Consider the following 63,862-nt stretch of genomic DNA (forward strand, 5'->3'; position numbering starts at 1 on the left):
GCGGGGAAACGCCCCTCCTTGAAGAAAGGTTCCGCCTTGCCTCTTCGTCACCCCGTGACAATTGCACATAATCTTCTTGCATACCCAGATAGCTCACGTACATCTGCAAGATGTCTGTTAAAGATCAGTTCATCTGGAAAGTATCTGCTGTTTACTAACATCTGATAGACATCTTTAAGATGTCAGTTTAACAAACATTCTAAATCATTACATTTTAAAGACATTTTCTAAACGTCTATTTGACATCTGACAGGAAACGTCCTATAGACGTATTGCAGATGAGCAAACACTCTAAAAAATATGTCTTCCAGATGTAAACACGCACATCAAATAGACGTCTCCGTGATGTACGTGTGCTATCTGGGTAGCCTATCTTTTGAAGTGGTTGTCATTAATTTACAAATGTTTCAATTGAAAGTACTACTACTAAACAACTATGTTTTTTGGAAAGTACCTTAAAGTACTGTACAAATTAGGCTACTGTATCCTACATGGTACTTAAAAAAAAAACATTTTTTCTTCAAAGAAATAACACATCTACTTATAAATGTGATACATGTATTATTATTCCCTGTCTCCAGTTCACACTCTTTGCTCACAGCCATATTTTTGAAGATGAAACATCACATATGGCGCGTTGCGTTGTGGGAAACATTATCCCACGCAGTGTCCTCAGATGCATACCTCAGATTTCAGTAAATGTAGTTGGTAATCCGAGATTCTATTCATACATAAAATTTACATACTATTCACAGTATACATATTGCATACCACAAATAAAGTAGGAGTTGTATAGTACGATGCCATTCTGAACACAACTTAACTACTCATCTCAATGTACTTCAGTTGTATTAAGCAGATTCTGGCAAAAGTAGTAGGTCTTCTGGGAAAATTTGCATACTATGTGTAACCGGCAGAGTAACGTCCGTAGCAAGGTTGTCCTTCTGTGCTCGCCGTATCCCTCTTCCTCTCAGCCATGCCCTCTAGTTAGCTTGTAAGCGGCTAGTTATTCATTAGTGTCAATAGCACTTTGTGTAAAACCAGCACATCAGGTGGAAAACTGAGTAATCCCTCGCCGCGTACGTCCTCTTTACACTGTGTTTGCTGTGCTGTCGCCGATGAAAGATGTGTGACGGTGTACCAGACGCTTCCGGGTAGCATATTGTTGATCTACCGAAGGTCTTGGCTGGAAGACACTATGTACGCGTGCTCTGTCATTGCCTATTGGAATGCAAGTTGAGGTTTGCATGCGGGGGAGGTAACTGTGGAGTTATGTGGAGTCATGGCTATTTTGATGTGCAACATCTTATGTAGCCTTACAAGAGCAGTTTTTCTCCCAGAAACAACTTGATGGGGAGTCCCTACAGGAGTATTCCCATGCTCTTCTCTCTTTAATGGATAAGGTTAAACAAACTTCCCCTGAATCAGTGCCCCAATCTGACTTGCTGCTGCGTGATCAGTTTGTAGAGCATGTTATTAATTCTGATCTCCGTAGAGAATTAAAACGGTTGGTACGTCAGACCCCAGGGCTGTCCATGTTGGAGGTGCGGGCTGCAGCCATTCGGTGGGAGCGGGAAGGTGGGCCTAGCGATGTCACCTGAGGTAGAAGTTATTCAGTCCCTTCTCTCTGTGCTATGCAGACCTCTAGGGGCCAGTGTATTCCCTCTCCCCCTGTGAACCCGGCTAGTTCAGAAATGTCAGAATTGAGAGCGATGTTGCTGAAACAACAGGATAATCTGTTAACTAGAAGTTTGACTGATTTGCAGGGGCCTGTACGCCATGTTAGATCCAGCCAAGGTGTCTGCCGTTGCCAACTGGCCCCACCTTCCCAATGTCTCGGAGTTGAGGTCCTTCCTTGGATTTGCAAGTTATTATAGGCGGTTTGTTGAGGGATTTTCAAAACTACCAGCTCCATTACACCGTCTGGTAACTGAACTGGCAGGGACTAAGATGAGGAAGGGCTATGGACCACAGCTGGATGGAACCTGGACAGACTCCTCCGAGCAGTTTCCAAGAGTTGAAGAGGAGGTTAGGGAATTCACCTACCTTGGCTTTTGCTAACTTCACTCTCCCTTTCATCCTTGAGGTGGACGCCAGCCATATTGGTCTTGGAGCAGTGCTCTCGCAAGAACAGGATGGTAAAGTTCGCCCAATTGCCTACACCAGCCGGAGTCTTAGCCCTGCCGAAAAAAAACTATAGTTCCATGAAGCTGGAATTCCTGGGCATGAAATGGGAAATGACAGAGAAGTTCAGGGAGTACTTGTGGGCCCAACAGTGTACAGTCTGGACTGATAACAACCATTTGAGCCATTTGGATACAGCTAAGTTGGGCGCGACCAAGCAACGATGGGTAGCTGAGCTGTCGGCCTACAATTATACCATCCGCTACCGTTCTGTTCGCTCAAATAAGAATGCAGACTCTTTGTCCAGACAACCCCCTGCAGAATGCTCCAACTCTCTTTCAGGGTCATTGGCTGCCGGAACTGCTTTACCTGTGCTCGTGCAACAAGCTGTGCGACGAGAAGGGTGTCTTCAGGTGACCCAAGAGACCATGTCTATCTTTCCTTCTCATACCGCTGAGGACCTAAGGGCTCTGCAAGAAGCGGATCCTACTATCAGTGCCTTCCTTCCATTCTGGCGGGTGCAGCAACCACCTAATTCTACAGCCCGGGAACGTCTGCCTGGACTAACCAAGGTACTATTTCGCCACTGGGATCGCATGGTGGAAACCGCTGGTCTGTTGGATCCACCGGCCTGACGGGGGTGAGGAAGTCTATCAACTCCTGCTGCCAGGATGCCTAAAGGATGAGGTGCTGAAGCAGCTCCACGATGAGCACGGTCATCAGGGCATTGAACGCACCTCCGAGTTAGTGTGGCAGAGGTGCTATTGGCCAGGGATGAGGGACGACATTAAACAGTGGTGCCTAGACTGTGTGCGATGTACCCTCGCCAAGTACGCTCGCCCCAAGCCCTATGCGCCCATGGGACACTTGCTTGCATCCCGTCCCAACCAGTTCCTGGCAGTGGACTTCACCTTCCTGGAACCTTCCAGAGATAGTAGGGAACAGGTTTTAATTATAAATGATGTGTTTTCTAAATTCACACAGGCGGTGCCTACCTGGGACCAGAAGGCAGCGACAGTAGCCAATGTGTTGGTCCGGGAGTGGTTCTTCCGGTACAGGGTCCCTGCTCGTCTCCTCTCTGACCAAGGCCGCAGTTTTGAGAGTGCCGTTATCTATCAGCTGTGCAGCCTATACGGGGTCCAAAAGACCCGGACAACACCCTACCATCCACAGGGCAATGGCCAGTGCGAGCGGTTTAATCGCACAATGCACGACCTGTTGCGGACACTCTTGGCCGAGCAGAAGAGCCGCTGGCCTGAGTATCTACCCCAATTGGTGTTCAGCTATAACGTCACTATCCATCAGTCAACGGGTGAGTCCCCACATTTTATGTTTGGTCAGGAGCCCCAACTACCTGTTGATTTCCTTTTGGGTACTAGAACCAGAACGTGGCAGAGTGAGTGAATGGGTGCAGGAACATCATAGACGTCTAACCCTGGCCTTCCATGGTGCCAGGGAACGGTTGCAGGCGGCTGCCGCACGGAGGAAGGAACGGCATGATCAAGGATGCCAGACTGTGCCATTGGAGATAGGACAGTTCCTTTATCTCAGAGACCATGGAGTAAGAGGGCTCACCAATATCCAGGATGCCTGGAGCCCAACCCTACATCAAGTGGTCCGAGGTGTGGTATACTCCGTAGCCCCCGTGCACGACCTCAATGTGAGTCGGCAAGTACATCGGGTGATGCTGAAGCTTGCCCGTCAAAATCACTGCCCGGAGCCCCCCGGTGTACCCTTGGAGCCTCCGACATCTGCTGATCATGAGACTGAAGATGATCATGCCGGTCAGTGGGTCGTGGTGAGAACACCCGGGATCCAGACACAGCCTGCCCATCTCGACCCAGTTGTCTCTCCTCCTGAATCGTCTAGTCCAGTTAGCCCCTGGGTACAAGTTGAACTGCCTGCTTCGGCTCCAATGACTCCTACAGTAGCTAGTCCTTCTGTGCTCGCCGTATCCCTCTTCCTCTCAGCCACGCCCTCTAGTTAGCTTGTAAGTGGCTAATTATTCATTAGTGTCAATAGCACTTTGTATAAAACTGTCACATCAGGTGGGAAACTGAGTAATCCCTCGCCGCGTACGTCCTCTTTACACTATATTTGCTGTCCTGTCGCCTATGAAAGATGTGTGACGGTGTACCAGACGCTTCCGGGGAGCATATTGTTGACCTACCGAAGGTCTTGGCTGGAAGACACTATGTACGCGCGCTCTGTCATTGCCTATTGGAATGCGAGTTGAGGTTTGAATGCGGGGGAGCCCCATTTCCGTTTATGTGGAATGTTGTATCCTTAGAGAAAGATTGTCACTGCTGCTTTGCCTTCTGTAAATTTAATGTAATTGTAGCTTTTGCCTCATTTTGTTTTCATTTTTGTTATTTTGTTTTTCCTGTCTGATCTGGCCTAAACATAGGCCATTGTTTTGGCCTAAACAAAAAACAACATTGGTTGATTTCTTGTTATTTTATTTTCCCTCTTCTATTTTGTTGTATGTCAGCCATAGGTGTGATATTGGCTGCCCCATTATTTTGCTGTGGTAATGCTAACATCTAGCTTTTCCTCTTCCTGATCCAATCAGAGTGTTGAAGCTGTTTTGTGGAGTAGGTCGCCGGATTTGAGTCCTCCTCTTCACGCATCGCACACAGTATTTGTAGTGGTAATGTGCACCTCAAGATTTGCAGGGATCACTTTGTTTTTATAGTATCTGTGCCTATGAGTGTGTGTGTGTGCGGGTGTGTGTTTGCGTGAATAGGCAACATAACCAGCAGCACGGGTGGTGTGTTGGTCTCACTCCTTTTCCAGGACAGGTAACCTCTTCCAAACAGATGACCTATTGAAGCCATTATTGTTTGTGTTTTGATATATCTGGCGGCAGCCACTACCTCCCTCTGGCTGGCCTAGGGGGCCTAATCTGTATCATCTCACACTATTATGAGAAACAAACCCCCACTGTTTTTTACTGAATTATTTGTTAATAAATATTTTTGTACTTTTATATTGAAATACTATGTCTCTGTCATTACTTAAGTATCTGTGTGTGAGAGCCCTCTTGTCTAAATCAAGGTGTTGGAGGTCTAGCTAAGGTACATATTGGTGTGAAAGGCCCCAGGTGGCGTAGTTGAGCACCCTTGAGTCAATATCTTTGTCATATGACTCCTGTGGTCACATATGTACAGTATTCATACTAGGTACTACAGAAATAGTATGATAGTATGCCATTTCGAACACACCTGCCTGGAAGTTATTAGTATGACTAGTAAGACCATAGGTGTGTTGAGGCAAATTGAAGCTGTACTCTGAAGGACAGTGGCACTCCAGGACCGAGTTTGGACACCCCTGCTTTATTGTTTTGGTCTGACTCAGCCCTGAAATCACTTTTTCTTCTTAGTTGTGTTATGTTTTTGAATAATAATAATAAAAACGGAAATGGTGGAAAATTATTCAGATCTCTTTATTATGTTATCTCCTTGACCCTAAACCATCGTAATCAACCCAAAACTTCCAATCAATGAATTCTGACAAAAACATAATTCACTTATCTTAAATGGTATATTAACATTTCTTGTCACCAAGTTCACTTCACTATATTACAATTAAATCCTAATCTAATCATGACAAACTATATATCGTTGGAAAGGTCTAAGACTCCTAAAATGATATTTTACCACTGTTTTTGTTACAAATTATGGCCAAACAGTAATAGATTAATTTATGACAAGAGTGAACCCTTAAAAAATCTACATCATAACAGCAGTTCTGACTTTTGTAACAAAAAGTCGATGGACACACTTTTAATTGAAACTTTGGTTTACGTGCTAAAGGTTCATAATAAAACATATTCTTATATTTGTCCATAAAAAATTATTAAATAAAATCACCCTCTCAAAAGTATACATACATTACAATACATTATCCTCTATATATACGGTCCTTCTCAAAAAATTAGCATATTGTGATAAAGTTCATTATTTTCCATAATGTAATGATAAAAATTAAACTTTCATATATTTTAGATTCATTGCACACCAACTGAAATATTTCAGGTCTTTTATTGTTTTAATACTGATGATTTTGGCATACAGCTCATGAAAACCCAAAATTCCTGTCTCAAAAAATTAGCATATTTCATCCGACCAATAAAAGAAGTGTTTTTAATACAAAAAAAAAGTCAACCTTCAAATAATTATGTTCAGTTATGCACTCAATAGTCAATACTTGGTCGGGAATCCTTTTGCAGAAATGACTGCTTCAATGCGGCGTGGCATGGAGGCAATCAGCCTGTGGCACTGCTGAGGTGTTATGGAGGCCCAGGATGCTTCGATAGCGGCCTTAAGCTCATCCAGAGAGTTGGGTCTTGCGTCTCTCAACTTTCTCTTCACAATATCCCACAGATTCTCTATGGGGTTCAGGTCAGGAGAGTTGGCAGGCCAATTGAGCACAGTAATACCATGGTCAGTAAACCATTTACCAGTGGTTTTGACACTGTGAGCAGGTGCCAGGTCGTGCTGAAAAATGAAATCTTCATCTCCATGAAGCTATTCAGCAGATGGAAGCATGAAGTGCTCCAAAATCTCCTGATAGCTAGCTGCATTGACCCTGCCCTTGATAAAACACAGTGGACCAACACCAGCAGCTGACATGGCACCCCAGACCATCACTGACTGTGGGTACTTGACACTGGACTTCAGGCATTTTGGCATTTCCTTCTCCCCAGTTTTCCTCCAGACTCATGGCACCTTGATTTCCGAATGACATGCAAAACTGAGCAACAGTCCAGTGCTGCTTCTCTGTAGCCCAGGTCAGGCGCTTCTGCCGCTGTTTCAGGTTCAAAAGTGGCTTGACCTGGGGAATGCGGCACCTGTAGCCCATTTCCTGCACACGCCTGTGCACGTTGGCTCTGGATGTTTCTACTCCAGACTCAGTCCACTGCTTCCGCAGGTCCCCCAAGGTCTGGAATCGGTCCTTCTCCACAATCTTCCTCAGGGTCCGGTCACCTCTTCTCGTTATGCAGTGTTTTTTGCCGCACTTTTTCCTTCCCACAGACTTCCCACTGAGGTGCCTTGATACAGCACTCTGGGAACAGCCTATTTGTTCAGAAATTTCTTTCTGTGTCTTACCCTCTGGCTTGAGGGTGTCGATGATGGCCTTCTGGACAGCAGTCAGGTTGGCAGTCTTACCCATGATTGCGGTTTTGAGTAATGAAACAGGCTGGGAGTTTTTAAAAGCCTCAGGAATCTTTTGCAGGTGTTTAGAGTTAATTAGTTGATTCAGATGATTAGGTTAATAGCTCGTTTAGAGACCCTTTTCATGATATGCTAATTTTTTGAGACAGGAATTTTGGGTTTTCATGAGCTGTATGACAAAATCATCAGTATTAAAACAATAAAACACCTGAAATATTTCAGTTGGTCTGCAATGAATCTAAAATATATGAAAGTTTAATTTTTATCATTACATTATGGAAAATAATGAACTTTATCACAATATGCTAATTTTTTGAGAAGGACCTGTAAATATATATATATATATATATATATATATATATAAAATATATATGATATTTATTTATCTCCTTACATCACATATTTGAGTAATTATCATAAATTAGGTTTCATTCGAAAGCTTACAAACTGAAATTGGATGTGGCATTACCATAGAAACGGTAATTTAAATTCTTTTATTTAAATTTAATTTAAATTCTGGCACCTACTACCCTATTGGGTGTCGTCATGTTACATAATTTATAATCAAAACCTTTTCTAATCTTGACAAAACACATATTATCGGAAAGGTCTGAGTCTCAAGGTTCCATATTTTGTGATAGAAGAGATATTTGGACAGAAATGTATAAATATGTTATGGCAGAATGCATAAAAATTTTAATTGAATGTGTCACCTGGTGGCTATTTTTTTTATTAAGCCTAAACAAAATATCATTAGGAACTGACATTTTTGTGATATCAACTTTAAATGTGGAACACAACTTGGATAGACATATGCCTTTAATTTTATAGTCAAGAATATTTAGTAGAATATTATATACACTGGCGTTCAAAAGTTTGGGGTCGGTAAGATTTTTAATGTTTTTAAAAGAAGTCTCTTCTGCTCACCAAGGCTGCATTTATTTGATTAAAAATACAAAACAAACCCAGTAATATTGTGAAATGTTTTCTATGTGAATATATAATAAAGTGTAATTTATTCCTGTGATCAAAGCTGAATTTTCAGCATCATTACTCCACTCTTCAGTGTCACATGATCCTTCAGAAATCATTCTAACATTTCTCATTATTATCAATGTTGAAAACAGTTATTTACATTTTTATTTCCGGATTCTTTGATGAATAGAACGTTCAAAAGAACAGCATTTATCTGAAATAGAAGCTTTTGTAACATTAAACACTACTGTTCAAAACTTTGAGGTCAGTAAGAATTTTAATTTATTTTTTGGGGGAAAGAAATAAAATAAATCAATACTTTTATTCATCAAGGAGGAATTAAATTGATCAAAAGTGACAGTAAAGACATTTATAATGTTACAAAAGATTCTATTTCAAATAAATGCTGTTGTTTTTAACTTTCTGTTCATCAAAGAATCCTAAAAAAAGGGTACACAACTGTTTTCAACATTGATAATAATCATAAATGTTTCTTGAGCATCAAATCATCATATTAGAATGATTTCTGAAGGATCATGTGACACTGAAGACTGGAGTAATGATGCTGAAAATTCAGCTTTGATCACAGGAATAAATTACACTTTACGATATATTCACATAGAAAACAGCTGTTTTACATGGAAATAATATTTCACAATATTACTGGGTTTGTTTTATATTTTTAATCAAATAAATGCAGCCTTGGTGAGCATAAGAGACTTCTTTTAAAAACATTAAAAATCTTACCGACCCCAGACTTTTGAACGGCAATGTGTAAGAAAAAATATTTAGTACAGTAAATTTAAACTTTTATAATTTTTTCATTCTATAATTTTTTTAGAAGTGCTTTCACTTCATCAATAATCTGCTGAGTGTCTTCTTTAAAACAAGACCAAACTTAGGTTGTAGGTTTAAAGCATTCTTGAATTACAAACATTTAGGTTTGGATAGTGTATCTTTATGTCCATTCTCAAAAAGGGTGGTGTCAGTTAAGGGGTTAAAAAACAATAAATTACATTTACATTTAATATTTTAGCAGATGCTAAAAAAATCTAATGCGACTTACAAATAAGGAGAGCAATAGAAGCAATCAAACCAACAACAGGGCAACCATATGTAAGTGTTGTGACTAGTCCCAGTTACTCTTGCAGATTACACATAGCACAGTTTTTTTTTTTAAATAATAGATTTATAGAATAGTAAGTGTTGGTATTTATGGGTCATGTGTTGACAAAAAAATGAACCTCATCTTACACAAAACTAAAAATAAGAGACTATAACAAATAATTGTTACTTATTTCTCATGCAGTTCAAAGTGTTATGGATAGAATCTTTCTACAATCTGTTCTGATTCATCAACACAGTTTCACTGATGATCCAATAAAAGCATAAAACCCAGGATAGAGCGGTTGAGTGAATGTGGTCTGGACTGTGTGGATGAGGTTAATTGTGTCAGAGACGCTGTAGAAGGACAGAGTTCCTGCACTGTGATCCACATACACTCCTATTCTCCTGCTGGACACTACAGGTAGTTCAGTCCATATGTTATTGTGAATGAATAAGTTCTTGGAGGGAGAGCAGATCAAACTCCAGGACTGATCATTACATCCAAACACACAGTCAATACCCCGTCCCTTCCTGCTGATGCTCTTATACGACACTGATATATCCACACCAAACATCCCACTCCACTCAATCTCCCAGTAACAGCGTCCACACACACTCTCTCTACACAACACCTGCTGATTATACTCATCAAATCTGTCTGGATGATCAGGATACGGCTGCTCTGAGAGAGTGCCAGTAATCACTCTGTTCCTCTCAGACAGACGGAGGAGTTTATTCACTGTGTTTGGATCCAGAGTGAGCTGGTGAGAATCTGATGGGGAGAAAAAACATGACAATCAGGAATTATGAATCTGCTTGATCTTTTTATGTAGCTGAACTCATGGTTTCTGTTTAGTGTATCAGCAGTGTCATTAGAGGTTATCAGATATTCTGGGCAAATCATCATTTACATAATTTACATGTTTTCATTCACCTTCTACCGGCAGAACATGAACATACTCTGAGTTTCCTCTTCGACATCTGTTCACTCAACATTGCGTCAGTAACTGAAGCTATGGGGAAACACCATTCTCCACAAATACTGAACCCCTACTGAATTATGTCAGTGTCAGACACTGGCTATCAGTGTTTGAGTGCACCAAATGATGGCATTCTGACCTCAGAATCTTTATTCTTTAGCAGTTCTCGCCACCTGAAGAAGAAGCCGGAAGAAGAAGCAGATGGATTGAGCACAAACACCTGCTGCATGCTGGCTGCCCTCCCATGCTGTATTCATGCTCTCCTGCCTCCCATGGCAGAGCTGCGAAACCGAGCATGGAGATTACAGCAAAGAGGTTATTCCTCCTTCTCTCCTGTTATGAACCTAGTGTGGGTCATATTGTGTGGGTTTGGTTATCCTTTGTCACTTGTTTTGTAGGTTGGAGTTGTAGGCAGTGACGTCATGATGACCGATGGTTTACACCTGTGCTAGAACTGATGCCGGCAAACTAAAGCAGCTCCCTTCAGTCGTGACGGGGCGCGTTCTCCCCTCGTGCCATTTTGTTGTTGTCTTAGTTATTGTCTCGGTCACGTTTTTGGTCTATTCTCTTACTTTATTACTTTTACTTTAATAAATTATTTTTGCATACCACTTTAACGTGTCACCTCCTTCTTTGCCGCGGCTTGCAAGCCGGCCGTGACAAATGGGGGCTCGTTCGCTCGTTTGCTAACTTTGGAAAATTCCTGTTATTTGTTGACATGATTTGGGAAGCGTTTTCGTTGCGTTCGGTTATTTTGTAATGAACTTGGCACGTTCATTAACTGAACGTAAAACTGGAAGAATGTTGTTTGGTTAACGCTATTGTTTGGGATGTCTTATTCGTCGTTTGGAAGGAAATGCGCATTGAATTTATTTGTTTTGAGGACGTATGTTGCTGTATCCTTAGTTAGCTGTTCTATGCTGTTTTTAAAGGGTAAGTGACTTTGCAAATCTTATCGTGGGGAGAATATTGTTGATGTTCCCTTTTTAAGTGTAGCTGCTTGGTCCCTTTTGGAACAAGTAGGTAATGTAATTTTTTTTATTTTTGTGTGGTGGCCGTGAGTAGAGCAGTTGTCTCGGGTGCATATCCGTGGTATGAGATAGTCGCCAGAGTGCTGGTTGCTTTTTTTGTTCCAGCGGTACTTGGTGCTTAATAACCCCTCACCAGTAACTACACGAAGATTAGGGGTGAGTTAGTTAGTTGTTTTTTCCTATAGATAGGAAAAGGGAACCTTTTATTCCTACCACATGAGGTTTGTGAATCACACTATATTGATTATAATGTATATTTTAGAGGAAGCATCCCTCTGAAGCGTTACTTGAGTCGTTTACAAAAGATCAAAAGATACAAAAAATCAGTTGTTTAGCATTGCAGATCATTATGAAGTCGAACTCGAAGATAAGAGATTAAAAGAGAGTACAATTAGAGAAACAATTAAAACAAAATTGATAGAACAAGCTGTATTGATTGAAATGTCTGATACAGCTACTGCTAGACAAATTAAATCACCTGTTGGCTTTTGAACAACAAGAAAGGTTATTGCTGTTACAGCTTGAACAGGAGCGTGTAAAATTAGAAATGGAGCGTGAGAGAAATATAACTAAACAGACAGATATAGAGCTGCAGAAATACTGCTTAGATATGATAAGAGAAGGCAGAATAGATGATGGTTCAGAGGATGTTTTTCAGGGTGTTTCTAAAATGTTTGACACTGCGGGAAACTTACGTTTGATGCCTAAATTTAGTGAAGGAGATCCGGATACATTTTTTACCTTGTTTGAACGGATTGCGGAAGCGAGAGGTTGGCCCAGTAAGGAACGTACTTTTACAGTGCGTGCTTACTGGTAGGGCTCAGGAAGTCTATTCTTCTCTTCCAGTCTCAGACCCTAATGATTATGACCTTGTAAAAGCAGCAGTTTTGAAATCGTATGAGTTAGTACCAGAAGCATATAGACAAAAATTTAGAACGCGGCCAGAGGTGTTAATGTTGTTCATGTTGAGTTTGTTAGAGAGCTCAGTACAGCATTTAGTCGCTGGTGTATAGCATCTGAGGTAATCACATTTGAGGAGTTGACCAACTTAATTAATATGATGATTTGATGCTCAAGAAACATTTATGATTATGATCAATGTTGAAAACAGTTGTGTACCATTTGTTTTAGGATTCTTTGATGAACAGAAAGTTAAAAACAACAGCATTTATTTAAAATAGAATCTTTTGTAACATTATAAATGTCTTTACTGTCACTTTTGATCAATTTAATTCCTCCTTGATGAATAAAAGTATTGATTTATTTTATTTATTTCCCCCCAAAAATAAAATAAAAATACTTACTGACCCCAAAGTTTTGAACGGTAGTGTTTAATGTTGCAAAAGATTTTATTTCTGATAAATGCTGTTCTTTTGAACTTTCTATTTATCAAAGAATCCTGAAATAAAAATGTAAATAACTGTTTTCAACATTGATAATAATGAGAAATGTTTCTTGAGCATCAAATCATCATATCAGAATGATTTCTGAAGGATCATGTGACACTGAAGACTGGAGTAATGATGCTGAAAATTCAACTTTAAAATCACAGGAATAAATTATATTTTTAAATATAATAAATAAGAAAAAAGTTATTTTAAATTGTAATAATATTTCACAATATTACTGATTTTTTGTTGTATTTTTAATTAAATAAATACAGCGTTGGTGAGCATAATTGACTTCTTTTAAAAACATTAAAAATCGTACCAACCCCAAACTTTTGAACGGCAGTGTGTATGTATGTATATATATATATACATATATATATATATATAATTTATTTATACACTTTTTCCTCCTCAGATTCTTTCTTGTGTGACACACCTGAATGAAAGGCTCATCAATATGCGAGAAATTGTTTTCTCAGGTGTGAATTATTCATGATAAGGGGTTGGGCCGTTCACGCCCACACGAATATTGCCTTTCCAAACAAAAAGTGTTTTACAAAATTTAAATCAATGTATTGTTTAATGTGAATGATTAGGCTGGGTGATTTTCAGATCATTTTGAAGCAAAAACTCTAGGGTCTAGGCCACAACATCCATTAGTCAAAAGTATTGTGGACACATATTTAGTATGTGTTTTGTGGCCTTATTTCAGAAACTTTAATTTTTAATTTTATCCATAACCATGCATAAACAATATTCTCTCAAAAATACAAACATGTACATACATGTTGCTCACATATTATGGTAGCCCTGTTTGTGCTAAATAGAGTGTAATTACACCTTTGCCATAAATATGTTTATAACCAACTGAAAAAAGCACAAATGTCAGGGCATGTCAAAACATCTCAAGGACCCCAAAAACACCTTAGACCCCAGAGGGTTAAACTATCTGATTGCCACTCCAGAGAGAACGAAGTCCACCCAGTTGTGTCATGTTAATTTGTTGAAGCCCTATTATTGCCGTTCTCACAAGATGTCAGACGATGAGGTGAAACCTGCATTAGTAGTTGGGAGAATTTCGCTTGTGGGGGAGGAAATAGATGAGGGAGTTTCTTTTCCAGAGGATACAGTACTATTGGGACGTCTAAAAAATTCAGAGACTCTTAAAATTGTTTATAAAATGTTGGCGCATTTGCCTGATGATAAATGTGGTGATTTGATTGATATTATTAATCATCATGTTTCTTTATTTGGTAATGTACCTTCGCGTACACATTGGTTGGAGCACGATATTGATGTTGGGGATTCGAAGCCCATTCGCCAGAATTTTTATCGGGTGTCCCCAAATAATCTCCTGCATTTTAACGCTGAAGTTCAGTATATGCTGGATCATGATATTGCACGACCTTCATTTTCTAGTTGGGCATCTCCCTGCTTGCTTGTGAATAAATCGGATGGTACTTATCGGTTTTGCACCGACTATCGTAAAATAAATAGAGTAACAAAACCAGACACATTTCCACTGCCTCGCATTGAGGATTGTTTTGATCGGGTTGGGTCGGCGAAATTTGTAAGCAAGTTTGATCTGCTTAAAGGCTATTGGCAAGTTCCATTGACCAAAAGAGCTCAAGAGATTTCCACTTTTATTACATCAGAGGGGTTATTCTCTTATAACGTCATGAGTTTTGGCCTTAGAAATGCGCCTGCAACCTTTTAGTTACTTATGAATAGGGTTGTTTCTGGGTTAGAGGCTGTCTATCTAGACGATGTAGTAGTTTTTAGTGATTCATGGGAGCAGCACTTGAAGCATATCGCAGACCTGTTCTCTCATCTTGAAGAGGCTGGGCTGACCATAAATCTGGCTAAATGCAAGTTTGCCAAGGGCACTGTGACTTATTTAGGTAAGGTAGTTGGACAAGGATGTGTGCGACCAGTTCAGGCCAAGGTTGAGGCCATTGATCACTTTCCTTCTCCTACCACTAAGGAGTTGATGTGGTTTTTGGGGTTAGTAGGTTACTATCGGGGATTTTGCAGGAATTTTTCTACCGTGGTAACCACCCTCAATGATCTGTTGAAAGCAAAGGCAGTTTTTGGTCTATTCTCTTACTTTATTACTTTTACTTTAATAAATTATTTTTGCATACCATCTACCTGTCAGGATGCTTTTGAGACAGCTAAATCACTGCTTACTTCCACTCCTGTGTTGGCAGCGCCTCGTTTTGATTGTTCTTTTCAGGTATGTGTGGATGCTAGCAATGTGGGTGCTGGAGCAGTGTTGTTACAGGCTGATGAGGAAGGAATTTACCGTCCAGTTAGCTACTTCTCAAAAAAGTTAAATTCTTATTATTTGAATTATTCAGGGCCCGTGGTTGCTGAGGATATTGGAGAGTATTACAGAGTGGTGGGTCTTTCCAGTTTTGGGAGTTATCGGGTGACAGTTTTTCATAAATGTCCACCCTTTTCTATATGGTGGGGGGGTGGGGGGGGGGGTGTTATGACCCTAGTGTGGGTCATTTTGTGTGGGTTCGGTTATCCTTTGTCGTTGTTTTGTAGGTTGGAGTTGTAGGCAGTGACGTCATGATGACTGATGGTTTACACCTGTGCTAGAACTGATGCCGGCAAACTAAAGCAGCTCCCTTCAGTTGTGACGGGGCGCGTTCTCCCCTCGTGCCATTTTGTTGTTGTCTTAGTTATTGTCTCAGTCCCGTTTTTGGTCTATTCTCTTACTTTATTACTTTTACTTTAATAAATGTTATTCTTTTTGCATACCACTTTAACGTGTCATCTCCTTCTTTGTCGTTGCTTGCGAGCCGGCCGTGACACTCCGAAAATGATGTATTTGCACAGGGATGTAAGGTGCTTGGAAGAGGTCCTCAGCCAACATGTGCTCACTCATTTCTGAACAAACACTCAGTCAAAATCCCCTCCAACACTGTTTTGGCTCTGTTATGAGATTCATGATTCTATGGTTGATGGATAACAGCTGTATCCACTGTCTCATGATGTTAGCACTTGTGAGAAGCCCTTACGGCACCATCAGATCAGGTGTTAAGCTTCTGCAACCGTGGTATTCAACTATGTCCTTTAATCATGATAGTAATGTGATAACATGGCAATCTGAGGCTCGGGTCAGGAAGCATACAAACTGGCTAAACCGACCGTCTGCCAGCTGTCTCAAGTCACCAAGGTCAGATAAATCCCATCACATAAAGGCTCTTTCACCTAGATATCATCATATAGAGAATGTGTCTGTTCCCCGAATTAGGAAATACAAAAAACTTTCATCACCTCAGCATCCCAGATAGCTTAGAAGAACTCGATATTGCGACAGAAACTTTTAACTCTCTCTTTTCAAGCACTTTAGACACAGTTGCTCCGTTGCGCTTAAAGAAGATCAAAGAAAATAGTCCAACGCCGTGGTACAATGAGCACACTAAGGCCCTAATGAGAGCAGCAAGAAAAATGGACCGAAACTGGAAGAAAACAAAATTAGAGGTTTTTCGCATTTCATGGAAGGAGAGCTTGATTGCATACAGAGGCCTTAAAAACTGCAAGATCTGCTTATTTTTCAACCCTATTAGAATAAAATAAACAAAACCCAAGGTACTTATTCGAAACAGTTACTAAACTGACGAAAAATAAAGTTTCAAGCCCAGAAGTTTGCAAGCAGCACAACAGTAATGACTTTATGACCTTCTTCACTTATAAGATTGATAATATCAGGAAAAAAATTATAACTATGCAACCGTCTACTACAGTATCGCATCAGACAGTGCATTGTAGTCTCACTGATGAAAAATTCGATTCATTCATTGGTATAGGAGAGGAAGAATTTTCTAAACTCGTTAAATCATCTAAATCGACAACATGTACCTATACAGTATGTTAGACCCTATACCGACTAAACTATGATGCTTCCAGAGGTCATAGATCCTCTTCTCAATATCATTAATTCATCGTTGTCATTAGGATACGTACCGAAAACTTTTAAGGTGGCTATGATTAAACCACTTGTTAAAAAAACGCAACTTGATCCTACAGAATTAGTCAATTACAGGCCGATCTCAAATCTACCTTTTATGTCAAAAATACTAGAAAAGGCAGTATCCTCACAACTATGTTCCTTTTTAGAAAGAAATGGTATCTACGAAGATTTTCAGTCAGGATTTAGACCGTGTCATAGTACTGAGACAGCTCTCATTAGAGTCACAAATTATTTGCTTTTATCACGTGGTTGTATCTCGCTATTGGTGTTACTCGATCTTAGTGCTGCATTTGATACTATTGACCACAACATTCTTTTAAATAGACTTGAAAATTATGTTGGCATTAGTGGAATTGCATTAGCATGTTTTAAATCATACTTATCTGACCGTTATCAGTTTGTAGCAGTAAATGAAGAGATGTCTTATCGATCAAAAGTTCAGTATGGTGTACCACAAGGCTCAGTACTAGGACCGTTGCTGTTCACTCTGTACATGCTACCCTTAGGAGATATTATTAGGAAGCATGGCATTAGTTTTCACTGTTATGCTGATGATACTCAGCTCTACGTATATTTCTTCAAGCCCTGACGAAACTTACCAATTCACCAAATTAACGGAATGCATAGCTGATATAAAAAACTGGATGACTAGTAATTTCCTACAACTTAATTCTGATAAAACAGAGATTCTAATTATTGGACAAAAAACTTCCTCACGTAATAACCTAGAATACTGTCTAACACATGATGGCTGCTCTGTCAAGTCCTCGTCGTCGGTCAGGAACCTGGGTGTGCTCTTCGATAGCAATCTGTCACTTGAAAGTCACGTGAATAGTTTCTGTAAAACCGCATTTTTTCATCTAAAAACTATATCTAAATTACATCATATGCTCTCAATGACAAATGCAGAACTATTAGTTAATGCGTTCATGACATCAAGGTAAGATTAGGGTAATGCTCTTATGGGTGGTTGCCCTGCACGCCTAATAAACAAACTACAGCTGGTCCAATACGCAGCAGCTAGAGTTCTTACCAGAACCAGGAAGTATAACCACATTAGCCCGGTTCTGTCAACACTGCATTGGCTCCCTATTAAACATCGTATACATTTTAAAATATTGCTTATTACTTACAAAGCACTAAATGGTTTAGCTCCCCAGTACTTGAGCGAGCTCTTAACGCATTATAGTCCTTCACGTCTATTGCAATCTCAAAGAGATCGAATCTCATTGAAGCCTACCGGCATGCCTTTGGCCGACAGCGTTTTGTTTTACCGTTCTTGATGCTTAAATAGGTAACCGTTTATTAGGGAGTTTATTAACTGTTTATTTATTTAGTCAAGCATTTTGTTTAATTAACAATGGCACATTACAACATAAATTTGCTACATTCCAGTAGAGCCGCTGCACAGACGACAAAACTGATGAAGGAAGATTGTCAGCCGATCGCGTCAGAAAATGAAAATGAAGAAGCTCTTCTTTAATCTGCTAAATTATTGTTTTGTGAATCATTCACGAAATTGAAATGACTGACAGTGATACCCGGCCATAGCAACGGAAGAAGTTTTTCAAAACAGATCCATACATTGAACAAATCAGAAAAAGACTGATTTTGTTGACTACACAAAATAACAGACTAACTAAATAGTATTGCTTTCAATATAAAAACCAATGAAAATGTAAAAGAACACCAAGATTAATTAAGTTTGAAACCACATCGCACATTTCAAGGTTTAAATAAAGTGTCGGGACAGTTAATTTATTTAAAACAGGGTTGCATCGAGTTTAGAGTTTATTTCCTTTGCGATGCAAAATAAGAAACGCAGAATCTTATTCTTGCGACATTTTTAATTTGTATTGCAAAATAAATTGCAGCTAAATTAAACAATTAAACCAGTACAAAATGAAAATAGTCCAAAGCAACATAAATTAAGAACATGCGCTTTCCGTTGCCTCTCGCGCGCTGGATCTCTTTTCAGCAAGTTTATTTAGTCTCCCTCACTGTGCGCGCCGGGTCTCTCTCGAAATTAAACATATCAGGGTAAAAACACATCATACAGCTGATAATACTGCATATGTCGCTGCGTGTCATCCATACAAATCACGAAAAAAACTGTAACAAATGACTTAGCCTTTGTTGCTTCAAAGACACAGCATGCCTTGTTTAATTCACCTTACAATAAAACGAGGTTGATCGTGAATTAAAGAGCTCTGTATCTGCTGATCACTCCTATTCGTTTCTTGGCACACTGTAAAACCTAACACTGAAAGTCACTAAATAAAATTAGTTCATTTAACTTCTTTTTTTTTTAAAAAGTTCATTTCACTCAATAAAAAATGTGATATTAACTCAAAAACTCAGAACTTAACTCAGAACAAGTTATGAATAACCTATTTGTTATTTTAGCTCTAAAGAATTAAGCTGAATTTAATTAATTTAATCTAGTTTGTTAATGGTTGAAAATAAAAATAATATGAAAAGTAAATTAGAAACCAGCAGGTGGGTTTACTTCTTCCTAATTTTAAATAATATTTTTCAAGAAACTACTTTTGTATAAGGCCTATACTTTTATACTTTTCATAGCTAATGAAAAACACGTAAATAAATACATTTCAACTTTTCAGCTTCATTCAACGCTTACATTAAGGTCCTTGTGAAGTCTTTGATTTTGTCACTGCGTACTTTCTCAGAAAAACCCGCGCATTTATTTCAACAGGCGTAATACCCCCACAGCTTCACGGAACTCACTCAGTCACACAAAATCAAAATCAGGATAACGGACATGAAGAGAATTAACAGGTAAGCACGGAAAACTGCTTCATCCTTTTTATAACACTCTTAAACGTTTTAATTTTGTATTGTAGTGACTCTTCATCTTAAGAAGACCGAATAGCTAATTTAGGGTAATTTGTGTCACGTCATATTTACGACTTACCGTTAGGCAATGCGACTTTGCAGAGATTATTATTTTTTGGATCAGCGGCAGTAGTTAATGTGCTGTGACTACACGACAGTTTTGTCAGTGGAAAAATAATTCATATATTTGTGTGTTTTCTCACATTTTGGCATAGACAAGCGTGTCCCACGCAATTTTGGATATTTTTCAGTGAGGAGACTGAAAAACTCCACCGACCGTGTAGATTCGCACTGCAAAAACTAAATGAATAACGTTAGACAATACAAGTTGACCGATTCTTTTATTTATTATACTGTGAGTAAACCACAGATTTGTCAGTGGAAAACGTCTCTGGTTACGTATGTAACCTTAGTTCCCTGAAGGGGACGAGACGCTGCGTGAAACGCTGTGGGAACGCCCCTGCGTGAGTGCGTCATGAAGCACGTATGAAATCAATCCAATGGCGAGACGGAACGTCATAGGCGGGTGACGTCATCGACCAGGAAACTATAAAGCACTCCCAAAACACAAGCGAATCAGCTTCTGATAAGACTGAAGCAAGTGCTCACGGGCATGCCGGGAGTATGGCACAGACACGCAGCGTCTCGTTCCCTTCAGGGAACTAAGGTTACATACGTAACCAGAGACGTTCCCTTTCAGGGAACTCGAGCTGCGTGAAACGCTGTGGGAACACTAATACCAACGTCGCCATACGATCAAGTGTCCGTCGTGTGTAGTCAAGGCGCACATTCGGACGAAAGCACCTGCGCCCCTGGAGTGGAGCTGAAGTCAAGGTGGTAAAACCTGACGAATGTATGCGGTGAGGACCAGCCTGCCGCATCACAAACGTCCTGAAGAGAGACTCCTGACAAAAGAGCTTTAAAAGCAGCCATACTCCTAGTAGAGTGAGCTCGGACAGCCAAGGGTGAAGGCTGACCAGCCGATTCATAGGCAAGGGTGATGGCCTCAACCACCCACTTGCTCATCCTCTGCTTAGACGCGGGACACCCTTTTCTGGGTGGTCCAAAGCAAACAAACAACTGTTCAGATTCCCTCCACAGGGCAGCTCTGTGGACGTAAGCGTCTAAAGCCCTAACTGGGCAGAGCAGATTAAGCTTCTCCTGGTTCGACGTCAGAAAAGGAGGAGGGCAGAAGGCTTGCAGTACAATAGGCCTAACAGGATTAGTTGGGACCTTAGGAACATAGCCCGGTCTAGGAAGGAGAAAGGCTTTTACCATGCCGGGCGAGAATTCCAAGCACGAGGGAGAGACCGATAGAGCTTGAATATCTCCTATCCTTTTTAAAGAAGAGATAGCAAGAAGAAAAATAGTTTTTAGAGTAACGAATTTCTCAGAAACTTCTTCGATGGGCTCGAACGGTGCTAAAGAGAGACCTTCTAGAACAACCGCAAGGTCCCAGGTCGGCACCCTCGTGCGAACTGCTGGCCTCAGCCTCAAAATGCCACGAAGGAAACGAGTTACAAGTGGGTGTCTCCCGAGAGAGGCTCCACTTAAAGACACCTTCAGTGTGGAGTGGGATAACCCTGTGGAGAAACGCTCCTGCAGGAATTCCAGCACTGCACCCACCGGGCAGTTAACTGGGTCCAGCCGGTGTTGCCCACACCAGGACGTGAAAAGTTTCCACCTCAAAGCATATAATTTCCTCATGGCCGGAGCTCTGGATTGGAGGATGGTCTCAACGACCTCAGTCGAGAGACCAGATTCTACGAGCTGGGCCCCCTCAGAGGCCAAGCCCACAAATTCCACAGCTCTGGGCGGGGGTGAAGAAGCGACCCACTCGCCTGAGAGAGAAGGTCCCTCCTGATCGGAATCTCCAGAGGAGGGCCGACAAGGAGAGATACCAGGTCCGCAAACCATACTCGGGCCGGCCAGTACGGGGCTACCAACAGTAGACTGACCCCGTCCAGCGAACCCTTTCCAGAACTCCTGGGAGCAGAGCAATCGGGGGAAATGCGTACAGACGTGACCTCGGCCACGCCTGTACCATAGCATCCAACCCCAGAGGGGCTGGAAGGCTTAGAGAGAACCACAGTGGGCAGTGTGATGTCTCTTTGGATGCAAACAGGTCTACCTCGGCACGACCGAAATGTTTCCACAGGAGCTCCACCACCTCGGGGTGGAGTCTCCACTCCCCGGGCCTCGGCCCCTGCCTCGACAGGATGTCTGCCCCTAGATTTAGATACCCTGGGATATAAATCGCCCTCAATGAAAGAAGCTTCCCCTGGGACCATAGAAAGATCTGGCGAGCCAGCTTGTATAGCGGGCGCGAACACAGACCTCCCTGGTGATTTATGTAGGAGATCACAGATGTGTTGTCTGACCGGACAAGAACATGATGACCCCTCAGGTCTGGGAGGAAGTGTTTCAGAGCCTGAAACACAGCCAACATTTCTAGACATTTTATATGCCAAGAGAGATGATGGTCCTGCCACAGACCCTGAGCAGGGCGACCACTCATGATCGCCCCCCAGCCCGTGAGGGAGGCATCTGTCGTTAGCGTTACACGACGACAAGGAGCTCCCAGCACGGGCCCATGAGATAGGAACCAAGGTTCTTTCCACATGGTCAGGGCGCGAAGACAACGTCGCGTGACCCTGATCATGCGGAACGGGTTTCCCCTCTGGGAGAACCCCTTGGTCTTGAGCCACCACTGCAACGGTCTCATGTACAACAGGCCGCAAGGAATAACGTTGGACGCTGCTGCCATCAGACCCAACAATCTCTGAAACTGTTTGACAGTGAGTGACTGGCCTAGCTTTGCTTGTTTGACGGCCATAAGGATCGAAGTGATACGAGCAGGAGACAGACGTGCCTGCATCGTCGTTGAATCCCAAATTTCTCCCAGAAAAGTGGTCCTCTAAAGCGGAGATAGCACACTTTTCTTGGCATTGAGCCTCAACCCCAGTTTCTTGATATGAGCGAGAACGACATCTCGATGCCGAGCCGCCTGATGCTCCGATTGAGCTATAATCAACCAATCGTCGATATAATTTAAAATGCGGATGCCCTGGAGTCGCAGCGGAGCCAGAGCTGCATCCATACATTTCGTGAAAGTCCGGGGAGACAGTGCTAGGCCAAATGGAAGAACCCGATATTGATACGCTTCGCCCCCGAAAGCGAACCTCAGGAACTTCCTGTGTTGTGGATGGATGGAGATATGGAAGTATGCGTCCTTTAGATCTATCGTGACAAACCAGTTCTCGGATCTGATTTGTGACACGATCTGTTTGAGCGTAAGCATCTTGAACTTGAACTTCCCTACTGTACGATTTAACAGGCGCAGATCTAAAATTGGACGTAACCCCCCATCCTTTTTCGGAACGATGAAGTACCGGCTGTAATAACCTGACTCCCTGCTGGGAGGAAGAACTCGTTCTATAGCTCCCTTCAGCAGAAGAGTTTTTACCTCCTGTTCCATAACCAGAGCCTGCTCGGGGCCCACCACTGTAGGTAGGACTCCCCTGAATCGAGGCGGACGAGACCTGAACTGAATAGCGTAAACCTTTTCGACTGTCTGCAGGACCCAATGAGATACATTTGGAAGGTTTTTCCACTCTGCCAAAAAATCTACTAAGGGTACCAGCCTCTCAAGGCTGGCCTCTGGAATATTTGGAGCTGCAGACACAGTGCCCTGTAACAGCGCACCGGCAGGGAACAACTGGTCTGACAGCTCTGGACCCCTCCTCAGAGGGAGTGAGCGCCCCTCGGGGAAACACTCGCTGGGACCGTCTACGCCCCGGCACGAAGGCGGGGTTGGCAGAACGGACCCCTGAGGGCACTGAGAGAGAATGGGCACCGTGTAATCTGGTGAACTCCTTTCTCTCACGGTGGGGACTACCCTCAGCATCCTGACGCCAGAGACGTCAGGACTTCTTTGACGAAGCCTTCTTGGCCATAATGACTGTCCTCAGATCAGCCTTACCCCTCGAAGACTTCGTCTGAGAGCGCCGCGTCTCGTCCCAGTTTTGCTGAGGAGGAGCACGAGACGCGACGCTCTGTTTCTGTTGCGTGCGGTGTGAGGAGCTGGTAGACGGACGAGGCTGCCCCCGCCCAGCAGCCCCGGAGACGTGTACGAGAAGGGGAAGAAATTTTTGGACCGCCGCCGCCTGCTTCTTTTCTTCCTGAAACCTCTCGATGACAGAATTTACCGAGTCACCGAAGAGGCCAGCAGTTGAAAGCGGGGCGTCCAGGAGGAAAGTTTTCTCCTTCTCCTTCATATTGGAGAGGTTTAACCATAAATGTCTCTCCGTGGCCACCAGGGCTGCCATAGAACGGCCCACTGACTTGGCCGTCTCCTTGGTGGCACGGAGAGATAAATCTGCTGCCTGACGAAGCTCTCTTATCACGTCAGCACTAACCTCTTCCCCTTCGCTCACATCTTTAAGCAGATCAGCCTGATACGCTTGAAGTATCGCCATGGTGTGAAGGCATGATGCTGCTTGGCCCGCCGCTGAATAAGCTTTGCCCACAAAAGCCGAAGTATTTCTTAAGGGCTTGGTGGGCAATGCCGGTGTCTTAAAAGACGATGCCGAATCGGGAGAGAGATGGCTAGCGAGAGTCTCCTCAGCCTTCAACATCGCCCCATACCCATAAAACTTAGCCCCAGATATATTGGAATAAGTGGAGGTCTGATGACTAAAAATACGAGAAGATACAGGTCTTTTCCAGGACCTCGACACCTCAGTGTGGAGGTCTGGAAAGAAAGGAAGACACCGGCGCGGAGGCATAGCGCTAGACGGCAAAAATCTTTCATCTAGTTTAGATTTTAATTTAGACTCCTGCCTATCAGCTGGCCACTCAATGCTTAATTTTTCTACAGCTCGAGTGAGCACCTCCATAAGCTCCTCCCTGGCAGGAGACTGAAGTGACGAGTCCCCAGTCTCTAGTGTGTTATCAATACTTTCAACATCCAGCTCCTCAGAACTGGATAGTTGAAGAACAGGTGCCTCAGCCTAAGCGGAAGAAACCACAGCGCGTGCTTCCGAACCCGGGACTGAGGCACTGGATCTAACAGGTAAAGGCTGAGATAAGGCAGAGCCCGTCTCAAACCCCTCTATTAGATCCAACTGCGATCCCCACGGCAGGCGTCGCCGCTCAGCCTCAGCAAAAGCGGGACCCGATCCGCGGGGAGCGCGCACCGAACCGCTCTCCTCAAAGAGCGATCGGCGGGAGCGCAGCGTCCGTAGAGGTAGACGCTCGCAATGCTCACAATCAGCCCCCTCGAGAGCTGACTGGGCATGCTGCACTCCTAAACAAGCAACACATAGTAGATGTGTATCCCCGCCAGTAATAAAGCGAGTGCAGGGGAAAACACACTTCCTAAACTGTTGCTCGCTCGCCATAATGATATATAGTTTTTTATATATACATGTGAATATATAAGTGAAAACTCCTGCCTAGTGACAACTAATGACAGACAAAACACAGTATTGAATGATTTCACACACACAGAGCGCTTGCTGAAGTAACAGAAGCTGATGCGCTTGTGTTTTGGGAGTGCTTTATAGTTTCCTGGTCGATGACGTCACCCGCCTATGGCGTTCCGTCTCGCCATTGGATTGATTTCATACGTGCTTCATGACGCACTCACGCAGGGGCATTCCCACAGCGTTTCACGCAGCTCGAGTTCCCTGAAAGGGAAATAATATTTTTGTATTTTCTCACATTTTGCATTTAGACAAACGTGTTCCTCGGGCATCGATATCTGTGAGGAGACAACCACAGGCCGTCTTTCGCGCGTCAAAAACTAAAGAAAAAGGTACTTTAAGTTGACCTATTCTGTTGTTTATTATGCTATGAGTAAACTACAGTTTTATCAGGGGAAAATGAATCACTAATGTTGTGTGTTTTTTTTTCTTTTTTCTTCACAGTTCGGCATAGACAATCCTGTACACTTTGCATATTTGACAAAGGAGACTGACGTTCATTTAAGTTACACGGTACGAACTAAAGAGAAAGCTATAAATATTCCTTCCTAAGCTTGAATTCAAAACGGGTGATTTATATAAATTCTGGCGTTAATGAGGTAAAAATGACGGATTGGTTTGCTAGTGTTAGTTAAAATGACTGACAATATGTGCTTGTCACGTTTTCTAATTTGAATTTCGCAATAACAGATCACTGTCATGGTCTTGAAATGCAAGCTATGCCCATTTGTCTGCTCTGTCAGACTAAGTCTGTTAAAACATTACAGACTTTACCATTTTGTACATTCAACTGTATGTCCGATACCATGTCTGTATGAAGGCTGTATGTGTACATTCAAATCATACAATTCCACTTGACAAGATTTCATCCTGAGAAGGAAGAGACACATGGCTGTGAAAAGTCTATGGAATTCCACTGTCCTTTGGTCACATTGAAGCAGCCATTTGTAGAACAGGACATGTTCTGTCACCTGCGAAGTCATTTGAAAAAATTTGAAATGGTGACATGTCCTTATAGAAATTGTAATTTCCAAACAAATAATTACTCCACATTCAATTCACACAAATGGAGGGAGCACCACGATGCTTCAGAATATAATGATTTGATGGTCATAAGTGAAGTTTCTGAGCAGCAGAACAGTGGATCTGAAGATAACCAAGAGGTATCTAAAAGTCATTCTGTCTTGGAGCCAACTGTGTTAGACACTGGTCAATTATTTGACCTGCTTCAGCACAGTTTGGCAGCTTTTTTCCTCAAAATGCAAACAATATTACATGTCTCTGAAAAGGCTGTTCAAGAAATTGTTGAACAATTAGATCAGCTGTTTCAGTTATCAAAGCCCTTGATCAAAGCTGCTGTCAGTAAAGTACTTACTGAAAACCAGTGCTGCGTCCCTGAATCAGTTGTAGATGAAATTGTTGAGGCAGTGACAGAGAATAATGTACTTCACAGATCCACAACTAAACATGCAGTTCTTTCAACTGCTAAAAGGAGGAAGACATATATTGAGCACACATTTCCTTTTGTGAAGCCTGTTGAGTACTTCATTGAATCAAATCACACCTGCATGTATGTGCCAATTCTCTCCAGTTTGCAGGAGTTGTTGAGAAAAACAGATGTACTTGAAAAAGTACTAGAGACTTCACCTTCACAAGATGGACATTATGCAACTTTTTGGGATGGGACTTATTGTGAAGAAAATCCCCTCTTCTCAGAAGACAAACTAAAGTTTGCTCTCATACTTTACATTGACGATTTTGAGGTTTCAAATCCTCTGGGTACTTCTCGTAAAATTCACAAAGTGTGCGCAGTGTATTGGGCATTAGCTAACATTCCAGCTAAATTTCGCTCTGCACTTCACACCATACAACTTGCTGTTTTATGCAATTCCAATGACCTGAGACATTTTGGCTATTCTAGGGTTCTTGAACCCTTACTAAATGATCTCAAGACCCTTGAAGGGGAAGGTGTTTACATTGAGTCTCTTGGTGACTGTGTAAGGGGTGCAGTTTTTGCTGTGGTGGCAGACAATCTTGCTGCGCATGGCTTGGCTGGCTTTAAAGAGAGTTTCAATTCCTCATATGTTTGCAGATTTTGCCTCAGTCCCAAGACAGACATACAGACTTCAGAAGTGATCACTGGTAACTGTGAGTTAAGGACAAGAGAAAATCATGACACTTTAGTCCAAGCACTTCAAACAGATGGAGATCATATTGATTATGGGGTAAAGAGTTCTTGTGCCCTGTCAGATTGCCTTGCTTATTTCCACCCCATCACAGGATTTCCACCTGATATATTGCATGATTTGCTTGAAGGTGCTGTACCTGTTGAAATCGCACTTTGCTTAAAAGCATTGATTTCCAAGAAATATTTATCTTTGGATGATCTCAATAAGGCAATTGTGTCCTTTCCTTTTGAACATTCTGACAAGACTGACCGTCCACATCCGATTCCCAAAAGTTTTTCAACTCGGGGCACTATAGGTGGAAATGGTCACGAGAACCACACCTTGCTGAGATTATTGCCTGTTCTGATTGGACACTCTGTCCCAGAGGGTGATAAATGTTGGGGAATTTTGATGGATTTAAAAGACATAGTTGATTTATCACTATGTCATTCGTTTGATGATGCGACACTACAGTACTTTGCTTGCAAAATTTCTGATCACAGACAACTAGTAAAGGAAGTGTTCCCTAACTTTGTGCTTCGCCCTAAACACCATTACGTTGAGCACTATCCTCACCTGATTAAGTGCTTTGGTCCTTTGGTACATCTCTGGACCATGAGATTTGAAGGGAAGCACAAAGTTTTCAAGAAAATTGTGCATGACGCAAACAACTTCAAAAACGTTTTGAAAATGCTTGCAGAACGACACCAAAAGCAGATGGCTTACTATCTGTCCTCTCCAGCCTTTTTTAAGCCTGAAATCCAAACCACAAACATGAAATCTGTCTTAGTAGCCACATTGCCAGAAGATGCACAGGCATTTATATCCAGTCTCACTGACAGCAACACCATTTACTCTGCTGATCAAGTGATCATTGATGGTACCCTTTTTAGACGGGGCATGTTTGTTTGCACCGGGCTACATGGAGGGCTGCCTCAGTTTCATGAGATATGCCACACTTTACTGTTTAATGACAGTGTTTATTTTGTGCTGAAGATATTTGAATCAAACTATGTAGAGCACTTGCTAGGGCTGGGCGATAAATCGATTTTATCGATTAACTCGAATGTGTAGTTTACGCCGATTTTTTGAATGAAAATCGGTTTTCTCTTTAACAACCGCCGACGTCCCATCTGGGCTCCCGTAGTTCCGACCGGGCTCAGCTCTTGCCATGATAGAGATACACAAACAACATGGCAAATGAGCAAGACCGCGGCAGCAGAAGCACACCCGCCGAAAACATTTACAAGCTGAATCTGCAGGGCCGCCAACTCTCACGAGTTCACTGTGAGAGACGCAATTCTGTCACTTTTTAAACGCTCTCACGCCACACATCCATTTTCTCACGCAGAGAAAAATCGCGAAGCAAAGAGAACACTGACACCGACAGACAAGACAGAGCAGGTTACTACCGATATGAAACAGATTCTCAGCTCTCAGATTCTGTGAGTTTTATTACAAAATTCAAACAATAAACACCGTTTTGGCGCTTGTGAATGTGACGTGAAAGAACGCTGACAGATCTCAGTTCAAGCGGCACGTGAACCAAACATCTGTTACTCTTTACTACAAACTTACCGAGATGTGATAAAATCGATCGATCAGTGTTTTTCAACCGCGGAAAGATGTCCATAAAACAGCTGGAGAACAACATATGTCACGTAACGTTACATTTACCTCAGGATGGCTTTTAATGACCCATAGCACGCATGTTAGTTAGAGGCATTATAAAATAAAAAACGCATTATATTTAATTTGAGTTAGTTTTAACCTTTAATAATACCAGCTGACAGGGCTCTCTGTATGTTTACAGCATTAGGTGATTTTTTTTTTTTTGGGAGAACAATTAACACATGAACGTATCTACTTTTAGATAGTAGTACGATAGTTCTTAGGTAGTAGTACGTAGCTACTACGTACCTATTTATCCAAAGGAATTTATATTGAATCAAGATCAGAATCAAATCACAAGAATTGAAATTGTGAAATTTGTTTTAAGCAATAATAAAAACAGTAGCAAACCAGTAAACGTAATAAAATTATGTTTAGTTACCAAATCATTTGACTATCACAATACACTTATTGTGATGCAAATTTTTAGTTTTTTTTACACATCCCCCCCAATCCCAATCCATCCATTTTATTTTATGTTACATTTTCATTGTTTTCAAAGACAGGGCCTGTCCTCTTGTCTTTTTGGCTTGTTGTTTCTGATTGCACTTTAATGGAGATCAAATCAAAGAAGGGAATATTAAAACAAAATACAGTTAAAACTTGTTTTGAACCATTTCTTTGTCATCTGCAGATTGATTTTAAGTATGTAGAGAAAAAAATCGATTTAAATCGCAAATCAGATTTTTTGTGAAAAAATCTGGGATTTTTTTTTAGGCCATTTCGCCCAGCCCTAGCACTTGCGTAGTTATGAGTTAGTTGCAGACTGTGGAGGAAAGGTCTTTGTGAGATCACCGTATGAGTTGCATGACAGCATTCCTTTGACTGCTTACAGGGTAAAAGGCCAAAAAATCCTTACCACAAAGAGGTTCATCTCACTCTTGGATCGACAGTAGCCCGCTGCTGCATTGCTGACCTCTACACCTGAGGGTAAACTGTAAGTGCCTTAAAGATTGTAGATGCATCTTCTACAAAACAAATTTTGATTACTGGATAGTTGCCAATTAGCTGATCAGTTTTGTGGCAAAACATTATTATTTTTTTTATTATTACTGCAAAAGCCCCTGTAGTGTGATTGCTAGTGTGTGTTTTTTTTTATGCTTACAGATTCCAAGTCGAAATGAGCGCATCAGATAGCACATTAAAGCTGAGGGTGATAATAGATCCTACGAGTACCCGTAAAGTAGTTTTGCCATCTCGACCTGAGACAGTCACTGACCTTTTGTTGCATTTAAAAACAAACCTCAATGTGAGTTATGCCTTTAGGCTACAGTTTGAAGATCCTGAGTTTGGAAATGCATTATGTGATCTCGAGAACATTGATGATCTTCCCTCCAAAGCAACTGTGAAGCTCATCAAAACACTTGAGCTGGATATCCATTCTACTGACACAGAAGACACAGCGTTGGCTTCGGACACATCATCCTCTTCTTCTAAACGCACAAGCAGGTGGCCTGATGTGTTTGATCTGCCAACATTTTCGTATGACGTTGAGTTCGCTTTAAGAGAGGGCAATTCTGAATATTTTAAAGAAGGAAAGCATCTTAAATTGACAAGGGATCAAAAACATAACATCCTTGAGAGAATGATTGATACAATTTACAGCTTCAAGGCATACCCAAGTGATACTGAGTTTGCTCAAGCAGCTGAAGCCCTGGTGACCAAACACCCCTGTTTGAAGGAAAATGGCTCAAGAACCGGTCATGATGGATGGAAAGTGTCCTTGAAGTTCAAAATGGGTAACTATAGAAGCAAACTTCGGAGATCAGGAATGCAAGAAGTTGCCATCAATGGGTGCAAAAGAAGCAGGAGCAATCCAGATGCAGAACATAGTTGTGCAAATATTAAACGCCCGAGACGAGCAGAAGTCAACTTCCTCCCCAACCTTCCTCATGGGTCAGATGAACTTTCTTTGGAAGATTTACGTCTAAATATGATGGATGAACTTAAAAAGAAGGACCAAGATGTCATGATGATAAATCGACACATGCAACAAACATTTGCGCTGAGACGAAAAGAAATTGTGCAGCCCAGTCCATCAGTTAAGGAAATGATGTCAAGATGACCAGCTTTGTTTCGAGAAGCCCAAGTAAGTGATATTATTTTTCTGTCTACTTCTCAAAGAGAAATGGTTCGTATCTTACTGTTTTGGTATATTCCAATTAATTTTGTTTTAATGCTGTCTTTTAAAAGATTAGTTCACTCAAAATATTGACATATTTCATTCAGGTTGGAAAATTGTAAAAATACAGCAGCCGCACACTCAAACACTGTGCAAGATCAATTTATTAGCAAGCTTTCGGTCTTGCGACCTTTTTCAGGCATGAAGATGCCTGAAGAAGGTCGCAAGACCGAAAGCTTTCTAATAAATTGAATGTATTTTTTACAATTTTCCATGATGATTTAATGTAGCAGTACCTCTCTACAAGACTTTTTTGACGGATGAGCGGTTGTTCTTTTCTATTTTTTCTATCTTGAATTCAGGTTTGTATAAACATGAAGTTGAGTAAATGATGAAAATTGTGAACTTTTATACATGCACATCTTTGCACCCTGTAGTGTTCAAAGATTTCTTGCAGTGTAGAAAAGCATTGTGATTTATTATATTTTCAAATTCACAACCACCTTTTCATCTAACATTTTTTTCTATTTATTGTTGCAGGTACTTGCAGAGTTTCACAGAATCACAAATCAAAATCTGCAGCAGACATTCTACTCCTCCCTGGATAAACTTACTCCACAGCTTCTGAATCTTTTCAGAGCTAAGGCAGCAAAGGGTGGTGTCAGTGGCAACAAGATGGCTGCAATACTAAGAGACTACGATGAACAAGTAAGTAGAATTGAACTTATTTAAGGGCTGTACAGAATGAGAACATTGGTGTAAAGGTTATCCATGCAACAAATGTTAAAGAGTTAGTTCACCCGAAAATGAAAATTCTGTCACCAGTTACTCAACCTCATGTCATTCCAAGCCTGTAAGACTTTTATTCATCTTCAGATCATAGTTGAAGATCTTTTTAATGAAATCTTAGAGCTTTCTGTCCCTCCATTGACAGCCTACACAACTACCACTATCAAGGTTTAGAAAGGTAGTAAATTCATGTGACACTTGATTATCCACAAACAAAGCAAATCCGTAGCTTGAAAAAAAAGCATGTCTTTAGTGATGTCTATCCTACCTTTCTAGACCTTAAGGCCCTGATCACACCTAAAGCGTTTTTCAGGTTTAAAAACGCGAGGCACACAGCAGTGTGGCAGTGCGCTGCATTTTTTTTTATGTTGCTAAGCAACCGCCGAGTCAGCTGTCCTGTCAGTCTAATCGCGAGCGCTCAAAAAAAACAAAACGCGATGACGTCGGGTGCCTTTTCCGCTCAAAGTTGCTTTTTCTTTAACTGCAAAAATGCGAGGTGCAGCAGGCGGTAAAACACATAAACAGCGCGCAGAACGCTCACTGCCATAGGAAAACAATTGAAAAAAGACGCCTCTCACTGCAAAAAACGCGTTAGGTGTGATCGGGGCTTAAAAGTGCTATTGTGTAAGCTGTCAGTGGAGGGAGAAAAGCTCTCTGATTTCATTAAAAAGATCTTCAAACCGTATCCCAAAAATGTCTTACAGGTTTGGAACATCATGAGGGTGAGTGAGTAATGACAACATTTACATTCTTTGGGTAAACTAAAATCTTCTGAAGCAATACATTCAATTTGTATGATAATTAGATTGGAAATTAATATAATCAACTATTTACAAATAGACTAAATTAAAAAAATTCAACTTCTCCATACACAGCCTAGGGAAAGAATGGTAATATGGCAGCACAAACCTCAACTATCATCAAACTGTGCTTCGGTTCTCGAAACATCGTATTGCCAACATCTTGACATCCTAGAATCAATTAGGTTTTATGTAATATTGATTGGCAAAAAAAAATTTCAGGCTGATAGGCAGAGTAAATCATTTCAGTTTGTTCATTCAAAGTGACTATCGCTTCAGATATACCTGTCAAGACTTGAAAGTTCTGGTCATCATTAACTTTCCTTATATGAGCAAAAAAAAGCTGAAAAATTCCTTGCAATATCTCTGTGTTCCAAAGATATTCAAAAGTAATGCAGGTTTAGATTGACATGCTGGTAAGTAAAAAATGCATTTTTTTTATGTTTGGGTTAATTATTTTTTAAACCCCCTTGTACTTATGCTTATGTTGCCCAAAAGAATTTCCCTGTTATGCAGGTTTTTATGGAAATCACATAATTACTAATACTAATGCATGGAATTAAGGTTGCAAAGCTTGAAAGTTTTCTTATCATGAGTTATGAAAATAATTCATCCAAACATGTTTAATTGTGAATTAAATTATGCTATGTTTTGTGTTTTGTCTTTAAGGACAAGAATGACATTCACGTCAGACGAACTACTGCTCTGGGAGGTTTACCAGTTTATCTAAAAGAAGACTCTGCAGATGTTTTCAAGACACACAAGGTATGAAAAATTATATTGCAACAATTTAACCTTTTAGTTAAAAGGAGTTTAAAATCTAGCTGAGCATTCAGGTTGTCTTAAGCCGGGTGCACTGCGATTTTGGCAACGATTTGGCCGTCTGAGACAAATTTAGCAAATCCTAAAAGATTCCTCTGATCCTAGAAAATCCTAAAAAAGGACACAATTCTGAAGTCTTTGATCGTTAGTTTGACATGTTCACCGACAACCGACTAATGACTGTTGCCATAAAATTTTACCTCAAATTATGTCCCTTTGCATATGCTAGTCGGGTTTGCTCTTGTCATTAAACTGCGGAGACGTAGCTAATGCCTCAGAAAATTCGATCTGCCTGTTTACATGAGTCGCATTGGCACATGTGATTTCTATCTGATTTATTTCCACATATGAACGAGGCCTGAAACCGATTTCGAAATATCCGAATGCATGCAATTTTTTTCCTGTTTACACGGTCATAGAACACATCCGATCTGTGTCACATATGAGTAAAAAATCAGAATTGGGTCACTGACAGAAACTTTTTTTTTCTGAAAGATTTATTCCACATTAAATTTGATTTCTAAATAAAAAAATAAGGCTGTGATAGATGTTAATTTTAAAGGAGTAGTTCACTTTCAAATGAAAATTAGCCCATGATCTACTCACCCTCAAGCCATCCTAGGTGTATATGACTTTCTTCTTTCAGACAAATACAATCGAAGTTAAATTACAAAATGTCCTGGCTCTTCCAAGTTTTATAATGGCAGTGGATTGCAACCAACAGATTGAAGCTCAAAAACGTGAATCCATCCGTCATAAACGAACTTCACGCTGCTCCGGGGTGGTAATAAAGGCCTTCTGAAGCACGATGAGTTTGTGTAAGTAAAATATTAATATTTAAACTTTATAAAGTAAAATAACTAGCTTCCAGCCAAACGAACATACGGATTCCACTTAAGTCTAAAGCGCAACTTGCAAAAAATCCGACGTAATGCTGATATTTTCGCTACGCCATTATGCACTACGCTACTTCTGAAGTCACAAGTTGTGCTCTAGGGGAAAGTAGACTGCGTTTGGCTGGAAGCTAGAATTTTGCTTTGTAACGTGTTAAATATTAATATTTTTCTTACACAAACTCATCGTTTTGCTTCAGAAGGCCTTTAGTAACCACCCCGGAGCCGCGTGAAGTTCGTTTATGACGGATGGATGCACTTTTTTGAGCTTCAATCTGTTGGTTGCAATCCTCTGCCATTATAAAACTTGGAAGAGCCAGGATATTTTGTAATATAACTCCGATTGTATTTGTCTGAGAGAAGAAAGTCATACACACCTAGGATGGCTTGAGGGTGAGTAAATCATGAGCTAATTTTCATTTGAAAGTGAACTAATCCTTTCATAGCCTGTTCTATAGGTTGTATATCTTTTTACTTTCCTTACTAGTATTTTTCCACATAAAATCTTGCTAATTGACAATTTTGTTAAATGTATTGTTAAAATTAGAAGCATTACATTTTTGTAAATATTAGTCAATTGAACAGCCTGCATGTCCATTTTTCAAGGCTTTGTTGTCATTCATGAATATTTAGTCATGGTGTCTGCCCTGACTATGGCCTGTTTGTTTTGTAGATTTGTAAAGACATGCACTAACAAAGATTTATTTCAATCCATTTAGAGAGAGGATCTTGACCAGGCACAAAAGGCAGCAGTTGCCATCATTGCTGTCGAGGAAGAGGTTGAAAAGTTGCCTTTCAACCCACAGGATTTTCTGATTGTCCTTGAAGATGAGGCGGTAATGTCTGCAAAGTCCTGGGTTAGTGCACTGGTGCTGATTTTTGGGCTACTCTATGCCCTTCACATAAGCTGCCCAAAGAAGCTGACCGTTTTTTTTGAGTTCATACAGAAAGTACTGCTAAATCTCGAAGATGGGAAGGCCAGGCCGAAGTTGCTTTCACTTAAAAATGAACTTCTGATTGACTAATATGAAATCCATGCTGATTCTGGTACCATTAGGCAATTGAGTTTGCAGTTTTTAGAATTTTAAACAGCAGTTTTCGAATTTCTTTTTAAAAGTTCCCAATTTGTGCTATCTGTTAAAGTTTTAATAGTTGATCTCAAATATTTCATGGGAAATGTGTGATGAAATTGTTTTAATGTTATTTGGACTGCTTTTGCACACTGATTTAGTTTTAAAATGTCCCTGTTTGGGCAGTCTGTTATAGTCTTAAAGGAATAGTTGATTTAAAGGGTTAGTTCACCCAAAAATGAAAATTCTGTCAGTAATTACAAAAGTCTTACGGGGTTGGAACAACATGAGAGAGTAATTACTGACAGAATTTTCATTTTTGGGTGAACTAACCCTTTAATGGTTAAAGTGTATATTTGATGAAATTGTTTTAATGTTATTTGGACTGAACAGCACACTTGTTTTATGCCTGATGAGCTTTTGTGAAAATATTTTTTCAATAAATACTGGCATTGCATCATTTTCTTTCATCATTTCTTTATACTAATATTTTCCCCTTGTCTTAATTTAACTTTATTCATTTGAGTTTAATTAACTTAAATCATTCACGGAAATCGGTTTCCTCAAACCATTTGAGTAGCTATATAGTTGTTTAAACTTGATTAAATTTATTAAATGAACTCAAACCAGTTAGTTTAAATTAATGGAATGAACTTAAAATATTTAAGTTACCTATACTCAAAATGATTGACTAAACCAACACTAAATTATGAGTGAATTTGACTCAATATATATAAGTTCCCAATACTCATACGTATTTGTTTTTAAACTTAAACGGTTTGTAGCAATCAGTTTCCTCAATCAGTTTGAGTTGAGTTAACTTATTGGGTTTTACAGTGCATGAACGCGTTTCGTCAACAGTTATTTAGATAATGCCAGATTGTTGACAATCATACACACTGCTCAAACATTCTAAAACTCTACAAAACCAGTTGAAACAACTGGATTAAACACTTCAATTGAAATTTTGTGTTAAAAAACTTTAAATACAATAAATAAACTACAATATTTATGATTTAAAAAGATATAGGGCCTACATTTGGACACATCGAGAGATTTATCCTTAAAAGAATTTTGCCTTTGCTCATCAGGCTGGCTATCCGACACTCTCCATATGAAAGAGGAACATTAACACCTATTGTCCTGCACACACGATAAAGCACTGAACTGTGCCTCCAAACCCCCACAGGGTTGTTCCACAGGGATCTTTGGATCCTTACAACCAGGGTGCATGCAATATTTATTTATTTTTGATTTTTTTTTATAAATCTCGAACCAAAGTGCTTAGTGGTGCTGCTGTTAAACTAAATAACAATTATAGAATAATTATGAACTTAAATGGAACAATATCGCAACATTTTGACAATAGATCACTTGATCTGTTTTTACATTTTAATTTAGGGCGATTGAGCCTACATTTAATTAGAGCGAGATTCTCACCCTTGCCTTGTCCTTTCCTCATTGGAAGCGCTCACATGATAGCTAAACATGTTTGAGTAGATCCTTTGTACCTCTCGGTTTCAGATGGATTACATAATCAGATAACATTTATTCGATATTTAGACATTTAAAGGCTTTAGGCAGCCGATTTCTTATCGTGACTGAGTTGAGGCAAGCGGCTTTCGGTTCATTTTTGTGACGCGCAGTTCCCGGAGACAGAGACAACAGACAAACTTTTGTCGTTAGCCTAATATGAATAAAAGTTTACAGTTTTGAACGATGTAGGCTACTCTACTCTTATCTGTATGACCAAAAAATTACGGAGTAGCCTATTAAGTTATTTTAGCTGTTTTGAGAAAAATAAATCCAAATGAACGCGCCGCTGCGTTTGTCGAACACTAATTACACATGCCAGAATAAAACCCGACTTTAGAACAATGCATTGTGTGGTGTGCCAAAACACTTAATTATAAACTTCAATATTTCATTCAAAATAATCTCAAAACGCTTTGTGACATTTTGAAAAGCCGTGCATGCATTAAGGCCACTGGAACCATGAACGTAACTGAAACGCTGGTTTGGATTTTATTGTTTGTCGTTTAAACGTGCCTGTTGCATATATTTATTTTATATGGTCTATTGGAGGGAGGGGGTGGGGGATTAAAATAATTCAGCAGAAGCAGGGATGATTAGACAAGAAGTAAATCCCCGTCCCCCCTGGCAAACCACACCTTGCTTAAAACCATGTTTTTAAAAACTCTATGTAGGCTAAAGGGAATCCAAAAAAAAAAAACCCCAAAAAACTTTTTGAAAAGATATTTTACAGAACTGCTTTTGAAATTATGATTGGTATTATTATACAGATTTAAAGTCATTCTGTTGGATAATATTTGTTCCTTAGTGTAAAATGGAAATGCATGGTAATTTTATTTTATTCTTGTCTCTATTCTTAACTTTTCATTCTATTTTTCTGTCCTAAAAAAAGGTTCTATTCTTTTTACCATACTTGTAGTATTTCATCCTTACGGTTAATTGACATTTACCCCACTTAAATTTCAAAATGCAGCAATTGCTGCTGTTTTGCACAATATCCCTTTGCGCCACCTGGCGGTTATTTCAGGAATGACTATGAAATGTGACTGGTTTATTTTTGTCGCGGTGGTTTTGCCGCGGCAGCTGAAGCGGTGGTAATAGGCATTCTGGTTGACTACCTACTGTATCTACACACATAAAACTAGGGCATTATAGGCCTCGTTTACACTGTCAGTGAAATGTGACCCAATTCCGATTTTTTGCTCATATGTGATACAGTTCGGATGTGTTCTATGACAGTGTAAACAGGAAAAAAAACGCATGCATTCGGATATTTCGAGATCGGTTTCAGGCCTCGTTCATATGTGGAAATTAATCAGATATAAATCAGATATGTGCAAATGCGACTGTCATGTAAACAGGCAGATCGGATTTTCGGAGGCATTAGGCAACATCTCCGTGGTTTAATGATGAGAGAAACCCCGACGCGCATCTGCAAAGTGACGGAATGGCCCGACAAAACTTGTCGTCGTAGGAGAGGAATGAGGACACATATTGATACAACATATCAAAGGTTGGCCTGCTCATTATGCCATAGACCCACTGCCCCTTGTTAAAGCCCCCCACGATCTCAAGAAAATGCATATCTATAGCGCAAATTTTATTTCTCGTGCCATTTACGCCAAAAATTGTTTTTGCGTGCATTTGATATGCACTTTATGGCATGCAATACACACACACTCCACACCCATAATCCTACCCAAAAGGTTTACAGTGTCTATATTATGCACACATAAACTATTTTTGTCATATAAATGGCACGAGAAATAAAATTAGTGGTATAGATACCCACTTTCATGAGATCGTGTTGTATGTTCCTGAGATCTCTCTCGCACACAATGTATGTATATGAAGCATATTTTCGTCCTCCTCCGCCTCAAAATCATCCATCTGTGCAAGAACCCCCTTTAAGCATGCGCGATGTTTCAGATAGTATGTGAAGTGTAAACACATGAATCGGATATGGGTCACAATTGAAAGCATGTGTAAACGGACGGTCAAAAAAAATCGGATTTAGGCAACAAATCAGAATTGGGTATCAAGACCTGCAGTGTAAACGAGGCCTTAGTCCAGCACACAGCATTTTTTGGATGTTCTGTAAGTTCCGTCGTGAAATAAATGTAATAAAAGCCGACCAATCAGGTTGTGATGCCTTTAGGTTTGGAGTTAAAATGTCAATGTGAACGCTAAGCAGACCAGGACTGAATGTTTTTTTTTTGGTATGGACTAAATGAACCAAGCGAACCGGAATACAAGTCTGAACACACCCTTAGATCACCTGTGTAGGTGGCTTATCTTCTGTCAACAGCTGTGGTCTTGTGATTTGCTAGTTCTACAATAAGTTACATAACTTGTTATAAGTTACAATGGCTTGAAACATGCTATGCTGTCCCACTTTCAGTTCTAAGATTATGAGGTCAATGCTGTGCCATTTTTATAAGCACGACAACCCATCATCATTTGGCTTGCTCAAAGGCCATAGGCCAGTGTGTTGCATTGGTGTATTTTAATAGGGCTTCAGGATAAATGTGTTTCCTGCATGGGGTCAGCTACTGATGCAATGTCTTGTTCCCTTAGATCAGGGAACCAAAGTTACATGTGTAACAGGAGAAGTTTTTGTTTTCTTAGTTGCTTACATTGTAGGAAGTTGTTTCTGGTCCTGGGATCCATGTTGCTGAATATGACTGTGGAAATCAACAGACATGAACATTGATAAACATTTGTTTACACTTTATTTCAATAGTCCACTTTAAACATTCTACTAACTAAAAATAACTGCTACAACAAAGAAACTACGTCATGTCAACTAACTTATTAATTTGCAACTACATGTAAACTAGAGTATTAGTAGACTGTTAGGTTAGGGTTAGGGTTAGTAGAATAAGTTGATGTACTTGCAAAGTTACTTAAGCCCCTTTCACACAGCGCGTTGATCCGGGAAATTGCCAGAACGCCTTCTGTGTGAACGCAAACACGACCCGGGATCGATGCCGGGTTGGGGACCTAGTATCATTGCCGGTATCAGTCCTGGAACGCGCGCTGTGCGAACAAAAGCCGTAATCAATGCCGTGTTGTAATGCTGACGCTGAAGTAAAGTGAAAGCAGGCTAGTGAAACGGTACGTAATACGCTAGTTTATGATTGAATCAGAGAAAAAATGCACAAGTGTGGTTTCATCTCTGAAATCGCCGCTCATAAGCAAACTATAGACGCTGCTGAGACATTACATGTCACATTGATGTCACGTGTCTTTACGGGATTTTTACAGGTTGTGTGTGAACACAGTCTCTGATTCCGGAAAATCACTGGCAGTGTGAATGAACCAAAATCAAACGAACCCGGGTCAAATCCCAGGTCACTTTATCCGTGTATTTTCCGGAATCTCTGTGTGAAAGGGGCTTTAGTAGAATGTCTGTTGGGGGAGCATCAAGATAAAGTGTTAGCAGATTTTAGGCAGACAATTTACTAATACTCTTATGACTGGTAGTTGACATAGTTACAAAGTTACTTATAGTCAGTAGAAAGTCTAAAGTGTACTATTGAAAATGATCCCTGCATTCAATCCTGACCCAGATAGCACACCATAGTTGGCCCAGATGAGGCCCAGATATGTATGCTTTCGCCAGCCACTCTCAGGTTGAGTCATCGCCCACATTCCATTATGTGGGTCAGAAGAATGTGGGCCACAACTGGGCCAGATATCATTTGTTATCTGGGTGGACATTTCTAGTTTGATGTTCTACATGATAATAGATAGAGTACTCATTTCTGAGAGCAGATGAATCTGTCAGAGATCTTTTTTAGCTCTGTTTCTCACGGAGTCTCCAGTCAAGCAGGATCTTGCTCAAGTCCACATTCCTATTTTTCTAGATCTGTTACCTGTAGGAAATGGAGGTGATCTTGTGTGTGAAAGCTACTCCAGCTCAGTGTCTCTCCTCAAATCATTGATCTCCTGCTTCTGTCGTCCTTCAGACTTTTCACTGCAGACTTTTCCTGATCTTTGATCCACTGTGTCGAATGAACTCAGTAAAGATCCTCACTCTTTCCTCCACTGCTGTCTTTGCAGCGCGCTGTTAGGACACACATCACAATCAGCTCTTACTGGCATTTCACACAACCCATGAACCACTAAACCATCATGTGACCAGCTGAATCCAGGAAAAGTAGGGTGAGGTAGTTAAAAGGTAACTTATTTGGACTGTCAACAAATGGCTGTAGATTCAAACTCAATCAGGGATGAATGATCAGTTACCACCGCTGTACATTAATTTACATAATCATAAGCATAAGACCTGCTTCACACCGCACGTGTGAAGTATCATAAACTTGAAACGAACACAGATGTTAGAGCTTCCACACCGACCGTGAGCTGTGGATTTTTCCAAGCCTATTTTACTTTTGCAACATAAATAGGCTGAGAGCTGAAACACTATTTGCAGCGAGGACCAAACTGAGATATGGATGTCTGACGCCCTAACGTACTAGGGACCCCACAAGAAGAACTTGCTGTTGTATCTGCAATTATATCCGAATTATGGTATTTCACTGTAATTTTTTTTTTTTTTGCGTAAAATCAACAGTAACTTACTGGCAACAAATAGCCAGCAAGCTTCTGTATTTTATACCATGGTAAAATTAGGCTAATTTTCCCAGAATGCATTTAAAATATACAGTAACATGCATTAAACAGCTTATACAGTAAGAAAATTGTAAGAAAATGACGACATCTACAGTAACATACTGCATTCATATTCTACTGTAGGGAATTGTTGAGAATACAGTAATATTACTGTGAAAACAACAGAATGTGCTTAAACACATTTGGATAGCAGAAACAGCACTTCTACTGCTTAAAGTCAATTTTCTCAAGAATAATCCGAGCAACAAATTCAAACAATGGTCTGTTCTGTATATCATCATTACTAGTAGATTGTTTTGTGTAGGCCCCATTTAAATTATTAAATTAAATGTATATTGCTATACCAGATTTCACAGATTTATCTGTCACATCTTTACATTTTTGGTAAATAGTAAAACAAACAAACAAAAAAACAACAATACACAGTTATTTGTCATTGAATTAAGAAATTAGTTTTCAAAATTTCAAGCTAAACCTTTCTATATTTTCTCTCATTCACTAACAAAATGATTATACATGCAGTTTTTATTACCTCATTTTAACCACAACATGGTTAATTTGTACTTTGAATAATTGTTACAGCACAATTTTGATGACACTGAAAGATGATTAATAATTGTGATAAACAAAATTAATGGTGACCAGTAAATATACACTTTCCCTTGTACATTCATGCACATTTAATGTTGAAAAAAGGTAAATGGAAGTTACTTGTCAACTACCCATGTACTGTATGATAATTTAAGTAACTTTCCTTGAAAAAAACGTATATTTGTAATGTTATGACAAAATTACATTTGTGGGGCAATTTTCATGATATTATCTACAGCACCACAACACAAACACATAAGAAATGAGCCTGTTAGCATTACTTTATCAGTGTCTAGTTTTAAGTTCATACCTGTTTCTCTGTATATTGCAGCTGATACAGTATTGTTGTTACATGTTCATCCATCATCCAGAGAGTCGCAACAGCTTAAATACACTTAAGTTTCTCTTTCCCTGAACTCTGTAGATTCCAGTTTCCTACACAACTACACTTAAGTTTCTCTTTCCCTGAACTCAGTAGATTCCTGTTTCCTGGTTGACATGAGGAAAATGGGTGTGTGTGCGCAAGTCAAAAATAATAAAACATTGACTAAATGTCAGTCTCAGAATGACACTCCAAGAATACAAGTCACAGAGAAGACAATACCTTAAAAACAGCAGTAATACTGCATCCTAATTACTACATTGCATTACTGAATATACTGTTGGTACTCAACCAGAATAATACTTTTACTGCCATGGGAATTGGGGATGTGTATTTGCTGCCTTTCACCGCTAAGAGGTGATACAATTACTGACTTTGAAAAGTGTCAGCTTATTCTCTCTATTGAGTAATCTGCCGCGGCTCATTGAGAACTGGTAGCAGAAGTGAAACATTGTATTACGAATTCATAATCCCAATACTGAAATTACAGTACAAATTTAGAACTGAAACAAATGTAAGCTTCTATTATTGCATTAAATTTAAGCAAAGTAGGCTAAACGTTAACATTGTGTGCCCAGTTTTTCTATAGCTAGAAAGGCAATGCTTGTAAAGGTTGTGTCTTATACTTTAATTTGTTAGTAGGCCTAGATTTATGAACTGAAACATAACAGTGAAATAAATTAAACTAAATGATCATAAAATTAACATTGTTAGGACTTGCTAACTGATTGTTTTTATAACAACGCAGCCCGTTGGGCTAAAATTCAAATTTCAACAGTTGACCGCCGCAACTGTGACAGAAGATACACGGGTGAGTTAATATTACACTATACAGTATAAGCATATTGTCTACATGTTATTTTTTTTTTTATTATTATAAAGAGACTTTAAGCTCTTACATAGTATTATTGCTGCTCTTTTCTAAATGTTTAGCCTATTATTTCCATGTTTATATCTCCCCTGTCGACTGCTTTTTGTCCGCTATCTGCGACTAACGTCACCGATGCATGCAATATAGCCAGCCTATTTCTTAATACTCGGTTGTGATACTCTTCCTCACTTTCTATGTTCTTTCCAATACTTTTTGGGAAGTTATTCATATTTTCAGATATTTAACCAACGCGCTCGGCTTCAAGACCCAACGGACGCCTGGTCCATCCAGTGTCGGAGTCACTTACAGGAAGAAGGTATGCTGTGTTATATAAAGGCCTACATTGTAGCGCAAATGTCTACTTAGGCTATCCCAACTACAGTGTGAATTTAAAATTCTACAAAGTGTTAAACTAGGGTGACCATACGTCCTCTTTTTCCCGGACATGTCCTCTTTCTGGACCTAAAAAAATGCGTCCGGCCGGTTCGCCATTCATTGTGTGTGTTTTGCATTTTGCATATTACCCTCACCACCACCACTGCTTGCTTGTCAACAGTTGCACATGGCTCCTGAACCAAATGTAAATTCACAACAATTTACAGAGAAAATTCCTGTGGTCCTGTGTAAAAGATAAACTATTTTATTATTTGTTTGTTATGGTTCTATTGTTGTGGGCCAAAAGTTGAATGGAAAGAATGTACTTCATGTATTAAAGTTCAATAACATAGTTGCAAATGCATTTGTCAAGTACTGTTTGATGCATTCATACACCCCCCCCCCCCCGAAATATGGTCACTCTAATTAACATTTTATATATATAACTCTATAAAGATTAAGAGTTATAAAAGATAAGTATGACTCAATGAGATAGTGAGTTATTACAATAGCCAGTTAAGTTACATAACACTTTTCAGATCGCCACATGCCCATTATATAAAATGATGGTTGGTTGAGACTTTAATCCTTTATAATAACATTTATTACTACTTATATGACACATAGCAGTAAAAGGACATGTAAAAGGGCAAATGGAGGTAATTTACCTCAATACATGGCCATTGCAGGAGCTTACACTGTTACAGCTCCTGTGATTTTACAGTGAATTTATAGTAGGTATGTGACAATAGGCTTTATGATAATTGTTAATATCATTTATAATTGTTGTTAATTCAATTTATATTAACTAAACATTTTTCACACAGGATGCTCTGGATTCAGATGCGCGTGCGATCTGTGTTTGTGTTTGGAGCTCCGTCGAATTGATTCATTAATCCCTGATTTTCTTCTTTACCACTCATTTATAAACAAGCACTTTCTATTTTTATATCATGTGAACTTATCCTCAACACTATTCCTTATAAAAAACAATCGGATTGCTTTGATATCGCTACTTAGATCCAACTTTCCGAATCTCGGCTACTAGCCTTTAGCCCGCTAGCATTTCACGCGTGGCCTCGCGCCTATCGACCCTCTCATTTTACACCCGTTTGACTGAAAGGATACGGGTTATATCCATCATTTCAGTCCTAAATTAGTAGTGATATTGGTAGTATCACTACTAATTTACTGTTCATCTGTTATAATGGCGAACATATCGGATGTGTGTCTAACGTTACCTCTGAGTGCAGGTGAGGACACATTCGAGCTGGTTTCGGTACGATTGGAGCTGGAGTCGGTGGAGAAACAGATCCGCGTTCTGCTGGTGAAGCAAGCCGAGCTGCGAGATCGGCGATCAACGCTTGAAACATCACGCGCCGATGCTCACAAGTCAGTGGTTAGTAACTTTTTGACTCCGACTTCGTCTACTCCGTGCGTTTCTCTGCCCAGAAGGACGCAATCATCTCTGCCTTCATTCACTCCGGCACCGAGGCAAAACCATGGACCCTGGGTGATCCCACAGCGGAAGACACGAGCCAGGACCAGACCAAGGACTTCCCCGCCCCTCCCGGTCTTCGAGATCTCCACCCGGAACCGCTTCTCCCCTCTTCGCGAGCCGGAACGTGACACCGCCGTGATCATCGGCACTTCCATGGTCCGTCATGTCCGTGCTACCTCAGGTAAGCGTAAGGTGCGCACTCACTGCTTTCCTGGTGCTCGTGTTCTTGATGTCGCTGCACAGATTCCCGAGATCCTGAACGGTGACGAGCGCGTCGGAGCTGTGGTCCTACACGCGGGGACGAACGACATCAGGCTGCGGCAGACGGAGGTTCTGAAGAAGGACTACAGAAGCCTGATCGAGACGGTTCGCAGCACATCGCCTGAAGCAACGATCATCGTGTCTGGACCGCTTCCCACGTACCGACTAGGACAAGAAAGGTTCAGTAGATTATTTGCTCTAAATGAATGGTTATTGTCATGGTGTAATGAACAGAAACTGCTCTTTGTAAATAATTGGAATCTGTTCTGGGAGCGACCTAGGCTCTACCGTGCTGATGGCCTGCACCCCAGCAGAATCGGAGCAGCTGTTCTGTCGGACAACATCTCCAAGACGTTACACACCATATGACTAGTAAGTCAAAGTCCAAATCACAGTCTTTGCTGTCCCAACTTAATTGATATAAGTAGTGTAGAACATTATATAGAAACTGTGTCTATTCCTCGCTTAGTGAGGCCAAACAATAAATCTAGTGTAGGATCTAGCAAAAATCTTATTGTAATTAAACCAGAAAATCTAAATATCAGTGACCAAAAACAATTTCTAAAGCTAGGTCTTCTAAACATTAGATCGCTCACACCTAAGGCGGTTATTGTAAATGAAATGGTAACAGATAATAGTTTCGATGTACTTTGCCTTACTGAAACCTGGCTTAAACCAAATGATTATTTCGGTCTAAATGAGTCTACTCCACCAGGATACTGTTATAAGCATGAGCCCCGTCTGATCGGTCGTGGCGGCGGTGTTGCAACAATCTATAGAGATATTCTTAATGTTACTCAGAAAACAGGTCACAGGTTTAATTCGTTTGAAGTACTTGTGCTAAATGTTACGCTCTTAGATGCAAGAAACAAATCCATATTATCTCTAGCCTTGGCTACCCTATATAGACCTCCAGGGCCCTATGCTGACTTCCTAAAAGAGTTTGCATACTTTCTCTCAGATCTATTGGTCAATGTCGATAAAGCAATAATTGTTGGAGACTTTAACATACACGTAGATAATACAAATGATGCGTTAGGGACTGCGTTTACAGATTTATTAAACTCCTTTGGGGTCACGCAAAACGTCAGTGGTCCCACTCATCGTCTAAATCATACACTAGATTTAATTATATCATATGGAACCAATCCAACTGATATAAATATTATACCGCAAAGTGATGATCTCACTGATCATTACATGGTAACTTGTATAATACGTACTGCTGAAATTTGTCATGTTGCGCCACGTTATAGACCAGGCAGAACAATCCTTCCAACCACTATAGATAGATTCTCAAATAGCTTACCTGATCTATCTCAGCTGCGCAGTGCACCCAAACAAACAGATGAACTAGAGGAAATGACTAGCAGTTTGAGCACCATGTTCTCTAGTACACTAGATATTGTTGCACCAATTAGATTAAAAAAGGTTAGAGAGAAAACTAAAGCACCATGGTACAACAGTGCTACGCATGCAATCAAGAGAGAAACTCGTAACTTAGAGCGTAAATGGAAACAAACTAATTTAGAGGTCTTTAGAATCGCGTGGAAAGACAGTATGTCACGTTATAAAAAGGCTCTAAAAGCAGCCAGGGCTGAGCATCTCCGCAAACTAATAGAAAATAACCAAAATAATCCAAGGTTTTTATTCAACACCGTGGCTAGACTAACAAATAAACAAACATCACCAGAGCTAAATATTCCATTACAATATAGTAGTAATGATTTTATGAATTACTTCAATGAGAAAATAGAAAGCATCCGAAACACATTTGTAAATATACAATCCTCTATGATGTCTTATGATTCAGCCTCAATTATGGCCCCTCTAGAACAACTACAACGCTTTACAACTATAGGACAGGAAGAGCTAAATAAACTTATCATTGCATCTAAACCAACAACATGTTTATTAGATCCAATACCCACTAAACTACTGAAAGAAGTGTTACCTGTAGTCGAAGAGCCTCTTCTTAATATTATTAACTCGTCTTTATTTTTAGGTCATGTTCCAAAAATATTCAAGCTGGCAGTAATAAAACCTCTCATTAAGAAACCGCAATTAGATCCAAATAACTTAGCAAATTACAGACCCATCTCAAATCTTCCATTTATGTCTAAAATACTAGAAAAAATTGTGTCCGCTCAATTGTGCTCTTTCTTACAAGAAAATGATATCTATGAAAAATTCCAGTCGGGATTCAGACCGCATCATAGCACAGAAACTGCGCTAGTTAAAATTACAAATGATTTACTTTTAGCTTCTGACCAAGGCTGTATCTCAATACTAGTTCTACTCGATCTTAGTGCTGCGTTCGATACTATCGATCATAAAATACTCTTGGATCGACTACAAAACTACACTGGTGTTCAGGGACAGGCATTAAGCTGGTTTAGATCGTACTTATCAGACCGTTACCATTTTGTCTGTTTAAATGGGGAAAAATCAAAGATAACGTCAGTAGACTATGGAGTGCCGCAAGGATCGGTGTTAGGCCCTCTGCTATTCTCAATATATATGCTGCCACTTGGTAATATTATAAGAAAACATGGAATTAATTTCCACTGTTATGCTGATGACACTCAATTATATATCTCATCACGACCAGATGAAAACACTAACTTATCTAAATTGACAGAGTGTCTAAATGATATAAAATGCTGGATGACGTGTAATTTCCTGCTATTAAATTATATATAAATATTATACGGAGGTATTACTTATTGGTCCAAAAAACTACCCACAAAATCCCTTACAATACAACTTTAATTTAGAAGGATGTCCTGTTACTTTATCCACTACAGTAAAAGACCTGGGTGTTATACTAGACCGCAACTTGACTTTCGAAAATCATATTTCATATATTACAAGAACAGCCTTTTTCCACCTTAGAAACATTGCTAAGCTACGCAACATGCTATCTGTTTCTGATGCAGAAAAGTTAGTTCATGCATTCATGACCTCGAGACTAGATTACTGTAATGCTTTATTAGCTGGCTGTCCTGCATCCTCAATCAACAAGCTACAGTTAGTGCAAAATGCAGCTGCTAGAGTTCTTACTAGATCAAGGAAATATGATCATATAACACCTATTTTATCATCTCTACACTGGTTACCTATTAAGTTACGTATCAATTACAAAGTATTCCTACTGACCTATAAAGCCCTAAATGGTTTAGCTCCTGTGTATTTAACAGACCTTCTATCCCCATACAATCCATCGCGCTCTTTAAGATCACTAAATTCGAGGCTTCTGGTCATTCCTAGGATATCTAAGTCCACTAAAGGAGGGAGGGCGTTCTCGCATTTAGCTCCTAAACTCTGGAATAGCCTTCCTGATATTGTACGAGACTCAGACTCGCTGTCCCAGTTTAAAACTAGATTAAAGACGCTCTTTAAATCTCTTTAACCAAGCATTCACTTAATGCTTAACCTTTGATACTACTGCTGAATCAGTTCGAATGCATTAACATTATGAACATCAGCTATGCTAATTATTTCCCATCTGCCTTTCTGCTGTTATCTCGGGACGCTAGTCCCGAGGTAATTAGCGTTCGTCAGCTCCAGTTTGTATCCAGCCTCTCACGGAGACTTCAGATGCCCCAACGCCTGTGAAGAGACGACTCGACGCCTGTGAAGAGACGACTCAAAGCCGGCGATATGTTATGCCATAAATTAATACTTGATTAACTAACTGTATTTTTCTATGTACATTTCCGAAATGCAATTTCTGTAAAGCTGCTTTGAGACAATGTGTATTGTGAAAAGCCCTATACAAATAAATTTGAATTGAATTGAATATGTAAGGGAAACGCTTCAGAAGTGGAACCTTGAAAAATTAATCGACATATTTGCAGGTGAGAGATAATGTAGCAAGTCTGAAAAAGGAAATCCTGTCTCACACTCCTCACAATTAGAAAATGTCATCACTAATATAGTGAAACCTTTTTAATGTGACTTCATGAAAAGCAGAACTAACTAGTAATAAAGGATAATAAACTTTCCAAATGGCATCTCTCTTTAAAGGAATAGTCCACCAAAGTCTTTTAGATTTTGTCATAATTTTCTCACCATGTCCCTACTAACCCGTATGAATTTCTGTCTTAAGCCCTATTCGCACGGGATTAGTACTATCTGGGGACCTCGTGTGATTTAGAAATTACCCCCACACATCTGAATTTCATGCGGCGCATTCGCACGGGATAACCGAAGCCTGTGATTTTACTCAAATTTACTGACTTATCTCCCGGATATGACGTCACTAGGCTATTCATACTTTGCAGTCATGTGACTACCATGGATACCTGGCGGGCAACAAACGCTGACAAAATGGCGACAAACAGTGGCCAGCCAGTATAGTGAGGCTATTTTTTTTCCATAGCACATTAACAAAACGTTTAATGACACTAATAACACTAAAAACAATACAATTACTAAATATTAATAATATCACTAAAATGATATAGGCCTAAAAAAAGTCTTAAGTTCACGAACAGCACAACTCTGCCATCTGTGAAAATCAAAAGCAGCTTCAAAAACTTGTTTATTCTTAACTTAAATATTCTTCAAATTTTTTACTGTCAGTAGGTCCACAAGAGAAATATTAAGCCAGTAAATTAAGATAATCGCTATACCGTTATATCCATCGTCGTCTCTGAGAGAATGCGGCGTTAATGCAGACATGTTGAAAGCTCAGTCCGTTTCTACTTTCACTTTCAAGTAATGAGCGCGTTTACATGCACGTTCTTAACCCGATTATGCTGAATAATAGTGCATCCAATCGCACAACAACCATCTGGCATGTCGTTTACACCTCAAAACACCAACTTTTGTACATTAAAACTGCCGATATAAAAAATTCTTGCCCGCCAGCCAGTACTTTTGACGTCACGTGCAAAGTATGAATTGCTTGGAAATGTCTTTTCGTTATAGGTCTAGTTGTATGATATGACATAAACAGAATAAAGTTCCTTACATGCTGCTATAGGCCTACATGTCATTCATCTCCATCTAATCATTCTTTTTGTTTTTACTCTTCTGATGATTTTCAGCTTTCACTTTCTGCAAATTGTGTAGTTGTGTATAGCGATATGACCCAGCACCCAAAATACTATCAAAACACACCAACGCAGCCTCCATTCTTCGCGAAAGATGGATAAAAAGGCGCGTGCATGAAACAAAAACCTTGAAAAAATGATATACGATCCAGCCAAATCACAGAGATGCCGATTCACACGGGACTAATATTATCACAGGACCTCGGTGTTCGGCGAAATATAGTAGGTAATTTGCGGGGGAATTTTTACTTTACAAATTACAGACATGGCCGATTCACACGGGATTAAGATCTTAGACAAACTCCGCAATTATTACAAATGACTAGAGGTCACCAGGTAATATTTATCCCGTGCGAATAAGGTTTTATTTGGAACACAATTCCCAAGAGTTTTTTTGTTTTTTTTTAATCAATAAATAAATCAGAACATTTTCACATAGAAATGAAAGCGTTGAGTCACTATAATGCATTTTGGAACAAATATGCTTGCTCATACACTCACACACACACACACACACACATACGTGTTTAGCTATCCTTGTGAGGACCATGACCACATAACATGTTGTGAGGACCCTGATTTCTGCTGACACTATAAGGCTGAAAAAAATCGTTTGACCACTAGAGGGGTGTATACAGCCACACTATCAGCTCAAACTTTCTCACACACGACACTCATTAGGTGTTTCTCAATGTCAAGGAAGGATCCTCGGAAGCCGTTATTTCGAGGATGCTACGTCATCGACATCAGTCGAAGGACTGTTCCAATGTCGAGGATCCTCAGAATTTCAACCAAGGACTGAGCCCTTCATTCGAAAAATATCCCATACACAGGAAAGGATGCATATGTGTAGCCTTCGCGCTCTCAAATCACCCACAATCCTATGCGCTAGCTTTGCTATCTTGTTCAAAAAATAAAAAATGTCAGACGTTAACGGAGTCGGAGCAATAACAGGGCAATATGCTTGTACATGTAAGTTACCATACATTTGTTATAACCGTTGTACATATTAGTAAAGTTTAACGTTTAAATGCCAGTACAAATTACTATCGTATTGATATTACAAATTATACAAATATATACAAATTACGTTATTGATGGCTAACTGAACCGGACCTGTCATTTAGCTTGGTTGCCGTCACCGGCATTTCTTTTATAAATAACTAGTTAAGTTGTACAAAGTAATTTAACATGGTTAGCAGAAGAGAATTCTTTTAAAAGCATTTAAAATCGTACTGGCCCCAAACTTTTGAACGGTAGTGTACATCACAACTTTTTGATCTTTTTGAATTTTTGCAGCGCCAAAAGCGGACCTTTTCACTGACGCAATGACGTGCACTTGCTAGCCTGTTCCATTTACGTGTTCTCCGAATGCTAAAGAGGAGCCTCGCCTAGCCTCTGAAGGAAATGACTTGGAAGGATCAATCCTGCCAAGGAAGTATCCTTGACATTGAGAAACGGCTACTGAACTGGTGAAGTTGGCGGCGCTGTGAGGACCGAGCCGGTTGCTGGGCAGATTACATGATACTTAGCGCCTCTAATGGACGGAAGTCAACATTATCCTTATACTTTTACTGTAGTATTTTCACCTTAAGGGATATTTTGAGAATGATTTCTGCATAATTAAAATGGACGATGATCGTGCGTCGGAGACATTGAACTGTGGAAAAAACAACGTGGTCACAAAGGTAAGTACTTTTATCTTAGAAGTTATAGCCTACTTTAGAACACGATAATGTCACCGGGTGACTAAGCCAGAACTAAAATTCGGTGCATAGTCCCCCGGGAGGAGCACTTCCGGTGTAACATCAGGCCGGTTCCGGTTTGCCGTCATGGCCGATCTAACGGGAAAACGCGGAGAAATTGTTTACAGCTGAATGAAATGAGAATTGATTACGGTGGCGAGCGAGAGTGTATGTTTGCAGAGGATATAAATGGAGCAGTTGAAGGAAGGGAAAAGCGGCGAGGTACGGGGAGTGAAGGATTGGCCAAAAGTGAGCAGACGGGCGAGGGAGAAGATTGTCCCCGTGAGTGTGAAGACCAACATTTATGAAGAGTTAAGTACCCAATTTCAGCTTGCTGTACAAACATTGTGATTGAGTTGATGAAGGCATTGTGAAGATCGTCTTTTATGAAGAGTTGAGTGCCCAAATCCAGCTTGTCGTACAAACCTCGTAGTCGAGTTTGATGAATGCATTATGAAGATCGCCCTTTACGAAGAGTTAAGTACCCAATTCCAGCTTTCTGTACTAACATTGTGATTGAGTTTATGGAGGCCTTGTGACCTATTAGAAGATCTGTCCGTGTTCGCTGTTCTATTTTCATGAGGTTGAAGCTGGTGATGGGAAGGCACGTTTGTGTTCCTGAATAACCCCCCTGTGTAGCCGCCTCATCATTGCACTTTCTCCCCCCCTTCGGTTGGAACCCGAGCAGCAGTTTGGATGATCCAGGTTGAATGGAGTGAAGGCTTAAACCCACTGTGAGGTAATTGTGGAATTGCAGTGCTTACAAGTTGAAGTGTGCACGTGTGAATTGTGGAGGGATTGCTGTATACACAAATGTGAAGAAGATTTAACCATTCCGTTCGCTCCAATTCTTCCTGGGATCGTCCAGCCCGTGTGGGGTGGGGAAGTTTGTATTCCAGCTGTATAGATGTGTGCAGGTGCCGATTGACTCTCATCTTGAGGAAACGAGAAGGCCAGTCACTCACGTCGCCCAGAACTCACCGATCTCGAAGACCGCCACTTCCTGAGTTCCTTGCGAGTTCCAAAGCTACTCTACTGCAGGTACTTTAGCTCTATTGCTGTGTTACAGGAACCGAGAAAGCCAGTCACTCACGTCGCCCAGAACTCACCGATCTCGAAGACCGCCACTTCCTGAGTTCCTCACGAGTCCAAAGCTCCTCTACTGTAGGTACTTCAGCTCTATTGCTGCGTTACAGGAACCGAGAAAGCCAGTCACTCACGCTGCCCAGGACTCACCGATCTCGAAGACCGCCACTTCCTGAGTTCCTCACGAGTCCAAAGCTCCTCTACTGTAGGTACTTCAGCTCTATTGCTGTGTTACAGGAACCAAGAAAGCGAGTCACTCACCTGAAGGTCCCTTTGCCTGAGCTCCTGAGATCCACTGCCGTCTGGGGGGAGTGGGAGGCGCCGGCCCTTGCGTTGTATGGAGTTGTTCTCCTGGAGATCCTTGTTGCCCGTCTTGAGCTCCACCGTGATCCTAAGGAAACAAGAGAAGTCTGTTACTTATCCACTTTGAGTCACTCACCTGAAGGTCCCTTTGCCTGAGCTCCTGAGATCCACTGCCGTCTGGAAGGAGTAGGAAACGCCAGTCCTCACGTTGTATGGAGTTGTTCTCCTGGAGATCCTTGTAGCCCGTCTTGAGCTCCGCCGTGATCCTAAGGAAATAAGAGAAGTCTGTTACTTATCCACTTTGAGTCACTCACCTGAAGGTCCCCTTGCCTGAGCTCCCGAGTTCCACTGCCGTCTGGAAGGAGTAGGAAACGCCAGTCCTCACGTTGTATGGAGTTGCTCTTCTGGAGACACTTGTAGCCCGCCTTGAGCTCCTCCGGGATCCTAAGGAAACAAAAGAAGTCTGTTACTTACCCATTCTGAGTCATTCACCTGAAGGTCCCTTTGCCTGAACTCCTGAGTTCCGCTGCCGTCTGGAAGAGTGGAACGAGTTTAGCCGTCCAGGCGGACGCCCTTTTAAACCTGTTTTAATATTTAATAAAGACAAATTACTTACTGTACCATGTGTCCAGCCTTGTGGTGTTCTGGGTGTAGCTCCTCAGAGTGGTATTTGTTACGGGTCGTGGTTTCTCCCCACCCCCGGCCTGTGACAATAATGCTAACAATTATAGTAACGGAAGCTCGTAAAGTTAATTTAAATGCTCATAAAACATTTAAAGTTAATTACGAGTTTTTAACTCAATTCTGACGTTATATCTCGCAAATTCTGAGAAAACAATTTATCTTTTAAAAATGTTTAATCTGTGGCAGAAACAAGCTTTAAAGAAATCTTTATGAAAGTAACTTGTTCTAATTATTATTTATTTCTGTTATAGTGGAATTTATACGATGCAGCAAGGATGAAGCAGAGAGTGAATCCAAATGCAAGCACTTTATTAATCCAGTAAACAGGTAATCCAAAGAAACTAGAACAAGGCACACAGGACAAGGAACTAGGAACATCTAACAGAAAACAACAACCGACAGCCAACAACTGAAACACAGGGGTTTAAATACACAGACAAACAAGCTAAACAAGATAACAAGGGGGCGTGGTTAATAAGAAACACCTGGGGAGACTAATAAACATGGACGAGGAACACCTGTGGACACTGAGCAACAACAACAAAAGACAAGACACATGGCAGGGTCACATGACAAACAAGGAATCACGTGATAGACAAGACACAGCAAAACCCACACGTAACATAGCCCCCCCCTATGGGCGGCTCCCGACGCCCCTTGGGGCGTCACACCGGCTCAACACACAACACACACATCACAACATCACAACATCTCAACATCACTGTGATGAGGGGGGCGTGGTTTTAGCGCCGTCTGTAGTGAGAGACGAGTCAGAGGGAGCGGCGGTGAGTAAGTGGGTCAAGTGCAAATGATAAACACCTGTGTCTAATTGCAGTGATTGGCGTGGGGAGACGCATAAAAACCCACAGACTGAGAGAATGAGGAGAGAGAGGAGGACTGGTGACTCGTGCGTGAACAAAGAGGAAAACTGGGACAGCTGAAAGGAGCACGGAAAGAGTTTATGCAAAGCTGTGGAAGACCTTGAAGCTGAACCAGCGTGGAATGAGTTATTATTTGAATTATTGTGTTGCTGTAGTAAAACTACGGTGAACGTGCTGTGTGCACAACATTTATTATTTTTGGTTGAAATAAACAACGTACGAGTCCCAATCTCGCCGACCCTGTCTCCTTCTTCCTCCATAAAGACGAACTTTGTTACACTGGTGCCGAAACCCGGGAAGAAGGAGATCGGCCGCCGCCATGCAGAACCCGTCAGGAACGCCGTTTGCGGACATCATCCAGTCACTCGCGGCTCTTCAAAGAGACCAACATCAGGCCCTCCTGAGTGTTAAGGAGGAGCACGAGCGGCGCTTTCAGGCGCTGCTCCAAGGGCAACAGGAAGACCGCGAGTTGTTCCGGAGCTGTTTGGACCGGGAGACTCCGGCCAGCCCCACTCCAACATCAGACTCGGCCTTGCCGCTCACCTTATCGAAGATGGGTCCAGCTGACGACCCGGAGGCGTTCCTGGACCTCTTCGAAAGGATGGCCGAGACCCGGGGCTGGCCCAGGGCAGACTGGCCACTGCGTCTCATCCCGCTGCTGTCAGGGGAGTCGCAGGTTGCCGCCCACCAGCTGCCTGTCGCGAGTCTCCTGGTCTATCAAGACCTACGGCGCGCCATCCTGCAACGGGTCGGTCGGACCACGGAACAGCATCGCCAGCGCTTCAGGTCTCTGACACTCGACGAGTCCGGCCGGCCCTTCGTGATGGCGCAACAGCTCCGGGACTCCTGCCGCAAATGGCTGATGGCCGGGGGAAGCGACGTCGAGCAGATTATCGACCAGGTGGTACTGGAACAGTTTATCGTGAAGCTCCCCAAGAAAACTGCACAGTGGGTCCAGTGCCACCGCCCGACGTCGCTGGACCAGGCCATCCAACTGGCGGAGGATCACATGGTGGCGTGCTCTGGGGTCGGCGAAACCCTTCCATCTGTCTCTCTCTCCCCCTCTCTCTCTCTCTCTTCCCCGGCCTCTACCCCCTCCCTTTCTACAAAGCCTGTTCCCCTTCCTAGGTCGCGAGGAGGCTTTGCACCCAGACCAGCGCCGAGGTGGAGGTCCGGGTGGTCCGGTGACAATGGCGCGGCCGCGAGGACGGCGACGAGGGGGACACCGGCTGGGGAACTTTCCACCCTGGCGCAGCTGGCGCCTCTCTCCCCACGTCAATCCCTTGGCCCACTTCCTGCCGCTGGAACAGCGGTAAAACCTGGGCCGGCCTGTTGGCGCTGTGGGGACCCGGGCCACTTCATCGACAGGTGCCCGGTGATGGAGGTGGGGACACTGGTTCGGGTCCCCGACGCGCCAAAGGCCGCCCCCGATCAAGCCGGCCCGTACCAAATACCAGTGAGTATAAAGGGGGGTACTTATCAGGCTTTGGTGGATTCAGGATGCAACCAAACCTCGATTCATCAAAGCCTGGTTCGATCTGGGCCATTGGATAACAGCCGCGTGGTTAAGGTGCGGTGTGTGCACGGTGTGGTGGTGAGTTATCCTTTAATGTCGGTAGAAATTCTATTTAGGGGACAAAAACATAGTGTGGAGGTTGCAATTAACCCGCACCTCCGACATCCGCTAATCTTGGGTACCGATTGGCCTGGTTTCAAGAAGTTATTGGGGGTTTTATGTGCGGATGTCTCTTGGGAAAAGAAGCACCAGGGGAAGACAGCGGTGATTCAGGTGGGGGATGCTGTACCGGGGCCTCTGGGTACTGCTGTAGGGGAAGAGAGCACTTTGGAGGGAAATATCCTCTCCGAGCGCGATGATTTTCCCCTAGAGCAGTCCCAGGATGAGACGCTAAAACGCGCGTTTGACCAGGTCCGTTCCATCGACGGTCAGCTACTCCACCCGGACCAACCGCTCTCTTACCCCTATTTTTGTGTGATAGAAGATAGGTTGTATCGGGTGACCCAAGACGCCCAGACAAAGGAGGATACAACCCAGTTGTTAGTACCAAAGAGCCGTCGGGAAATGCTTTTCCAGGCGGCTCATTGTAATCCGATGGCCGGTCATTTGGGGCAAACGGCGACACTAAACCGTCTCATGGCCCGATTCTTTTGGCCGGGCATTCACGAGAACGTGCGCAGGTGGTGCGCGTCTTGTCGTGAATGTCAGTTGGTTAATCCACCGGCCAACCCAAAAGCACCCTTGTGCCCCCTTCCGCTGATGCAGGTCCCCTTTGAACGAATTGGTATGGACCTCATCGGGCCATTAGAACGGTCAGCACGAGGGCATCGTTTTGCGTTAGTCTTGGTAGATTACGCAACACGATACCCAGAAGCAGTCCCGCTTCGCAATATCTCCGCTAAGAGTGTGGCAAGCGCGCTGTTTTCTTTAATCTCCCGGGTGGGGATCCCTAAGGAGATCCTCACCGATCAAGGCACGGCGTTTATGTCACGAACGGTACGCGAGCTTTACGAATTGTTGGGCATTAAATCGATTCGCACCAGCGTCTATCACCCACAAACGGACGGCCTGGTCGAACGGTTTAATCGCACATTGAAAACCATGATTCGTAAGTTCGTTCACGAAGACGCCAAAAATTGGGATAAATGGTTGGAACCCCTTCTGTTTGCTGTACGCGAGGTCCCCCAAGCCTCCACGGGGTTTTCCCCCTTCGAGCTTCTTTTCGGTCGCCAGCCCCGTGGGGTGTTGGATGTACTGAGGGAGGTTTGGGAGGACGGACCGTCCGCTAGTAAGAACGAAATTCAGTATGTCCTGGACCTGAGAACAAAACTCCACACATTGGGGCGGCTCTCTTTGGAGAATTTGTTACAGGCCCAGGACAGACAGAGACAGCAATACAATAGGGGGGCTAAACTGCGTCAATTCTCACCGGGAGATAAGGTACTTGTATTACTTCCCACGTCCAGCTCGAAATTACTCGCAAAGTGGCAAGGGCCGTTTGAGGTCACACGGCGAGTTGGTGATCTCAACTATGAGGTAATTCGATCGGATCGGGGTGGGGGACGTCAGATTTACCACCTCAACCTGCTAAAAAAATGGGTTGAGGCTGAGGCAGTGATGCTGGCGACGGTGGTGACTGGAGAGGAGGATCTCGGGCCAGAAGCGTATGTTAAATCCCAGTCATTCGCTCTGGCTCCCTCTGGTGATCACCTCTCGCTCTCGCAGCTCGCTGACATCACATCCCTACAGGCAGAATTTGCCGATGTGTTCTCGCCCCTGCCTGGTCGAACGAACCTCATTCAGCACCACGTTGAGACAGATCCGGGGGTCGTGGTACGTTGCCGCCCGTATCGTTTACCTGAACATAAAAAGAAAACCGTTCAGGCCGAATTAGAGACAATGCTGGACATGGGGGTCATAGAAGAGTCCAACAGTGACTGGGCGAGCCCGATCGTTTTGGTACCAAAACCTGACGGCTCGATTCGGTTCTGTGTGGATTATAGGAAGGTGAACGCGGTGTCTAAGTTTGATGCGTATCCAATGCCCCGGATTGACGAGTTGCTTGATCGGCTTGGTTCTGCTCGCTTTTATTCGACACTGGACTTAACAAAAGGTTATTGGCAGATCCCCTTATCTCCAATGTCTAAAGAAAAAACAGCTTTTACCACGCCGTTCGGATTGCACCAATTTGTCACACTTCCGTTCGGGTTGTTTGGGGCACCGGCGACTTTTCAGCGTTTAATGGACCGAATTCTCCGGCCGCATGCTGCATATGCCGCTGCTTATCTAGATGACATCATTATTTATAGTAATGATTGGCAGCGACATATGCAGTATTTGCGTGCTGTTCTGAAAACGCTGAGAAGAGCTGGGCTCACGGCCAACCCGAAGAAGTGTGCAATTGGGCGGGTTGAAGTAAGGTATCTGGGCTTCCACTTAGGACATGGACAGGTGCGTCCCCAAATTGATAAGACTGCTGCGGTTGCGACCTGTCCGAGTCCTAAGACCAAAAAGGAGGTTAGACAGTTCCTGGGGCTAGCGGGATACTATAGACGGTTCGTTCCCAATTATTCGGACCTCGCTAGCCCGCTGACTGATCTAACTAAAAAGGGCGCTCCAGATACGGTTCAGTGGACGGAGCAGTGCCAGCAGGCTTTTACCAACATAAAGGCTGCTCTGTGCGGCGGACCGCTTTTGCATGCTCCTGACTTTTCTCTCCCTTTTGTCCTACAGACGGATGCCTCGGACAGGGGTTTGGGTGCGGTCCTGTCCCAGGAGGTGGAGGGGGAGGAACGGCCGGTGCTGTACATCAGTCGGAAGCTTTCCAAGAGAGAGACGATGTACAGCACCATAGAAAAGGAGTGTTTGGCCATCCGTTGGGCTGTCCTCACCCTCCGATACTACCTCCTGGGCCGGGAGTTTACCCTGTGTTCGGACCACGCTCCCCTTCAGTGGCTCCACCGCATGAAAGATACCAACGCGCGGATCACCCGTTGGTATCTGGCTTTACAACCGTTTAAATTTCAGGTGGTCCACAGGCCGGGGACGCAGATGGCTGTGGCCGACTTTCTCTCCAGGAGGGGGGGGGGGGGGGGGGCTGCAGGCCGGACGGTTCCCCGGCCTGAGTCGGGCGGTGGGGGTATGTGATGAGGGGGGCGTGGTTTTAGCGCCGTCTGTAGTGAGAGACGAGTCAGAGGGAGCGGCGGTGAGTAAGTGGGTCAAGTGCAAATGATAAACACCTGTGTCTAATTGCAGTGATTGGCGTGGGGAGACGCATAAAAACCCACAGACTGAGAGAATGAGGAGAGAGAGGAGGACTGGTGACTCGTGCGTGAACAAAGAGGAAAACTGGGACAGCTGAAAGGAGCACGGAAAGAGTTTATGCAAAGCTGTGGAAGACCTTGAAGCTGAACCAGCGTGGAATGAGTTATTATTTGAATTATTGTGTTGCTGTAGTAAAACTACGGTGAACGTGCTGTGTGCACAACATTTATTATTTTTGGTTGAAATAAACAACGTACGAGTCCCAATCTCGCCGACCCTGTCTCCTTCTTCCTCCATAAAGACGAACTTTGTTACAATCACAACACACACACCGGCTCGGGAACAGACAACACACTCACTGGCTCGGGAACAGACAACACACTCACTGGCTCGGGAACAGACAACACAGACTCTGGCTCGGGAACAGACAACACAGACTCTGACTCGGAGGCGGCCATCTTGTCCGTAGACACTGGCTCGGAGGCGGCTATCTTGTCCGTAGACACTGGCTCGGAGGAAGCGACAAGATCAGTCTCTGGATCGGCAGACGTGACTTGATCAGTCTCTGGATCGGCAGACGTGACTTGATCAGTCTCTGGATCGGCAGACGTGACTTGAACAGTCTTTGGATCGGCAGACGTAACTTGAACAGTCTCTGGATCGGCAGACGTGACTTGAACAGTCTCTGGATTGGCAGACGTGACTTGAACAGTCTCTGGATCGGCAGACGTGACTTGATCAGTCTCTGGATCGGCAGACGTGACTTGAACCGTCTCTGGATCGGCAGACGTGACTTGAACCGTCTCTGGATCGGCAGACGTGACTTGAACCGTCTCTGGATCGGCAGACGTGACTTGAACCGTCTCTGGATCGGCAGACGTGACTTGAACCGTCTCTGGATCGGACGGGACCAGCGGCGAGGACTCTGGGCTGACAGGAAGTACAGGGAGGACTTCCAGGCATTGCGGGACGCGGGAAGTCCTCTTCCCCCTCCGTCTCCGAGAGCGAGAGGGCGCTGGGCTGGATAGAACCAGCGGGGAGGGCGCTGTGCTGGACGGGACCAGCGGTGAGGGCGCTGTGCTGGACGGGACCAGCGGTGAGGGCGCTGTGCTGGAAGGGACCAGCGGTGAGGGCGCTGTGCTGGACGGGACCAGCGGTGAGGGCGCTGTGCTGGACGGGACCAGCGGTGAGGGCGCTGTGCTGGACGGGACCAGCGGTGAGGGCGCTGTGCTGGACGGGACCAGCGGTGAGGGCGCTGTGCTGGACGGGACCAGCGGTGAGGGCGCTGTGCTGGACGGGACCAGCGGTGATGGCGCTGTGCTGGACGGGACCAGCGGTGAGGGCGCTGTGCTGGACGGGACAAGCGGTGAAGGCGCTGTGCTGGACGGGACCAGCGGTGAGGGCGCTGTGCTGGACGGGACCAGCGGTGAGGGCGCTGTGCTGGACGGGACCAGCGGTGAGGGCGCTGTGCTGGACGGGACCAGCGGTGAGGGCGCTGTGCTGGACGGGACCAGCGGTGAGGGCGCTGTGCTGGACGGGACCAGCGGTGAGGGCGCTGTGCTGGACGGGACCAGCGGTGAAGGCTCTGTGCTGGACGGGACCAGCGGTGAAGGCTCTGTGCTGGACGGGACCAGCGGTGAAGGCTCTGGCTGGACGTGGCTGACGTGAAGCTCTGGCTGGACGTGGCTGACGTGAAGCTCTGGCTGGACGTGGCTGACGTGAAGCTCTGGCTGGACGTGGCTGACGTGAAGCTCTGGCTGGACGGTCTCTGGCTGGACGGTCTCTGGCTGGACGGTCTCTGGCTGGACGGTCTCTGGCTCGGGTACTGTGGGGTTGCGGAGCTCCTCCTCCACCAAACCCACAGTAAAAGTTGAGCCGCTCAACAGAAGGGCCAGGTCAAGATACTCCCCTAAAGTTCCATGAGGATCATGCAAGGGCATGAAATAACTGAGTGGCTCAGATAGTCCCCCTCTAAAAAATATCATGAGGCACTGAGAATCCATAGACGTTACGTTTGCCAGTTCAATAAAAATTTTCACGTACTCCTCTATGGGCCGATCTCTCTGATGGAGACACATAATCTGTGCTGCTGGATTCATATTGGTCGGTTGTTCTGTTACGATGCAGCAAGGATGAAGCAGAGAGTGAATCCAAATGCAAGCACTTTATTAATCCAGTAAACAGGTAATCCAAAGAAACTTGAACAAGGCACACAGGACAAGGAACTGGGAACATCTAACAGAAAACAACAACTGACAGCCAACAACTGAAACACAGGGGTTTAAATACACAGACAAACAATCTAAACAAGATAACAAGGGGGCGTGGTTAATAAGAAACACCTGGGGAGACTAATAAACATGGACGAGGAACACCTGTAGACACTGAGCAACAAAAGACAAGACACATGGCAGGGTCACATGACAAACAAGGAATCACGTGATAGACAAGACACAGCAAAACCCACACGTAACAGGAATCAAGTGGAAAGGACTCTTGGATTTGTCAAGATTTAATCTGTTTTAAATTAAGTTTATAAACGGAGTGACATTTTAATTTGGATTCTTAAAGATTGATGTGATCATCCACAAATGTTCTTTTATTTTCTTAATTATTATTGTTATTGTTAGCAAAATCCTAATGGGCTGTTTTGTTACAATTTGAACAGTAAATTATGCTGGTTTCATTATATGCATAAAATAAAGGTTTATTCTGTCTTTTCAAGTGTTTTAATCTAATATTATACACTTAAGCCTGTCAACATGTATATTGGTTATTTCAGCTCAAACTTATAATATAAATAACTTATAATTATTATTATTCAAATCAGACAAAAGTGACAAGAAAAAAGCAGCTGTTGCAGTAAAAACACTGATGACTGATGCCACTCAGTTGACCACTGACACGGTCAGCTTCAGTTTTATCATTAGAGCAGTTGAGTCAGCTACCCATTTTGTTGTGAACTATTGTAAGCCATACTAGACAAACACAATACAAAACTCCACAATTATAAATCAGTAGAAATGTATTTTTTCACATAGCATATTTATGCTTCTTTACATCAGTCCACAAACTCAACTGCAATAACTCTTGTGCTAACTGTGGACTGATAATCTCATTAATGCAATACAGCGCTTAATAACCTGAAGCTGATCTGACTTTTATTCATTCTCAGGATATGAATTCTTGATAGTTAAATTTTCTCTGATAAAAATGCAAATTTTTGATATCAACAATTACATTCCACAAGTAAAGTAAAGACTGCAATTCTTGATTTCTGTAATTGTATTTTCACTAGTGAAATCCCACCATAGATTGACATTCAAATTCAGTTCTTGATATCAGAAATACTAATTGTTGATTTCAGGAATTACTTTGTTACTAGTGAAAAATTTATTAATTTAATTGCTACTAGTGACAATGTTAATTTCTGATATCTGAAAATGTATTTCTGATATAATTAGAAGCAAGCAAGCAAGCAAGCAAGCAACTTTATTTATATAGCACATTTTTTAAACAACAGACGTTGCCCCAAAGTGCTTTACAGAATAATAACATGAAAGTCATACAACAAAGCAGACATACTTTATTCAAAAGCTAAAAGAAAATAAATACGTTTTTAAATAAGACTTAAAAGTTGTAATCGATGGAGCTGACCTCACATGGAATGGGAGACTATTCCAAAGTTTGGGACCTACCACGGAAAAAGCACGATCTCCTTTTG

At 42.0% G+C, this 63,862-nt stretch overlaps 2 protein-coding genes across 5 annotated transcripts; one reads left to right on the forward strand and one right to left on the reverse strand.

The window, feature by feature from the left end:
* Positions 1–9,074: 9,074 nt before the first annotated feature.
* On the reverse strand, positions 9,075–42,688 carry LOC143741581 (tripartite motif-containing protein 16-like protein). Of its 2 annotated transcripts, XM_077233846.1 has the most exons (4): positions 42,520–42,688; positions 40,859–41,049; positions 39,617–39,664; positions 9,075–10,155 (listed from the first exon to the last, which is right to left on the reverse strand). In XM_077233846.1, exons 3-4 carry the CDS (start codon positions 39,648–39,650, stop codon positions 9,632–9,634), a joined length of 558 nt encoding a protein of 185 aa, XP_077089961.1. In that variant the 5' UTR covers positions 39,651–39,664; positions 40,859–41,049; positions 42,520–42,688; the 3' UTR covers positions 9,075–9,631. The 2 variants fall into 2 exon arrangements, with proteins under 2 accessions (XP_077089961.1, XP_077089960.1); XM_077233845.1 differs by lacking the exon at positions 42,520–42,688 and having other exon boundaries at positions 40,859–41,085.
* Positions 30,065–35,858, forward strand: LOC143741580 (uncharacterized). 3 transcript variants are annotated; one of them, XM_077233844.1, is made up of 4 exons: positions 30,065–31,040; positions 31,614–31,781; positions 35,097–35,234; positions 35,316–35,858. In XM_077233844.1, the coding sequence occupies exon 1, from the start codon at positions 30,072–30,074 to the stop codon at positions 31,014–31,016; it is 945 nt and encodes a 314-aa protein (XP_077089959.1). In that variant the 5' UTR covers positions 30,065–30,071; the 3' UTR covers positions 31,017–31,040; positions 31,614–31,781; positions 35,097–35,234; positions 35,316–35,858. The 3 variants fall into 3 exon arrangements, 2 of the variants coding, with proteins under 2 accessions (XP_077089959.1, XP_077089958.1); XM_077233843.1 differs by having other exon boundaries at positions 35,097–35,858; XR_013205145.1 differs by lacking the exons at positions 30,065–31,040; positions 31,614–31,781 and adding an exon at positions 33,288–33,427 and having other exon boundaries at positions 35,097–35,858.
* Positions 42,689–63,862: the final 21,174 nt, after the last annotated feature.

This window comes from Siphateles boraxobius, unplaced genomic scaffold (genome assembly GCF_051911475.1).
Source record: "Siphateles boraxobius isolate OS27281-9 unplaced genomic scaffold, OSU_SipBor_1 19, whole genome shotgun sequence".
Taxonomy (NCBI): Eukaryota; Metazoa; Chordata; class Actinopteri; order Cypriniformes; family Leuciscidae; genus Siphateles; species Siphateles boraxobius.

Coding starts and splice junctions, on each gene's coding strand:
- LOC143741581 (XM_077233846.1), bottom strand. CDS start 39,650: ATGGATCCCAGGACCAGAAACAACTTCCTACAAT. Junction 10,156..39,616: donor CAGAAACAACTTCCTACAAT/GTAAGCAACTAA, acceptor TCTCCCCATCAG/ATTCTCACCAGCTCACTCTG.
- LOC143741580 (XM_077233843.1), top strand. CDS start 30,072: ATGAGCGCATCAGATAGCACATTAAAGCTGAGGGTGATAATAGATCCT.